This window comes from Pogona vitticeps, chromosome 1, assembly GCF_051106095.1.
Source record: "Pogona vitticeps strain Pit_001003342236 chromosome 1, PviZW2.1, whole genome shotgun sequence".
Taxonomy (NCBI): Eukaryota; Metazoa; Chordata; class Lepidosauria; order Squamata; family Agamidae; genus Pogona; species Pogona vitticeps.
Window position 1 is genome coordinate 273,119,642 of NC_135783.1, and position 72,089 is coordinate 273,191,730.

Consider the following 72,089-nt stretch of genomic DNA (forward strand, 5'->3'; position numbering starts at 1 on the left):
TGTTAAATGTACAATATAGACTTCCATCCTTGATGACCTGTTGTATTTCACTTATGCTATTCAGTAATAATCCCTCTAAATATGGTCCACAGATCACTATTCAGAAAAGCAAGTGTTCATAGTATGCTCACAAGTATCATACATCTAGAATACTTTGAGTTAATATATGAGATTGTGGAATTACTATACTATTATTGTTAGGGTTTTGTGAGCTCTATACATGCAAGCAATTCAGATACTTAAATTACACAAATTAAGCAAACACCCAAAGTTTCTCTCATTTAATACAACTAGTTTTGCATCTTTCATTGTTTTCCTTTCTTAGTCATCTCTGGTTTTCCTTATCCCTGGAAACAGCAAGCACCTGTGTAAGGTGCCAATGTGCCAATTCTCATCATTAAAAACTGTGCCCAATCACATCTTCGACAACTAGAATATCAATAGATATTGTCACCATATCTTCAAGCAGATTTTTTAGAAGCCAAATTATTCTGTTGTTAACACCACATTCCATTTCTTTCCCTTCCTTCCCCCACCCCAACTGAGTCTTCATTCCAATTGTGTTTATTTTTAAGTTGTCTCACAGTCCCGGTAAGAGATTAAGTGTAAATCCCTATAGCTGTTATTGCTCCATGTATTTCTACACATGAACATTCATAGAGTCTGATTCATGCTCTCTTCTGTTGTTTTCCCTGCTATCCCCCCCCCCCGTTTATGCTCTAATGGCATGTCAAATTGTTTTAACAGGTGCTTTGATCTATGCACATAAATACTTCTTAAATGTCAATATTTGCCAACACTAATTGCTTGGTTAATATTATGTGTTGATTAGCATGCTCCCCTGCTTATAGATTCATGAGAAACATTTCCAAACCCTTCAGAGTAGGTCACTTTTCATACAAAGGGTACATCTATTGTTTTAACAGAGATGAACACACTATTTAGACAGGAGAAGAGAAGCAAGGCCAGTACCAAGAAAGGGATGGGAAATGTTATAAAGATTGGACATCAAGGGCTTTTCTGGGGATGAGGCACACAAGGCAATGAAATACTGAATTAATCTAAGCAGGTCAAGCATTTTTTGTACGGCTACTTTCATCAACAGAACAATGTGCTAAAAAGTCTGTAGAGTAGTGGCAGTATTTCCCCCCTCCATACCTCAAGGCATTGAGATGAAAACCACTGCTCTACCTCTACACGTAATGACATGAATGTTACTTGAAGAGAAACAACAGTTTGTGCTTTTTGATTTTGCTTTGTTTTTTGTTTTGTTTTGTGTGTGTCAAAGCATGTAATTTATACATGCTCTTTGATAGTCTCCATGGCAATTAATTCTGGAAATGCTGGAATGTTCCAAGATAAACAAGTCAGCTTTTTCACTGTATCTCAGAATCAAGACTATCTCTCAACAAGGACTATATGAAGAAATCTGGAATTCAGAACCAATTCTGGCATTAGCCACACTGTGGTATTTTGACCTGGCACATCATCCCATGCATGCTCTCCATGCTTGGGAGGGGTTTTTTTTAGGAACCCCCCACAAATTGATGAATAAATTCATCCTTCGTCGGATCATGGGGGCAGCTTCATACTTCATGAGTCATCAACTTTTGACAATTCACAAAGCAGGACGACTCGCCAAGATGGTGAGTCATCCCCATCTCCAGATCTAATACCACAGTAAGGAGATTCTCTCATACTACTCAGAGGCAAAAGGACTCTACAGTACTCAAGACTCCATCTTCCTCTATTCACTAGATAATACTTGTACATTATCTTAAATTGTTAATTTTTGCACACTGTTTTCTAATTTTAATATCCACCTTCTCTGATAAAGATATTGATATATTTTTGCACATTTCAACTCCCCACAAGGACAGGAGCTGTGTAGTTCAACAAAAGTCATGAGTAAATGGCTAAATGACTGGTAGGCATCATCTGGAAAAAACCAATTGTGCAGCCCTTGAGCTGAAATATACACTACACTCCAAGCTAGATTATACAAGTTAGAAACTTCTTCCTCTGAACTTTAACTTAACTCATATTCTGTTTCTGTAGAATGATTTTCTCATTCTCTCCATCTCCAAACCAAGGTCTATAACATCTCACTTGATGAAGAGTCCTATAGGACTCAAAAGCTTGCCTTCTTAAAGATATTTTAGGAGCCCCATAAAAATATCACCTAACTCTGACAATGACTTCTGACATCCTTGATTACTTAAATTGACTTTAGGCAACTTTTACAGGATGTTGAACTATGACCAAAGTGATGGTATAGGTAAAGGTAAAGGTTTCCCTTGACATTTAGTCCAGTCGTGTCTGACTCTAGGGCACAATGCTTATCCCCGTTTCCAAGCCATAGAGCCAGCATTTGTCCGAAGACAGTTTCCATGGTCATGTGGCCAGTGCAACTAGACACGGAACGCTGTTACCTTCCCACCAAGGTGGTACCTATTTATCTACTCACATTTTTACATGCTTTCAAACTGCTAGGTTGGCAGGAGCTGGGACAAGCGACGGGAGGTCACTCCGTTGCATGGATTCTATCTTACAACTGCTGGTCTTCTGACCTTGCAGCACAGAGGCTTCTGTGGTTTAACCCGCAACACCACCACGTCCCCTAAGGTATATGTCTCTACAATTTGTATACTGCAAGGTCCATTCACCTTAAGGAAGTCAGAAGAAAATGAGAGAATATATGGACTTCGTTGCATTCCCTTCTAAAAGCAATTGCCACTGAGTTTTCTGTATAATCTTGTTATATTAAATTGGAACAGAAGTGATTGTAGCATCTTTTTTGTGGTATGTTGACTTGGTATCCTTGACTCCAGTGATCACCCATTTATTTGGCTGGACTGATAGAAATTACATACAGTATTTTCACAAGGTAGAAAGTCCGGTATTCCATCCAAGCTTGCATGGCAAGCTCCCACAATTCCCTGGTATGCTAAGTGGCAACCATCCAGTATACAAAAGCTCCCAGATTGGTTTAAACAGCATGTTTCTGTTTCTGTGAAGATTCTCAGTCTCCAGGTGAGGTTATCTGGAAGTTGAATCATAGCAACTGGACTTCTTTCTTATTAGGTTGAAACATTTTGCTACTCATCCAAGTAGCTTCTTCAGGTATCTGTTATCAGTGGTCCTTACTGACCTTGTCCTGGTCCTGTGGTTTGCAAATTGTGTTCAGTTCATGCTTTCTGCTCTCCCAGCTAAACAACTTTTAACCAAAGTTCCTCCCATGCTGCTTATGAAAAAGAAATTGTCTCAAGACGAAACTGTGCTATTTTCATGAGACTGATAATCGCTGAAGCCATAATGAATCATATTGTTAATTACATTAATGAAAAGTGCTCTACAATTCCATATTGGCCATGAGTCACTACCAATAAACTTTCCTTACAGCTTCCTGGTTGACTTTTTTTGTTATCATTCATTAGATGCAGACAAGCAATCAAACTATAGGAAAAAAGGTATTAATGGGAAGGGGAAAGCCAATGTGATTCAAACTTGTTTATTTGGATTCACTTCCTTTCTATGTGACATTTTTCTCATAATTTCATCGTCTTTACTTAGGTAAGTTTCTTGGTGCATTTGCTTTAGTTGGCTTCATTGGTACACTTGCTGATTTCAGCAAGAAACCAAATATACTCACTGTTTGCATCTCATTCATCTAGATTAAGTGCTGGGATTAAAAAAGATTTGTATCTGTGTTTTTAAGGAATTTTGGTGTGCAGAAGTAGACATATGCTTTATATTTCTGATTTATTCTGTTACTACAGGTGTTTCGTAGGCAGGATTCAAAATGCTGCTCACCTGAGTTTCTCTGACAGTTTTTGAAATTCTACATGACTTGGCCTTTTCTTGCAAGTAAAAACAATGCATTACAGAGGTCTCTGTTGTTCCATTCCCTCTGCCCCCAAACAGAGTGTTGCCCATGCACAATTTGCTGCAGCTTTCAGTACATTCATCTCTCTTTTAATCTACGGCTGGATTTTAAAAAAGGCTCTAAACCATATCAGGTTTGGTGTCTAATTATTCTACAGTATTATTCAAACAATTGCATCATTGGATGTTATGTTAGTATACTATTTTAATAATTATGTAAAACTTGAAATATAAGTGCATGGTTTTTTTTTCAAAATAAAAAAAAATTGGATGTCTTTATGAAGCCCTACCCTGTGGTTTATGTGTAAATCCAGCATTCTTCACATCAAAAGAGCAGTGGCTCCCTGTACTGTCCATACTAAAGGCCTTTGTCATAACAAAACAAAAATGAAGGTTTAGCATCATTATGCATCAAACCTCCCCTCTGTACATAATGCTTAGACTCCCGACTTAGATAATTGGTTAGTGAGATGCTCTGTTATCATTTTATCAATTATAGAGTTTTAAACATCAAGAAAATTGGCAGCACCTAGATATGTTTAATGAACAGATGCACTTGTTGCTAGGGTGTCAAAAAACCTATTTCTTGTTTATTCATATCAAAGTGTTCAACAATTTAAAATTATGAATGTATAAGAAATATAGGTAAAATTAAAACAAATTAAAATCTTATGCTGAATTAATCTATTTTTTACCAGAAATGAGATACATTTGTGCCTCGACTTACGACCATAATCCAGAAGATGGACATAACTCGAAATGATCATAAGTCGAAGCAGCATTTCTCATAGGAATGCATTGAATTGCAATTAATCCATTCCGGCCAAAGAAAAAAATCACCAAAAATAATATAAATCACTGCAAGACTTATTGGAAATGTGATTAATCTCTTCTGGTCGAAGGGGGAGGAGAAGAAAAGCAGTCAAGCATGCAAGACACATTGGAAATGCACAGAAAACAAATGGAGCAGATCAGAAATGCACTGAGAACAAAGGGGGCAGGTTGGAAATACAAAGAAAACAAAGGAAAATGCAAGGGAAGCATGCAGGACTCATCAGAAATGGGGAAAAAACCCAAAAAACCAACCAACCCCCCAAGACCCATAGGAAATGGGGAAAAACCCCAAAAATAAACAAAGCCCCCAAGATTCATCACAGCACAGAAACATAACCCCCTAGCTCAAATCCACACTGCAAAAACAGTTTTAAAAAAGGTTTATCCTAGGCTATTCTGGTTTAATATTTAGAGCTTGAGAAGTGTGCAGAAAACTTTTCATCAATTTTAGTTGATGTCTTTGGGATTGGTATCCATGAAATCCCCTTCATGGATTGCTGCCTTGTTGTGGTGAAGGGGCTTGAGTAACTGAGAGGCTGCAAAGCTCACGTGTTACATCTCATATGGTCGGTTCAAGATTCTCCATGCAAGTGGTTTCCTCCCCATCATCCTGTCAGCTCCACCTCCAAGCAGCTGACCATCTGCTTTTAGATGGACTGCAACCTTGCTCCTCCTCCTCGCTCTGGCACTGAGGCATCGCTGTTGAAGCATCAGCCCCCTTGCTGGATGTCCATGGGCCTCACAATCACCCTCTAAGGCTTGCTTCTCAGCTACCACACCTCTCAGAGGAGCTTTGTAGAATTAAGTAACAAATCACCCAGAGAGTGTTCCAAGTGCCATGGGGTGGTATACAACCAGCACACTTATTTTCTTTAGGATTTTTTGGAGTAGCCTCTGGAAACTTGAATGGGGGAACATGAAATAACCCAGAAGAATAGGTCACTAACCACTACAGTGGACCCCCAACTTACGGAATTAATCCATATTGGAACAATGGCCGCAGGTCAAAAAGTCTGTAGGTCGACGATCCATTTCCCATAGGAATGCATTGAAAAGCCTGTAATCCGTAACCAGCCTAAAAAAATCCAGGGCTTCCAAAGTTGCACCCACTGCCCTTTTTCTTCTGTCCCCGCTGCCCTCTGCCTCCCATCCCCGCATGGGGACAGGAGGCAGAGGGCACTGGGGACAGGAGATAAGAGGGCAGCGGGTGCAGCTTTTGAAGCCTGGCAAGCCAAAAGCTTTGAATTTCCCTCCCTTTCCCCCTGCCTTTTATAGGTCGAAGCTCTGGCCACAAGTAGAACCAAAATTTTGCAGCTGGAGCTTTTCGTACCTCAAAATTTTTGTAAGTAGGGACCTTTGTAAGTCAAGGGTCCACTGCAGTCACTACAACCTTACAGCTGCCTCTGATTATATAATCCTTCTATCCCTTATAATTAATTATATCAATTTTCACAACTATATGATTAAATTGAACTACTTGTAGGCTTACCTTATAATTGATGCCAATCAATACCAGAATAGTGACCCAAACCCTTAAACCACTCTGAATCCTCCCCCGCAGGCAGAGCCAACCTTACAGAGCACCAGCTATCTGATCTATAAATTTATATTTATTTATTCTAACTATTAATCCTATAAGCTGGGCTAATTAGATCCTGTAAATTAATTAGAATTTTATTATTGAATTAAAGTAATTAATTTGATATTATTCAATATAATTATAACATTAGTTTATATAGCTATCCCTCTATTATAATTAACTGTGATAAATTACTGAATGATTCCTATCTATGTAAAACCCCTTCCCTTACAGGCTAATGGGAACCAAATACACTCACACTAATCAAAGGGCACTCTAGCCGTTTAAAAAAGTAATTAATATGTCACACTCCAATAAAAGCACTAGTTAATAACCCAAATATTACTAAATTAATGAATGGGTCTTGATTGCTTAGCCTCTTGGTAAGGGAAAAAAGAAGTGGGGGAAGGGGGGAAATAGCGGGCACACTGGCCCCCTTATCTGCTTAGCTCAAGTCCACTGTGCCCCGTTGCAAGTATTATTGTTATTAAAACTTGAAAATTTGGTACTAGAGAAGTCTGGGCCAGTGGGTGAGTTGCCCGGCCCCTCACACCTCTTTCGCTGCTAACACTTGCTGATTAACTGAATTAAAATCAAATAAACAACAAATCAACATGCTGTCAACCGCAAACACGGGCTAAGCACAACAAGCAAACTGTGGGGAAGGGGTGCTGATGCAGCCCCCTGTCCAATCACCAACTAAACCAGAGTGACGCAGCAAGAATTGAGACCAGCCAGCAGCGATCCGTCTTCCTTCATTGTCTGAAAAGATGATGTCCAGGTAGGCAGGAAGCTTATTTAAATATACTACTCCTTCCCCCTCCCTTCTCAGTTTGCTCTTCCGAGCCTGCAATGTCTCCCACTATCCCGGGAAAGGGATAATGGTGGCCCGCGCTGCTGAAGAGCCTTGTCCGTGGGCCGGACGTTTGTGACTGTCGTTTTTTTATTTTCTGTGTCAAAACAAGATGTATCCTTTTTCTCTCAGGTAATATGGGGATTCTGTATGAAGAAGCTGGTCTTGAAATGGCCCCCATTGTATGTCCTACCCAAGATTTAGTCAGCTGGACATACTGTGCATTATTAACACATACTGTAGTATATGAGCTCCAAAGGATAGTCTTACAGACCATGGTTGTGAAGGACGAACAGTACTAATTATCTGCCATTGAGACATTACTTTTTTGGTGGAATATATATAATTTAGTAAGTCTATACGATACATTTCCAAGGTTAGCAACCCTTCTGTTCCTTAAGATTTCAGGCCTAGAAACCTGAGATCAGGTGGCAGTCTCTTGTGATCTCATCAGGAGGACCTTTATTATATCATAGGGAGTGGACCAGTGTGATGTCTCAGAAGAGAAGCATGGCTGTAATATAGCATGTGTGTATGTGTGGGTGGGTGGGTGTTGGGTGAGATAATATGGTTTCCTTTTACTGTCTCCTGACTAAGCTTTCAGTGTGCAACCCATATGCCTGCACTCTTGTGTTGAGCCAGCAAACCGTAGCATCAGAAGACGAGACTTGAAGTGAGATGGTTATACAGAGGTTAAAGACACCACCCAGTATAAAATAAAACATCCTCCTCCTCTAGCGCTATTCATCTTGAGGTTTGCCTTCCCATTTACAAACCTGAAAAAGCACAGCAATTTCTTTGAGGCTTCTGCCAAAACTGAGAATTGGCAATGCTACAGTCTCATTTCACTGTATGGGAATTTTCTGAAATGTTTGCAGAATCTTTCTAATGAAAAAAAAAACCCTATCAATTGTCTGGAATTCATTTGTTAATTTCTATCAGATACTGTAAGGTATACATGCCAAAATTCTGACATAAACATTTGTGCGATTTTAATTCCAAATGTAATTCCTTTCTTTTCCATCTTGAATGATTGTTTATTGTTGTTGTAAATCACTGTTACTTTTAAATTGTTTTATTTACTTGCTGTCAGCCGCCCAGAGTAGTATATGACTAGATGGGCGGCGTATAAGTATAATAAATAAAATAAATAAATAAATAGATTTTGGAAACAGATATTAGCCAAACCATAATTGGATCTAAATTTTAATAGGCAAGTCAATATTCAAACATAGGTAATAATGAATGCAAAGAACTGGACCACAGACAAGTTGAGCTTGCTTTCTGTTCCGTCACAAAAACATCAGTTGTAGACGTGGAGTGAAATCTCAGTGGCCAAGATGGTAAAGAGTGAGCTGTGTTTATTCGAGGCCACCTAAAGCTCTGCTAAATCCAAATCCCCCCATCCACATATGGGATAGACAAGGCTTTTAATTATCATTTATTGCAGTGGTCTCCAACCTTGGGCCTCCAGATGTTCTTGGACTTCAGCTCCCAGAAATCCTGGCCAGCAGAGGTGGTGGTGAAGGCTTCTGGGAGTGGTAGTCCAAGAACATATGGAGGCCCAATGTTGGGGACCACTGATTTATTGGATACATATCTACCTTGCCCTTCCTCCAAGGAGTTCAAGCCTTTCCTCCTCTCCACTTCATCTGCCCAACATCTCTGTGAGAGAGTTCCCAGCCTGAGAGGGTGACTGGACCAAGTCATTTCCATGGTCAGGTGCAGAATAGAACTCAGGTCTCCTATATTCTCATCTAATATTCTATCAAATAAAATATATTGGCTGTTCTGGGCTACTAGTTCTACTAGGCCTTTATGTCTTATTTTCTCAAAACCAACACTGTGGGTTTTAATCTCCTGCTGAAAGCTGTTATTGCTTATTCACCTGTCAGGTACCAAAAAGGACTCAGATGGAAGATCTGCTTATTTTTCACAATGTACTATAGTTGAACGTAGTATCCATGACTTATGTATCCATATACATTTAGAAGCCATTACTCAGATATAGGTGTCTTCATGGTTTCAAAGCCAAAACTTCCAGCTATCTTGTTCCCATGCTAAATATATGGAACTGAAGAACAGTCAGTGATTAACCTGTGCACAGATTTCTCCTACATATTTCATATGCAAGGCTTATGCTGTTTTCAAAATTCATGCTGACAAGAAAACATTTTTGTATAACTGGTGCAAAGAAAACAAGTTGAGAGCCACTAGCTCCTGTTAAAACTTCTTATTCGTGTTGACACACTAGTCCAAGGGTTTATAGTGATGGCTTGGTTTAATACATATACATACATACATATATACACATACATACACATACACATACACGTACGCATATGCATACACACATACACACACACACACACACACACACACATACATACATGTATTGGATACATTTCTACTCATATACACATATGGATATATTTCATCCACATATACATTTACACATATATATATTTGCAAAAAAATCAACACACTTTGTACATGCTTCTGTGCGTGCATGCATACAAGCACACCAGCAGTTAAAAATAAATATCTCTTGATCTTTGTTAAAAACATTAAATAACTTTTACTATTTAAAACACATGTAGAGTAGAATAAACTCACAGTGCTTTGACATTATAATTGACTTAGTTATATTAAGAAATCATCGTTAAACTTAATATAGTTACTGTAACAGACAACTAACTTGTTTAACAGCTAAACCTATCAGTCCCTTCCTAACACTATCACATATTTGACCCTATCTGACAAAACTATTTCCTATCAAATATTTCACCCTGTCTGACAGACTGCTAACTGCTTTATATATCTATACGGCTGACACCAAGCAGTGTGGGTGTGGGTATACTGTGTTGTATAATCACATTTTCCAAAAGACGGGATGGAGAAGGGAAGAGCAATTTAAGAAGAACCACCCAGGTTATAAAGTGAACAAACTGCCCCAATGCTTGCAAAGAAACTTGAGTACAAACAGCAGTCACAAGAGTCCACAGTGGACAGTCTACACTGTAGACTAACAACAGCAAAGAGAAGAAGATCTCCCTCTTCCTAATGGGGCTTCTTGCCTATAAAACCACCAGCTTTGTGTATCTTTAAGAAAGATACAAGTGTGCTTCACCAACCCTTTTCTCTGTGGACTCAATGATTAACAAAGCTTGTGGGAAACTGGACAGGTAAGGTCCCCTGCTCACCTGTGCCATTCCTTAAACTCTATAGGAGCCAAAAGTAACAAAGGTTACTAGCAACTTTGAGAGATAATCTGGCATTAGATTAATACACCTGGTAGAACATCTAAGTTAGCATTGGCTTTCTCATGCTGCCTGATTGTTTCGTGACACAGGTGGCTCTTCGAAATCTGTATATGTGACTGAACCTTACATGCAACTGTATTATACTCCATCCTATGCTATTCTCATTGGAAAGAGGTTAGGAAAGCATTTGTGACTAGCAGGATACCTCTGGAGTTCTTATTATGAATAAATGTTCACTGAATAGAATTCTGTTGTAATCCATATGCCATTATAGTAAAGGTTAGCTTCTCTGATGAAGTGGGAAAGCTTTTTCAATTTTCCCAATTTTTCATGGCCCTTGGAGGGTGCTACTCAAGATGGTGAGTCATCCTGCTATATATTGGCTGCTATATTAAAGAATATAAATAACAGGAATCAAAAAGCATTAAATGAGGAAATGAGGCATGAATGCATGAGACAGAGGTTAGACTGGTGTATGTACATGGATATTGCCCAATTACCTGAGAAGCAGTAAGGAAACTCAGGAATGAACTGAAATACTCACCAACTTCTTGAAACTGATATATATATCAGTTTCAGGAAAATACATACTTAAGAGATACAAATATTTATGCAAGCAAGTTTAAGGTAAAGTTTAAGGTACTTGTGGTCATTCTATTCACTAGATTATCCCCCCATGTACGAAAGAATGAAAAGAAGATAATAAATTGCAGGGAAAGGATGATACATGGGGAAACATATATTTCTACTGTGGGGAGTGAAAGAATCCTGTCTCTGAAGCTCCACTCATCAGTGGGACCCGTCACCCTCTTTAGTGCATATGCACCAACACTGTCATCCACAACAGAAGTCGAAGACAAATTCTACGACGATCTGGCAGCTACTATCAAAAAAATCCCCACGAGAGAACCACTGTTCATTCTCAGAGACTTTAACGCTAGAGTTGGTGCTGATCACAATTCTTGGCCCACTTGTCTAGGCCGTTTTGGCATTGGGAAGATGAACACAAATGGCCAAAGCTTGCAGGAGTTTTGCTGTTATTATGATCTTTGTGTCAGCAATATATTCTTTAATATGAAGCTTCAACACAGAGACATCCAAGATTGAAGCATTGGCATCAGCTTGATTTGATCCTCACTAGACACTCTATCCTTCCTAGTATTACGATCACACACCAGAGTGCTGATTGCGATACTGATCATTCCCTGGTGTGTAGTAGAGTAAAACTGTGAGCAAAGAGATTGTATCACACGAAAAGGGAAGGAAGGCCGCGTATTGACATCAGCAAGACTCGCAATCAAAGAAAAGTGGAAGAATATGCCCAAGCACTTGAGGAAACCCTTCCAGGCCCAGCTGATGCAAATGCATCTGAACAATGGGAACATTTCAAGAATGCTGTTTATAACACCACCTTGTCCACATTTGGCAAGAAGACCAAAAAGATGGCAGACTAGTTCAAAGCCCATTTGGAGGAGTTGATTCCAGCCATCGAGGATAAGAGGAGAGCTCTAGCAGCATAAAAAAACCTGTCCTAGTGAGTACAATTTGCAGACTCTTTGAGCTGCTCGTACCAAAGTCCAACAGGCTGCCAGGAGATGTTCCATAGATTACTGGCTTCAGCTCTGCTCTCAGATACAGATAACAGTGGACACAGGTAACATCAAGGAAATGTATGACAGTATCAAGCAGGCTTTAGGTCCAATACAGAAGAAATCTGCTCCCTTGAAGTCTGCTACAGGCGTGATCATTCAGGACTGAGCACAGCAGATGGAACTCTGGGTGCAGCACTATTCTAAGCTATATTCCAGAGAGAATGTAGTAACCGAAGAGGCTTTAAATAGCATCGAGTGCCTGCCTGTCTTGGAAGAGTTGGACAGCGAACCAACTTTAGCAGAAATAAAAATTGCCTTGGATTCTCTCACCTCCAGCAGGGCACCTGAGAACATCCCAGCTGAAGTGCTGAAGTGCTGTAAAGAGATCATCAATGAGCTGTATGAAATCTTTTGTCTTTGCTGGAGGGAAGGTGGAGTACCACAGGACATGAAGGATGCAAACATCATCACATTGTATAAGAACAAAGGAGATGGGGCGACTGCAATAACTACCATGGCATCTCTCTTCTCAGTGTTGTAGGGAAGCTGTTGGCCTGGGTTGTACTGAAGAGACTCCACGTGCTTGCAGACAGAGTCTATCCAGAATCACAGTGTGGATTTCAAGCTAATAGATCCACTTACATGGTATTCTACCTCAGACAGTTGCAGGAGAAATGTAGGGAACAACAACAGCCACTCTTTGTGGCCTTCATAGATCTTACAAAGGCCTTTGATATGGTTAGCAGGGACGGCCTTTTTAAAATACTTCCCAAAATTGGATGTCCACTTCGACTCCTTAGCACCATCAGGTCCTTTCATGAGGGAATTAAGGGCACTGTAGTTTTTTGTTGGCTCAACATCAGATCCCTTTGACATCCAAAGCAGAGTGAAACAGGGCTGTGTCCTCGCACCAACTGTGTTTGGGATCTTTTTTGCTGTCATACTGAAACACGCGTTTGGAACTGTGACAGAAGTTAGAACTTCAAAATAACCCTAATAACAAACTGCTGAAAAAGAACATGGAGTTGTTGAAACATAAATGGATCCCTTTGGATACAGAAGATATGGCACAACAGATAAAAGCTACAAAACAATTTTGTTTTGAAATTACAAACAAGCTAGGAAATTGCAAACAAGCCAGGAAGATGGCTAGCATATAAACTGAAGAAACGGAGAGAAAAGAGACAAATAAATAGATTAAAAGTGTCATGTTCCCGGGGGTTACAACAGCAGAGTCTGATAAGCCAGTCCTATGTCAGAAATTTAGAGAATGCAGAGCCGATATCCAAATACCAAAGCCAAAACACACAACATAGTTTAGGGTCAAAGTCCAAAGCCAAGGGTCCAAAGAACAAGGTTCAAGGTAGTCAGGAGCATGGATGCAAGCCAGAGGTTTGACTTGTTGCTTCCACCGACTTTCAGCTGTCTGAGAGGTGTTTATATAGTAAAACAGTCCTTGAACTGCTGGATGCCTTTTCATCCTGTCAGAACTCGGGGCTAGTTGATCGGATGTTTCTGCGGGCAGCCTTCAAGCAATCCTCTGACCTTTTCATCATAAGTCTTCCCCAAAGCCTGGCCATCCGCCTATCTACTGGGGGAGGAGAATCTGGAGGCGATTCAGCTGTTTGTGTTCAGTATTCTCCTCAGCTACAGTTAACCCCTCAGGTCTTGGCTGCACTCATGACAAAAAGATACAAAGGGTACTTTACAAACTCAAAAAAAGTCAAATACATAGTATAATAGTGGACTTTTACATTTACCTCTATAAAGCACAAGCAACAAACAGGAAGAAGATAAAGGACTATTTGGAACAAACAAACCTTCCCAAACTACCTGAAAAAGCTAACAAATAATAAATGCAGAAATAACATTGCTGGAAATTATGGAATAAATATACAAAAAATGAGAAAACACCAGGCCCAGATGGACTACCCGCCGAATATTCTAAAACATTTTGAGAGGAATTAGCAGGACCTCTGAAAAATATTTTCAGTCAAACACTTAAAGAAGGACAGATTCCAAAATCTTAGTCAGAGGCATATATTACACTAATACCTAAGGAAGAAGCTGATTTGACTCAAATATGGAACTATAGGCCAATTTCTCTTCTTAATATGGATTATAAAATATTTGGATCCATTATGACAGAAGGACTTTAAAAAACATCTTATGCAATTTATACATGCAGACCAAAATGGCTTTCTCCGAAAAAGGCAATTGAAGAATAATATAAGAACTATAGTAGATATTTTAGAATATTATGAAGCACACCCGGAAAAACAAATGGCTCTCCTATTTTTGGACGCGCAAAAAGCTTTTGATAACTTAAATTGGGAATATATGGAGAAACAACTTGAGATGATGGATTTTGGAGAAAACCTCTTGAATATGACGGGGCAATTTATACAAATCAATCAGCAAAAATAATTGTTAATGGAGAAGTAGTAGGAAATATTGAGACTGCTAAATAACAAGGCAAGGATGTCCATTTTCCCCATTTCTGTTCATCTTTTCATTTGAAATATTAAACAGAGAAATTAGACAGAATCAAGGAGTACAAGGAACAAGGATTAAAGATGAAGTTTATAAACTTCAAGCTTTATCAGATGACCTGGTCTTTATTCTAGAAGGCCCATTAAAATCAGTCCCAATTTTACTTCAGCAAATTGAAAAATTTGATGAGGTAGCTGGACTGAGAATCAGTAGAGAGATGACAAAATTCTTAACTAAAAATTTAACCCCAAACCAAAAAGCCAGCACATCTTAAATACAAACATTCAAACAGCAAAGAAAGTAAAGTATTTGGGAATTTCCTTGACACTAGATGTTCTTCATTGAAAGAAGATAACTATGTGAAATTGCTTTCACAGATTAAGCAAGACTTTGAAAGGTGGGAAAAACTATTACTCTCTTTTCTAGGAAAAATTGCAATGGTTAAAATGAATATCCTCCTAAAATTACTCTTTCTCTTCCAGAATTTACTAATTAAGCCAGAGCAAAAGTTTTTTGAAGAATTAAACAGCCTAGTTTCAAAGTTCATATGGCAGAAGAAGAAACTGAGAATTAAACACAAATTACTACAAGACATCAAAGAAAGGGGAGGATTTGACTTGCCAAATTGGAATTTATATTATCAGGCAAGTGCATTAATGTGGATTAGGGAATGGCTAGAGCTAAAAAATAAGAGAGTACTATACTTAGAGGGACACGATCTGCAAGTACGATGGCATGCATTTTTATGGTACAGAAGGAGTAAAACTCATAAATATTTTGAAAGAAATATAATAAGAAATTCTTTTAAGGATTTGGGAAAAAGTTAAATCTAAAATATATGTGAAAATACCTAGATGGGTCTCACCAATGGAAGCATTTACATACCCAAATTTGCAAAACTTTGAAAAAATAACTACTTATAATGAGATTTTGAATTCTGAGGGACTTTTGAAGACAAAAATTCAATTACAGAACCAAGGACTAATCTTTTCATGGTGGCCTCAAATGCAAATACGATCAATTTATAATCAAGGTAAGAAGGCTCAAGGCTTTTATAAAAAATATACAACATTTGACAAAATATTACTTACTATAGAAGAAAAACAAATTCAAATATTGTGTTAATTTTTACTGCAATGGGATACACAAGATGAAGAAGTTAAAGATACAATGTTAAAATGGTCTAAAAACGTTCGCTATAATATGGAATTAGAAAAAACAACTTTGGACAAAAAATTATAGGTAAACATTAGCAACTTCCTACAAATAAAATTTATATAAAATGTTTTATAGATGGCATTTGTCACCAGCTAGACTTGCAAAAATGTTCCCAAATGTGTCAAATAAGTATTGGAAATGTAAAAAATCATGAAGGAAGATATTATCATGTATGATGGATCTCCTATATGGAGAATTAGTGCAGGGAAATTGCCCCAGAGGGAGACCACAGCTGTGATTCAAGGATATCTGCAAGCGGGATCTGAAGGCCTTAGGAATAGACCTCAACATATGGGAAACCTTGACATCTGAGGTTCAGCCTGGAGGAAGGCAGTGCATCATGGTTTCTTTCAGTTTGAAGAGACACTTGTCCAGCAGCCCGAGGGGCAAAGAGGCAGTCCTGAAAGCAGAAAAATCAGGGAGCTGGACAGGGAAAATATTGTATTTGTCTTCAGTGTGGAAGGGATTATCACTCTCGAATTGGCCTTCTCAGCCACACTAGATGCTGTTCCAAGGCCTCCATACACAGCATGTTACCATAGTCTCTCGAGACTGAAGGATGCCTAATCTAAATAGGTATTTGAAGCCTACTGAATTTTCTCTATATATCTAGGAAAAATATGGCATACTAATGGCATGAGAAATGAAGAGACCCATTCACCCCTACCCCCCACACCACAGGCACACTTACAAGGTATCATATGTTGCCTTGAAGTGTGATCTAATACATGAAAAATGATGTTTTCCTATACTAAGATTGACACTATGATTTCCTACTTAGTTAATAGCAAGTAGAAGTTGGTCTTAGTGTATCATGAAATATATTTGATAACTAAATCCTGTTAGTTACACCTACAAATGTTTTACCAACAGTACAAATTGGGGAGACAAACTAGTTCAAGTTAATTGATCACTATTGACATTATCTGTTGTGTACTGGATCAGTAGCTCAGCACACAACAGGCAATATCTACAGTGCTTTCTTAACTTCAGGCAATTTGCATCCAAAAGTTATTTTGTCTGCATTGCACTGGCATAAAATCCCAACAGATATTTGGCCAAGGTATCTTTCCCACTCTGTTCCTGTACAATAATCTGAAAAGGGAGAACAGATGATCACTAGCACTAGAAACATTCTAGAACAGAATTGCAGAATGGTGCATTTTCTGGCCTGGAATAAAGTTTTCTGAAGTAGTTCTGAAGATGGGTTTGCATTAAGTGTACATTCAGATGAACAATGCACTAAATACTAAAATATTCTGGACTTCATAATGAGGAGAAGCTCAAAGAAACCTTGTTCTTTTTATTTTATAATAAAAAGTGAGGACAGCTTGTGATAGTTATTCATGAAATATAAATGGTGTTGGCTCTGTCCATTCTAAACAGATGACTCTCACTGATGTAGCTAAATGTGTGACAGTCTTGAGTGCTTTGTAAAACACAGTAGACTTAGAAATAAATCTTATGGCTGGAAACCTCTGCACATAAATTTAGGAATGTTTCACTAATGATAATGAAGTTTACTTGTAAGTAAGGACGTATAATATCACACAGTATTTATTTATTTATTTATTTATTTATTTATTTATTTATTTATTTATTTTATACCTCACCTATCTGGTCTACTCGACCACTCTAGGCAGCTTCCAGTATAGGATAAAACAATAAAACACAAGAACATTGCATAATCATTTGATACAGTTACAATAAAATAGAGTGAGAATAAAATAAGAATGAATAGAAAAGAAATCAGGTATTGACCAGAGGGAAGGCCTGGATGTACAATCATGTTTTTAATTGGGTTTTAAAGATTCCCAGCGTAGGGGCCGCACGAATCTCTGAAGGGAGGTTGTTCCAGAGGCGAGGAGCCACCGCCAAGAAGGCCCAGTTTCGTGTCTTTTCCATCTGGGCCTCTCTCAGCGTCAGGCTCCTCAGCCTTGCCTCCTGACTTGCACGGGTGATCTGGGTAGACCTTGGTGGGAGCAGGTGTTCCGCCAAATATCAAGGTCCTAAACTGTTTAGGGCCTTGTAAGTAAGCATTAAGACTTTGAAGTCGACGCAGAAACGAATGGGCAGCCAATGCAATGCAGCCAGAATTGGAGAAATACGTTGGTATTTTCTCACTCCAGTGAGGAGTCTGGCAGCCGTATTCTGCACCACAGTAGATAATCAAAATGTTTTTTAAAAGCTAGCATCTTTCATAGCAACTTATGAAAGAGTTATTTGATAAATGGATGTCTTTTGCTGCATTGCTCTGAAAAACGACATCCCGGCTTCATAGTATGAAGTTAGATTTATTAGAATACAAGATTGCTGTTATGTTACAGAGGCAGGGCATAGAAGGATTGAGATGTGGAGGGGACAGAATTTCATCTGGTCCAACTATTTTTTAGAAATAGACATGAATGCATTGTGGATAAATGGGCACAAAATATGGGTTATAACCCAGCTGACCAGTAATTTGGCAATGCAGAGTGAAGTGGTGAGGGCCCATTTCTATGACATAATATCTCAGGTAGTACAGTACTGCTGACCTGGCAACCATAATAATGGAAAATCAAACGGGGGGGACAACAGTATGTGTCTAGCAGTTGCTGTAGTTGTCAACTTGCCATCATTCCTAGTCAGAATTTGTGCCTAAGCTTTAAAGCTACTTCAGACATGAAAACCAGACAGTACCATCCCCCCAACTTCAGCACTGCTTATTCTAAGGTTTGTCTCTCTGTCTGGAGTCCAGAGAACCACAGCAGTTCCCTGAGGCTATGCCCTGGAATCTGGCAACCCTACCTCTAGATGATTTCTAAATGGTTGAGTATGGATTATCCAGTCTGCTGTTTTTGCTTACTTGTTTATTTGTTTAGAATTGATGCCCACCCTTTCTCAAAGCAGAAATAAGGGGAAAAGACAGGAAGTTTTAGGGGGGGAAAGTGCAGTTTCTGACATATTCTGACATATTTCTGCAAAATGTATGACCTGTATATGTGTGTGTGTGTGATATTTCCCCAACTACAACGGTTTCCATGCAATGTGTCAAGTTTCACAAGTATCTGTGCATGTTACATAACTTGGTTCACTTAGGCCAATAAAATCAGTATTGTTAACCATACTTCATTCACTGGATTGCAACAATTGTCTGTGACATCTGTCAAACAACATTTCCCAATGCCTAGGTAAAAGAGACTTTGTGAATGTTTCTCTTTAATTTAAACACATATACATTCTTTATATGTATTTGGTGGTCACGTAATATGCAATTCAAAAAAATCCATTCAGTCACCTTTTTAAAAATCAGTGAAACAGCAGCCTGGCTAGTCTTGCACACTTCTTAGTACACATTTTCCCTCAATCACTCTGAAGAAATATTGAGCAGAGGACTCTTTCGAGGCACATCCTATCTTCACTTGCTTACTCCCCCCACCCCCTGGCATATGATTTCAAGCATCTTACTATTTTAGCACTTCCATGAATGGATCCAAATATACTTTCTTTTATTAGTGGTATAATTCAATCAGCACTAATTTAGAAATGGTATGAAATAGCAAGCATCGTCTACATCCATCTGTGTTTGTTTTACAAACTGCAATTAAAGTAATCTGAAATAGAAGTGCTGTGATTAGATTAAATCACAGTTTCATTCAGGAATGCTTGGGTGGCTTTTTTATATAAGAACGCAGCTTCTCTGTCTGTGGGTGTAAAGTAATGCACCAGCATATTACAGTGTCTCTGCCTTCTATAATTTGCATCAAAGGGGCACCAAAAATCAACCTTCCTCAGAAAGGGAACATAAAAAAGGGCGGCTTGGCAGATTATTGTAACTTGATAGGTACCTGGTAAAGTCTGTATTAATTATAACTCTAAGTGTGATCTTGTATATATTTTATACTATTCAAATTACCAGTACAATGCTTTCCCCTGGAGCACATTATCAAGTGTTACAAGTAGAAATGGTGATGAATATAAAAATGAATCAGGATATTAATTGAATATCCCTGATTTGTCAGATATTTGTTCGTTGTTGTGGGTTTTTCAGGCTCTGTTGGCCGTGTTCTGAAGGTTGTTCTTCCTAACGTTTCGCCAGTCTCTGTAGCCGGCATCTTCAGAGGACAGCACTCTGTGCTCTGGTGAAGTTTGAGTGCTGTCCTCTGAAGATGCTGGCCACAGAGACTGGTGAAACGTTAGGAAGAACAACCTTCAGAACATGGCCAAAGAGCCCGAAAAACCCACAACCATTAGATCCCTGCCGTGAAAGCCTTTGCGAATACAGATATTGGGGTCCAGAGATCCCAACAAATACAAAGCAACAAGTATAACCCTTTTATATTCATCCCTTCAATCCCTATCTGCTTATGCCCCCGTGGATCAGCTGTCCCTTGGAGGCATAAGCAGAGAGGGATTTTCCTTTCAGGGGGTTTGCTAAAGCCTGCCCGAAGAGAATCCCACCCCTAGGGCTGGGGAACGGCTTATGGCATGACATAGGAAGAGGAGGGAAGGGATCAAAGCAGGATCAAAGTGATTGTGTGTTTAGGAAAAGTTTGTTTCATGGGGGGGGGGGGGGAACCTTATAGTTCACCCTCATGAACAACGCAGGAAGCAATAAACAATTTATTTCAAATATGTTCCCAATCTTGGGTGGTTCAATATATATATATACTCTTATTCTCTTATGAATCCCCACTTATTTGAGACCTTAACACAATCATTTGTTCTTCCCCTCTCACATCAAAGTCTCCTCCTCTTCTACAGATATTTCAAGAGGGACTCCATTTCCCTCCATTTCCCTCCACTTGAACAAGGCAAGCTGGCTTATCTATCTCTATTCACCAAGGGAAGGTTCTGGGGACCGTGGACTGAGGCAAGCCTGCTTTTACCTCACCTGTACCATTTTGTTCTGCCAGGTGTTACATGATGGGATTCTTTCTCATTAAAAAATCATACACAAAGAAAAGTGCAAGTCTTTAGGTAAAGCTTAGACTTCCTGATACATAGGCTTTTTGTGCAGATAACTGATTGAGTTAGCAATGGAGCATACAGTCATATGAGCCCACACCTTTAGTTTGAAGTAGCAAAGCTCAGACACAGGCTTACTGTCTCAGGGGGAACTACTCCATAAGAAAACCAGGTCAATCTAGGTAGGGTTTCTTAGGATATTTTTCTGCTAGAGGTGAAGTAAAAAGGGTCATCATTATCAGGGATGTCATGAAGGCCTGCAACATTTGCCCTCCTATCCCGGAATAATGAGGCGAGATGCAGCTGATGGGGTAAACTAAGGCCATACTTTATTAACATTAGCCAAATTATTAACTTCAGAGTCCAACCAAAAGAAGCACCTGCTGTAGTCCAGAATCAGATTTACAGTCAAACCTCAAATTATGAACGTCCCTACTTGCGAACGTTTCAACTTATGAACCACTCTGATAGAAAATATTGCTTCGACTTGTGCACAGAGCTTCGACATAAGAACAGAAACAGGCAGGGAAAAAAGGTGGGCAATTGAACTTTCTAACTATAGGTGGCGCTGAGGCTGCTTCTTTGTGCTGTAGCTCTGTTGGCCATTATAGGGTGTGTGGTAGTTGAGAGAGCTCCTGCTTTCTGAGTGAGCCTGTGTGTGTGTCTGTAGGGAGGTAAGCTGCTGTTTTCTCCTTTTAAAAAACTTCTGGGTGGGTTTTGGCTGGGGAGGATATGTTTCTGTACTGTTTTGTTGGTGGCTTTTTTCCCTTAATGCTTCAGCAAGGGAGCTAGGTTTACTGTTTGTTGTTGGAAGTTTTCCCCCTTCTTAAAGCCTCAACAAGGGAGGTTGTTTTACTGTGTGTTTTGGAAGTTTTCCCCCTTCTTAAAGCCTCAGTGCCTTTGGCTGGAATGGATAAATTGGTTTTCAGTGCATTCCTATGGGAAATGGTGCTTCAACCTACAAATGTTTCAACCTATGAACACCCTTACGTAGGTCGTAGGTCGAGGGTTGACAGTATAATGGAGGTCTCACCGGACCCCTTCTTCATGAAAATTGGTGAGTCCCATGCCCCAAGGTTGTGTGGTTCTGAAGACAGCGCGGTCCCAGCCGGCCATGCTCTGACCACCCCTGAGCCTCGAGCCCCCTGTCTATTGGTGGCCACTGGCCCACAGGTGGCCCCAGCGCATCCTCCTACCCTGCATATAACCTCATCTGAGCTCCAAGCGGAACTCACCGATCCATCTGCATTCCGCACTGCCCACCACTGTGACCAATGAAAAATTGCCACCTATAATTAACATTCCCTCGTGCCCCCTACCAGTGTGGGGTAGGTGAAAAAAACCCACTCCCATTGGCTAATCAGGAAGCAGATCAAAAATTCCTAACTGGACCCCAAAGGTGACCAGTAAAACTCACACTAGAACTGATGGTGGACTGATGGGTTGCAAGCTTTGAAAGAGGCTGAAGTTAGGGAACAGCAGCTGTAAGTAATCTGCTCCTTTCCCCCTCCCCTCCCCTCCCCTCCCCACCCAGATGGCTGAGTGTGATTGTCTCATTTTGTGCTATCCCAGAAGAGCAAAGAAGCTTATCTGCAGAGCTCCCATTCTCAGAGGTTTTCTGTAGCACCTAGTATTTTTCAGAATTCGTGGACAACAGCCCTCAAACATCTGCTGGAATTCCCCCAGTCAGACCTCTGGGGACATGAGCAAAACAATCAACAAAAAAAAATTACAACCAGAGAGACCAGTTCTTTCTGGTGTCTGCAATTACTTTCAGCTGAAAAATAATAGCTTCTCAGACTCAGTGTACATGGAGGAAATAACTAGACAGGTCTAAGCTCTATGGGAACGCCAAGTCATTTTAAATCTGGTAGTTGCCTGAGGGGCATTCTCTATAGAACATAATAGACAAAAAGACTACCAGACCCATAATGATGACATTTCGGCGCCAGGTCAAAACCTTCCTGTTCCAAATGGCTTTTAACTGAAATAATATCAGCTGTAGGTCTGATGGCAATTTTTAGAATATATATTTTAATTGCATTTTAATTATTTTGCCCTTTTATTTTGCCTTTTTATTGTATTTTAAATGCTGTAAGCCGCCCAGAGACCTTTGGGTAATGTGGCCGGCATATAAGTTAAATAAATAAATAAATAAATAAATAAATAAATAAATAAATAAATAAATAAATAAATAAATAAATTCCTGTAGTTGCCATAAAAGTTAAGCCCCACCTTGCCACTTCCTCATCATGTCTAAGAGAAGCCAGAAGTGTTCACTGGACTGAGAGTTTTATTTAAAGCCCCCAGAAGTCTGTTTATTTCACCTTTACTGGATTCTTCCCCCTCCCCAACTCGAGGTCCTAAAATGCATGGATAAAGTCATGGGATTTGGAATAGAGTTGGTCAGAATGCAGCCTAAACGGTACTAAATGTGCTGTGTGCCCTTTATGGGGAAGCGTATTTTCATGTTTCCAAAAAGCTATTTGTGTTTATATAACAAAACAATTTAACATAGTTGAGCATAGTTATTTATATTACATTATTACATTACTTTTAAAATTACATGACTATAATTTTATGTTAATCGTATTAGCTGAAATCCCGTTTAATGTAGTAAGTCACCTTATAGTAAGCCCACTGAATCACTAGGGATTTGGTGAGTCAACTGCTCTGTAAGCTCCATTGGGTCAATTGGCTTACTCTAGTTCTGACTTGTTATACAAAGCAACAGGATTTCAGCTAGTAACACATGTTACTATGTTTATTATTTTAATATTAAACATATTAAACATATTAATTAATATGTTTAATATTAAGCATATTAATAATATGCAAATTTAAAAGTGAGAAGCACAAAACTCCCAGGATCTGCTTGTCTGTTAACTCTATTCAACAAGGTTAATCCTTTTTTTTATCATACCCGCAAATTTTGTACTGTGTGAAAAACATATACATAATGAGGTCTCAGTTTGTTGTTGGACTTCATAGCCCTTAACTCAAAATGGTTCTGTCAGTTCTGATATGGAATGTGCATTACAATGATGCAGTTTATGCCTGAAACACACACATCTTGCTGCTGATTTAAATATTCTGTTACCAACCAGCTGAAGTACTGTTAACAAAAAGCCAATATAACTGAAGATTCGTGATGGGTGAAACTCCTGTTCATGAACCATCCACAAAATGTCAGCAGTAGGAGTTGAGCTGAGCTCAAGATGTTATGTGATTCAGCTCTGAAACAATTATTTAAAGTGAAAGAATCCTCACTGAATCACTGGTGAAATATAGAGTGTAAAACAGCATTGTCATATTTGGTTCCTTAAGTTCTAAAATATATACTGCAGCTATATCTTCTGGAATAAGATCGTACTGTGTAAAAGAGGCCATGCTTTTACTGCCCTTTTGGTTTTTACAGATCTGCCTTGGATTGGTGTTGTTGTTTATAGAAATAAATTGGGCCTTGAATATTTTAGCATTACATCCTATACATTATTGTGATCTATAGCAGTGGACTGGAAACATAGGTTTACCTCCAATATTGTGCCAGTGGCGGACTTGAAGCTATTCTAGTCTGTGAATCTGTACACTTCTGCTGTGCAGCTAAAGGAGTTTAATCAAAAATTCAAAAATCTTCAACAAAAATAATAATATCCAAAATTGCAACTGGAATGCCCATTCAGGCACCTCTTGTTTTGGTTTTGGCCATTTCTTGACCTGATATAGCTGATAGCTGGGATTCGTTGTTGAGCCTGGGGTGAAAATTTGGCCATCAGGCTAACAAATTTCCAATCTTTGCTCAAAACATATATCCTCAAAGTACCTGAGTCTACTACCATTTCCTTTCTGCTACTTTCCCTGCTTCAAGCCCCTGCTGATGATCATGAGGTATATTCTTAGGTGGATGGTGCAATGGTTAGTAATGCTGATGCTCCCTTAATGATGGATTATTCTTTGTACCTTATCCAGACAGACAGATATAGGTTCAAATCCTGTAAGTTACACTTTCAAGAGTAACATAAATAGCATGAGTTTTGGTGATGGATTGCCTCCAGTTAAGAAATCAACATGGACATTATCTGTTGCACATGAAGTCATGCAATTCACCATGTATGTCCATGCTGGCTTTTGAACTTGAGGGAACTCACCTTTCAAGGTTAGACTGTTTGCATAACAGGATAGGGGCCATAATATTCTAAGTGTCATATACATCTACAATTCTTCATTTGACTTCAACAATATTGGGCAGGCTACAAAAATGTCATTCAGGTATACTGTCATTTGACATTTATCTCGGTAGACATAATATAGCTATAGATAAATGTCAGTTGAGAGTGTCAAGCTGCGTAGCTAGTACCTGTTAAAAATATTTCAGCAAGATGGTTTCTTCCTCTGATATTTAGAGAATTTGAAAGGGCTATGGTCAAGTGAGGTGGTGCTCTAACAAAGGTCACAGTAGCTGAAGAGCAGAAACATTTAAAACATCTGAAGAAGCCAACATCATGAGTGGGCTTTAATAGCTTTTCACATCCTTGAAGTGGTAGATGGCTATATTCTTCTTGAGAACACCCTCATCCTACAGAATTCTGTAGATTATGGCCCCCACCCACTTAGTAGCTGTACATGACAGCTGGTTTAGAGTATTTTTATTTCAATGACCTTCTCATTACTGTAAGGAAATTTGCCATGATCATTTACGAAGTAAAGCCAATCTCATTTCACTTTCCCACACTTAAATCTTGACCTTATAGTTATGACGAGGAATTATATAAATGTACCCTTTAAAAAAAAAAAAAACCACACACACATATTCTCATGAAGTCACCCACATCCAAACCTTTTTTCCCCCAGTATCTCTGTGGTTAATTTTATAATAATTGCAATGCCAATGAGTCAGAACAAAAATTACTTCACTGTGGATTGCAGTTTGATTTTTAAAAAAGATAATTTGCCTTCCTCAGGGAAATGACCTGGATGTGCTTTATGGCAGGGGTGCCCAACCCCCAGTCTGCAACCAGGCAGTGGTCCGTGGACTAGGCAGGACTGGGCCGTGGACACAGATCTCCTGCCCCCCTCAATGCTCCCCCATGAGTGTGCCCAGCACATGTGTGTGACCACACTCCACCCTGTGAGTGTGCTGTGTGCATGCGTGTGAGCATGACATGCCCTTGCATGTGTGACATGCCCCCATGAGTGTGACATGCCCTCCACATATGTTTGCAAGTGTGACATGCCCCCTGCGTGCATGCGGGAGAGTGCGGCACCCCCACAAGTGTGACACACCCACTCCGAGCACGACATGCCCCCTGAGATCACAACATGCCCCTGCGCGAGTGTACCATGTTCCCCCAACCAGTACACAGTTGGGAAAAGGTTGAGACTACGGCTTTATGGGTTCATGGCAATACTAAACCTTCAAGGTATTATAGTTAACATGCATTTTGGGGCCAAGGTTTAGAGAGGTGGTTTAATCCTTTTTTCTTTTGTGTAGGAAGAATTCATTATTTGTAATTTTAAATATTGTCTTTCACTGATGTTAACCACCATTGTATACTCATTGTTTTCTACTTTAAATATTGTTTTTCATTGTTGTAAGCCACCTCGAGTCCTTTCCAAGGAAAAAGGTGTGGTTAAATCAATCAATCAATCAATCAATCAATCAATCAATCAAGTATGCCTCTTCTACAGAGGGAAAGACAACCAACATTTCAATTAATGTGCCAATAATATTAATTTAATGAATTACATATTTTCATTTTTCAGCATCAATAGTAACAAGTTAATCTTCAATTTCTCACATCCAATTTTAATTAATTAATTTTGAAGCTGTGATGTTCCAAGCTCTGGTTCAATTATTTTACACTAAGATCCATACCTGCCTAGAGCATTTTCTCTGCCAGCCAGACCCCCCAAGCTATGATAACATTTTACCTTGCCTCAGAGAATGTTCAATAATTGGCTTCTCCATTTTGCCACACAAGTATGGGAGATGCAACTTGCTAATTATGTGTCTGTCTTTTTTTTTCCTCAGTAATTATGGCATAAGCAAGTTATATTGTGGTTGTCATGGAGAACGTCACTCCTTTTGCAGTTTAACTATAACTTGTCCAATTGTTTCAACCAGTTACAGGAGACTTAAGTGTTTTTATATAATGGGTCAGCAGCACAATTTTTTTTTCCAAATATAACTATAGTGGCAAATAACCCGTGTCTGGGCATTGGCTCTCCAGTTCTTTGCAATTACCTTTAAACTTCTTAAGCTCTGGGTATGGAGTCTATTTTCATTGAGTTCTAACTCCCCCACCCACACATTTTGCCTTTACTTGGATGATGGTGGCAAACCCAGTGTTAAGACATCTGCAGTCTGTCTCTGTGATGGCTCTTGTTACTTATGCTGCTAACAGTGTAGCCTGACTGTTACTACCTTCAACATCAATGGTCTCTAAACAGGCTGATGGTCCCTAAAAAGCAGACTTTTGTTTCTTCCACTAGATGTAGCCCAATCCAACATCTTCTCCCCTCAGTTTGGGAAATTAGCTACATACTCTCTGTAAGCATGTTGAGATGTGTGAAATGAACAAACCAAGTGTTTATAACTGCAAGGGAAAGAGGGTGTTGATGTTGAACTTGTAAATGTAGATGAGGAAGCATATGATGTGTGAAGCATATGGCTATACATATGCATAAAGTTTAGTTGAGCTTAGGCATCACACAATGGTAATATGTGACGAACAAGTAGGCGATTGGGAAAAGGAAGGTGCAAAGTATGAAATAAATAAACCAAACCAAACAAAATCTGGGAATCTCCTTTCTTATACCTGCTAGTGTTCCCCTACAGGAAAATTAGTCCATAACTGCCATTGTAGTTTGTTGATTTCTTCAGTCTCTCCTTTGGGCTGTATTATTAAATTTTGACTATAATCTGCCATTCCTGTGGAACAATAGTCCTATTCAGATATTCCAAAAAGGCTTAATTTGAAAACCTAAGCAGGGAGAGAACTCTAACTCCATCCTCTCCTGTCACTGCCTCAACATGAAGAAAGAGTTTGAGGAGATAGAATGATATATATGGAGTCTCTCCAGCTGACACAAAGCCCTGTAGAATCCAGAATCTCACACATGTAATATGCAGCAGAAGCTTTCTTTTTCAGATGTTGCTTCTCCCTTTCAAGACAGTAAAGAGAGGGTGTGGAGCTAGAACTTTCTTCCTGTTCACACTTTCAAATTAAGTATTTTTTGAATGCCTGAATAGGGCTTGCAGATCTTTCTTTACCTGAAGGTCACAGGAGTAATTATAATTTGCTGAGTCACAATGTCAACCAAGAGAATAAGCATTTTATAACCCCTACTTTAAAAACAAACACTATCTATTAATGCTCATGTTTTTCTCTTTTTCCATGGCAGTCTGTGTAGCCTTGGGCACACAGCCTTCAAATGTTCCCAGAAGAAGGGAATGGTAGACCACTTTTGCATATATATCTAGAAAGAGGCAAGTATTGTCATAAGCCAGAATCAACTTGATGACACCTAATTATTAACCACTATGCCTATAATATTGGTAAGCCAAAAGTCAAAGTTATCTCTTCTTCCCATACTTCACTGCTACAATATAAAATAGGGTAGACAATCTCCAGATAATTGAACTGCTCTCTATTCCCTGAAGACGACAAACCTTGCTAAAACCATGTTGATTACTGATGTGGCCAATAAATATAGAGTGCTATTAGCATGCCTTTTACTTTAGTCACAATAGCCATGTTCCTTCTAAGTATTATTATTTTTATGTTCTAAAGGTTTGGACAATGTAGTGTCAAAATGTCTACATATGCTTCTCCTTTAACAAGACGTATTCATATTGGTACACCCAATGTTTACAAGCTGAACTTAGGATCTATTTAGTCTATCACCAAATGCTGTCTTGGTGAGCAGAGCTATAACAGAGGACAATGACTGGACATTTGCCTCTGGATGCCAAAGTTTAGAGGTTGCCGGGAGGGTTTAAACCTGCCCATTGCTATGTGTTGTTGAAAGGGTAAGAACCTGCCCATCCCAAACTCCTTCTCCAGCTACTTGTCCCTGGGCAGAAGAAAACACAAAAATGGCTCAATGTGCCCTTGTTGTGGCATAGTGCACTCAGGTGCAAGCATTCCTCACCAGTTCTGGGACTATCTGCCTCCAGAGATTCACGTGGCCCCTATGCTGGGTATCTTTAAAAACCAATTAAAAACATGGATGTTTATTCAGGCCTTCCCTCCAGTCAATACCTGATCTTTTTCTTTATTTATTTTTCTTTATTTATTTTTCACTCTATCTTCCTGTCTTGTAAATTGTTATTGGAAGATATTTTATGTAATAATTCTTGTGTCATTTTTATATGCTGTTTATGTCGTATTGGAAGCCACCTAGAGTGGTCGTAAGACCAGATGGGCAGGGTACAAATAAAATAAATAAATAAATAAATAAATAAGTTCCTGTGTCCTCTCCCAGTATATACTAATCTCATGCAACCCAAACTTAAGCAATGAGGCTATGAAGCACCAGGTGCCAAAATTGCTAGTTACTGCTCTGCTGGTAAGCAAGAGCTCCTTGAAACCCAAAGCCACAGAGAAGATCAGAATCCTAAAAAGTTTTACCAGGATTTTATTAAAAACAGAGAGGTATAATTTGAGGACCATAAGTGATATACAGCTAAGTGTAGCTATTAGTTATTGTCTGTTTTTCGGGCTCTTTGGCTGTGTTCTGAAGGTTGTTCTTCAAAACGTTTTGCCAGTCTCTGTGGCCAGCATCTTCAGAGGACAGGAGTAGCACTCTGGTGCAGTTTGTTTGGGAGCTGAGTATTTAGCCATTAGTCTTAATTAGCTATTTAGTTATTATGTAGCTATTAGTCTTAACTAGAACAGAGCCGTTGAATCAATGGCACTTGGTAAGTAAATGTCGTAGGAACGGGTCAATTCTAGTTGGAATTAACACTTGAATAGCCACAATATTTCCTCCCATTCTGTCAGAGTTACTTTGTAGAATGGCTTAGCTCATATTTGCTAAGATGGAGGCTCTCTTAGTATATTTAATGGACCCTATTCTGCAATACGTTCTACGTTTTTAGAAAAAGTTTTGTGAAGACAGATGACATTTAAGACATCTGAGCACTATCCATTTAAACATTTATGGCCTAGCAAAGACCCTGCACTGCCAAATCACTTGTTTCCACACATACCTGATCTCAGACAATTTGTCATATCCTACAGTTACCTTATGACATGGAGGAACTGAGATGGTTTCTTCTCATTTGGGTTCAATTATATTGCGTACATGTGCAGAACGTTTCAAAATAGCTACTGTACCTTGTGCGTCATTTTGTCCCACCTGCAGCTGGTTACAGAAATACCTTTGCACTGAATGAAATGAATCAGGTTGAGTTTCCTCCCCTTCCTCCCCCCTTTCCCCCTCCTTTTCTTTTTAAGAAACTCTGGTAAGGATGAGACAGAGAAGATTTCTCTTAGCCCCACAGAGGCATGGACGTCATCTGATTCATCTGTGGGCGGTTTTTCATTCATCTTATTCAGTTTTCTATAGTTACTAGCATGTCCTACATAGCTAGTGTGTTTCACTTGTTCAGTGTAATGCCAGACTGGATTCTATTATTAAGCAAATTGCAGTTTGAGACTTGTTTCATAGCCTTCTCAATTTAATGATCACAAAATGTGCTGAAATCATAGATTCTCTTTTTCTTGGCAATCAAAAGAATTAGCTATTAATCACATATTTAAAACCATCTTTTTATTTTGTTTTTGTGTGCAAAAATGGCTTGCAATGTCTCCCAGATGATGAACTCAGCTTGAATTTTGTAAGACTTAGAGTGCTTAACGGATTAGAGATTCCTGGCCAAGGGATTCCTGATGTAGTGCCATTGGCTCGTTTGGACCTCCCAACACTCTGCCTAATGTCAGGGATGGCCCTATATCTGACTCCTGGCTATTCTACCAAATTGTCACTATAGGATGGTACAAGAGCCATCCACAGTTATATGAGGAGGAGGGAGTGGAATCAACTTCTAAGAAATAGACATTACACATTGCTGTATATGCCACATTTATATGTGATATATAAATATGCTACTCTTATGCAAAGGTTCTCAAGGTGTATGGGGGATCAGCTCGGAAGAAATAGATATAACACATTTCTCTCAAATTCCGTTTATATTTATAAATGACCTATAGATACAGCACTTCCATCTCAGAATTACCTTCCAGAATTGGGAGCCAGAGACAGGCCTGTGCTTTAGTCATTAGCAGCATATGTACCAGCATAACTCTTACATTCTTCAGTTAATACCTTTATGATTCCTCCCCATATTTTTCCCCGCATAATCATTATGTTATAGACTTTGTTCATATACTTTGAATATATCTAGATCTAGATCTAGATCCTGATGAAGGGACTCAGCTTCAATTGGTTTAAAGCTTCATAGATATCCTCACCTCAGTGCCCCTCTTTCCCTATACAGTACATGTTCTTCTTTTTAATCCCACAATGCTCTCCCCCTCCCCATCATTTTATTCAAAAAGTATAACTTATGAAGTCCTCCCAGCCAGAATGTTTTCTTGTTAACAAATATTTGACCATAAAATTATGGTCCCATGATATTTTATGGTCCCATAAAATTATGGCAGGAGTCATAACATGCCAATTTCTAAACTCAGTTCATTGGCATCTTTACAGTGCTGTGCCACATTACCCTACAGGCAACAAAGAAATAGTTGGGCAATTTTTGTGTACACCATCCCATCCCAAACATACCATGCAGAAACCCTCTAGTGCTTCAAATTCTAAAAGAAAGAGATAGTGATCCCAGTTTTAGCAATTCTCAGAATTCAGTACAATTTGGACAAAACAGGCAATTTTTCACAAAATGGGGAACTTTTGTGCCAAACAAAATTCTTGCCAATGTGAGAGCTCTTATCAAGTACCAGGAAATTCTGCACCATCCTCACCAGCAAGGAGAAGAAAGTTGCAATTTCCTGCCCTTGCATTCAAGGATAAGGCAAACCAGGATATACTTCATAGATATGGATACAGGTATAGCTATAGAAATAGTTGATCATGCAGTCGTAGATATAGTATAAACATAGATAAAGACATTTAGTTTTGGATGTAGAAAAAGAACAGAGCTCAATTTTATTTTCTTGGCTGGTCGGAAAACTGGAAAATGAATGGCACGGCATAGCCCATAGCTTTTCTGAATTACCCAAGCCCCTTCACGGATTGCTGTCTTGTTGTGGTGAAAGGGCTTGAGTAATTCAAAGAAGCTATGGGCTATGCCATGCAGGGACACCCAAGACGGACAGGTCATGGGGGGAGTTCTGATTAAACATGATCCACCTGGAGCAGGAACTGGCAAGCCACTCCAGTATCTTTGCCAAGAAAACTCAATGGACAGAAACAAAACGCTAAAAGATATGACACTGGAAAATGAGCCCCTCAGGTCGGAAGGTGTCCAACGTGCTACTGAGGAAGAGCGGAGGACAAGTACAAGTAGCTCCAGAGCTAATGAAGTGGTTGGGCCAAAGCCGAAAGGATACTGAGCTGCAGACGTGCCCAGAAGTGAAAAGAAATTCCAATGCTACAAAGAAAAATACGGCATAGGAACCTGGAATGTAAGATCTATGAACCTTGGGAAGCTGGATGTGGTCAAACAGGAGATGGCAAGAATAAACATTGACATCCTGGGCATCAGTGAGTTAAAATGGATGGGAATGGGCAAATTCAATTCAGACAATTACCGTATCTACTATTGTGGGCAAGAATCCCATAGAAGAAATGGAGTAGCCCTCATGGTCAACAAAAGAGTGGGAAAAGCTGTGCCGGGATACAATCTCAAAAATGATAGAATAATTTCAATACGAATCCAAGGCAGACCTTTCAACATCACAATCATCCAACTTTATGCACCAACCACTGATGATGAAGAGGCTGAAAATGACCAATTCTATGAAGACTTACAACACCTTCTAGAACTGACACCAAAGAAAGATGTTCTTCTCATTATAGGGGACTTGAATGCTAAAGTAGGGAGTCAAGAGGTAAAAGGAACAACCGGTAAGTTTGGCCTTGGAGTTCAAAATGAAGCAGGACAAAGGCTGATAGAATTCTGTCAAGAGAACAAGCTGGTCATCACAAACACTCTTTTCCAACAACACAAGAGGCGACTCTACACATGGAAATCACCAGATGGGCAATACCAAAATCAGATTGCTTATATTCTCTGCAGCCAAAGATGGAAAAGCTCTCTACACAGTCAGCAAAAACAAGACCTGGAGCTGATTGTGGCTCTGATCATCAGCTTCTTATAGCAAAACTCAAGCTTAAACTGAAGAAAGTAGGAAAAACCACTGGGCTAGTCAGGTATAATCTAAACCTAATCCCTTATGAATACACAGTGGAAGTGAAAAACAGATTTAAGGAACTAGATTTAGTGGACAGAGAGCCTGAAGAACTATGGATGGAGGTTCGTAACATTGTACAGGAGGCAGCAACAAAAACCATCCCTAAGAAAAGGAAATGCAAGAAAGCAAAGTGGCTGTCCAACGAGGCCTTACAAATAGCAGAGAAGAGAAGGGAAACCAAATGCAAGGGAGATAGGGAAAATTACAGAAAATGGAATGCTGACTTCCAAAGAATAGCAAGGAGAGAAAAGAGGGCCTTCTTAAATGAACAGTGCAAAGAAATAGAGGAAAGGAATAGAAAAAGGAAAACCAGAGATCTGTTCAAGAAAATTGGAACTATAAAAAGAACATTTAGTGCAAAGATGGACATGATAAAGGGCAAAAATGGTAGGGACCTCACAGAAGCAGAAGATATCAAGAAGAGGGGGTGAGAATACACAGAGGAATTATACCAGAAATATCTGGATGCCCCGAACAGCCAAGATACTGTTGCTGCTGACCTTGAGCCAGACATCCTGGAAAGTGAAGTGAAGTGGGCCTTAGAAAGCATGGCTAACAACAAGGCCAGTGGAGGTGATGGCATTCCACTTGAACTCTTTAGAATCTTAAAAGATGACACTGTTAAGGTGCTACACTCAATATGCCAGCAAGCTTGGAAAACTCAGCAGTGGCCAGAGGATTGGAAAAGATCATTCTACATATCCCAAAGAAGGGCACTGGAAAATAATGCTCCAACTACCATACAATTGCACTCATTTCACATGCTGGCAATCCTTAAGATCCACTATAATCCCCTCATAGTGTTGAGGAATCAAATTTGGATTAGGCAAGCCACATTAGGTTGAATGCACTTGTTAACTCTCCAAATGCCATGTACAGGCTGGGTGGCACAACTTACTGGCCAGTCTTTCTTTGCAATAACGCTAACATCAGCTTCTGTATCAATCAGTCCATCAAGGATCAGCGAGCCCATGTTAAGAGGGAGTTGGGGCTGCGAGTTCCCAATGCTTGTTAAAGGTGCAAATCGAGTAGAATCAAAACCTCCAGTACGAGGGTTGGTAGAAGGACCCATCTGTGTTAATTGGAAGCAGCAACAACTGAGCAGTAGATTCATTTGTAGGAAGGACATGTGGTATATTAGACCAGGTTTGAATAGTTAGAGATCCTTCACAATCCCCATCAGTGACACCTGGTACAACATGATGTGCTGTTGTGACTTTGTAGACAGGGAGAGAGAATTGATAATCAATCTCTTGAGCTGTAATCAAATAATGACTCAGATTTTTAGCAGTAGCAGGTTGGATTTCTTGAATTGGGGTACTATTTACTGAGTTCCCCTCACTTGAATTCTCATGAACACTGTGTCCTTAGTCATTATGAATCACAGGATAAACAGATATCAGTGGGAGGGCATCTGCAAGATCCTGTGAATTGCTTTTAGTCACCTCAGCAAATAGCATTTGCTGCACTGTTGAGCAAGGAGGAGGTGAAGGGGGAAGAAAGAAGACAGAGGAGAAGGAGGAAGGGGAGAGAAGAGACTGTAGCAACAGAGACAGACACTGAGTTGAAAGGGAGATTACTTCTGTTTTCATGGAGATCAGGTGGTCTGGAGGGTGGGAGCATCAGGGGACCTGTTGAAATATGAGCTAAAGGGTGATTTAGCTGAGTTGGCAGAGGGTTTGCGAGCTTTGAAATCACATCAGTACAGAGATGCCATGTGTTGAGAATTTTTATTGGAGGGCCGGACTGGGACCAAAAATCGGCCCTGGCATTTACCGCCTCGCCGCCCCCGCCCCCCTGAGCACCCGCCAAGCCCCTCCGCAGCGGCATCATCGCCCGCGGCCCGCCGGCCACCACCCCCAGGGAAGGAGCCCCCGCCACGCCGCCCTTTGCCCCACCACCGCCGCCCCCGCCCCGCCCCTCCCATCGCAGGCCGCCCCCCCCGAGGAGCCCCCGTTCGCGGCCGAGAAGGGCCACTCCTGCCCGCCCCAGCTCTCCCGCTCCCGGCAGGCCCGCAGGAGCGCCCCGACGGCGAGGGGGTCCCGGCAGGCGCGCGTCGAGCCCGCCTCAGCTGCCTCCGTCCTTGGCCGGCCGGCCGGCTGAGGCGGCTGCGAGGAGAGCCTTTGCCGGCTCCTTCCTTCCTTCCCTGAACCGGCCGTTCTGACCATCGGCCGTTCTGGCATTTGCCAGAACTACCAGATGGCCAGTCCGGCCCTGTATTGGAGCCATAGGCTTCTTGTGAAGTTTATCTCCAATTTTATCACAATCTGAAATCTTATAGGTTCCTCCTTCCTTATAAAAAGGACAAGAAGTATGTATTTCTCTCAATAAATCCTCCACTTCTTGATCAGAGACGTCAGTATGACCCTCTCTGTGCAGCAGATAAATTAATTGCTGCTTTTGTTGCTTTTGAAATGGTGAAAGGGAGTTCCCTATTGTGTTTGTTTAATTGAATACTCACTGGGATCCTTTAATGGATGAAGAGACATCTTGAAACCCGTGCTGGGCGTAGTGAGCAGTCGATTGCTTCAGGCAATGTTGATTTCCCTTTCAAAAGTCATTTTGAATCCTTTGTTTCATGGCTTGCTTGAGTGCCCCACGTTGGGCACCAAATTTAGGAGTGATCATGAAACTAAAGAAAGGCTATTTATAAAGGTGATCACAGAACAAAGAAAGTGGGTGATCACAGGCAATTAGGAAAGCAATTAATTTTAGAGAGAGAACCAAGAAGTCAGTCAACGCACAGATGCACCAGTGGAGCCTCAAGAAGACACCCCAAGAACTCCCTTTATTAACTTTAGCAAGCTTATACAGAGTGTTGAAAGGATTCAGATAGGACACTACTTACCTAATCGCCACTTAGGATTGGCTGGAGAAATCTTTTGATCTTATGCTATAATTCTAAGACAAAAGGCAGAATGAGTGAGTCACCCTGCCCATCAGGAGTCACTGTCACTGTGCCAGGAAAGTTTGCTCTTCATTGAAGAACAGATAACAGCTGGCAACCTTGAGAAGGGTGTTCCTACATGGACCGAGAATTCCCAGAAGTGCAAGCTGGATTTCGAAGGGGCAGAGGAACTAGAGACCAAATTGCTAACATGCACTGGGTTATGGAGAAAGCCAGAGCGTTCCAGAAAAAAATCTACTTCTGCTTCATTGACTATGCAGAAGCCTTTGACTGTGTGGACCACAGAAAACTATGGCAAGTCCTTAAAGAAATGGGAGTCCCTGACCACCTTATCTATCTCCTGAGAAATCTATATGTGGGACAGGAAGCAACACTTAGAACTGGATATGGAACAACTGATTGGTTCAAAATTGGGAAAGGAGTACGACAAGGCTGTATTTTGTCTCCCTGCTTATTTAACTTATACGCAGAATACATCATGTGAAAGGTTGAACTGGAGGAATCCCAAGCCAAAATTAAGATTACTGGAAGAAATAGCAACAACTTCAGATATGCAGATGATACCACTCTGATGGCAGAAAGTGAGGAAGAATTAAAGAATCTCTTAATGAGGGTGAAAGAGGAGAGTGCAAAAACTGGTCTGAAGCTAAACATAAAAAAACTAAGATTGTGGCCACTTGTCCCATCACCTCCTAGCAAATAGAAGGGGAAGATATGGAGGCAGTGACAGATTTGACTTTCTTGGTCTCCAGGATCACTGCAGATGGTGACAGCAGCCACAAAATTAAAGGACGCTTGCTTCTTGGGAGGAAAGCGATGACAAATCTCGATTGCATCTTAAAAAGCAGAGACATCACCTTGCCAACAAGAGTTCGAATAGTCAGAGCTATGGTTTTTCCAGTAGCGATGTATGGAAGTGAGCTGGACCATAAAGAAGGCTAACCGCCAAAGAATTGATGCTTTGGAATTGTGGTGCTGGAGGAGACTCTTAAGAGTCCCCTGGACTGCAAGGAAAACAAACCAATACATTTTGAAGGAAATCAACCCTGAGTGCTCACTGGAATGACAGATTCTGAAGCTGAAGCTCCAAATCTTTGGCCATCTCATGAGAAGAGAAGACTCCCTGGAAAAGCCCCTGATGTTCGGAAATTGTGAAGGCAAGAGGAGAGGGGGAAGACAGAGGATGAGATGGTTGGACAGTGTCATCGAAGGTACCAACATGAATTTGACCCTACTCTGGGAGGCAGTGGAAGACAGGAGGGCCTGGCGTGCTCTGGTCCATGGGGTCATGAAGAGTCAGACACGACTTAACAACTAAACAACAACAGAGATGGAAAAAATGGGGTTTTGGATTCTCTTTTTCAGAAGTTCTTAGCGAGCATGACCAGGAGTAGCGAGGTTGTCCTATAAATGAACTCTTCCAATTTCTGCCAGAAGGTTCTGTCAATCTTTGACTACATAGTCACAATCCACCCCTGCAAGCACTGTATTTCTAGATTGCTGGTGAGATTCTTGTACCAGATTACAAGTTAGAGTTATCAGTAAGCAAGGTCAAGTTCCCTTCCTCCCCTCAATTATCTCACACAACTCTTCCTTTATTTGCTAGACACAACAACTAGTAGTACTTAGTTGGGGGTGAGGCTTCTGATTGTCTGAGAGACTGTCAGAATGTCTCTCTTTTTGCCCTGTTAATCACAGTAGTGACAAAATTATTCATTTGCTTTCCCTGCTAGTTTCTTTATTTTGTAAATCTTGTGAGCTGTTTTTTGTGGAGTTATACGAGGCTTATTCTTTTCCATTCCACATTTACCTACCTGTTTGCAGGTGTTTGATTTACTTTCTCAGCATGATTCACTTTTTTGTGAAAAGAAATCAAACACAGAGAACACATCTGCCTGTGCATCTCCAAGCAAGCAGGTTTATTTCATTCACATTTTTGGACCAGATGTTGATGATGATGATGAATGTTTAATTGTTATTGTGAAGCATTGCTATTTTATTGCTCAGTTTTCCAATTTCATTTCACTGAGCAAATCACTGAATTTAATTTCCATTATAGCTTCTCATTAGTTAAGCATGCATATCATTTATAGTTTCAACAATTACTATTTGTACCATTGTACCATTAGTTTATTAATGGTTGTTGTGGGTTTTTTGGGCTCCATGATAGAGTTCCTACTCCTGTCCTCTGAAGATGCTGGCCACAGAGACTGGCGAAACGTCAGGAAGAACAACCTTCAGAACACGGTCAAAGAGCCCAAAAAACCCACAACAACCATTAAATCCCGGCCGTGAAAGCCTTTGTGAATACATTAGTTTATTTAGTTTATATTATTTATTTAAAATATTTTCATCCCACCTTTGTCCTTAAGAAAGACCCAAGGCAGCTTACATAGTTAAAAGAAAGTGTTCAAAGCTAATAACAGTGAGTATACAAGATTAGAAAGGATTGAATGGATACAATACTGAAAAACATAAGCAAAACCAAAAGGCATTCAGTTGGATTGGTGTCTATTTCTACCAGGTAAGTGAACCAAATTGTGGGCCATGACTTATGCTGAAAGTTGCTGTGTCTTTGTGTTGTCTTTCCCCACTCCCACAGCTAAAGGAAACCTTCTTTCAAGCAAGCACTGGGGGTGGGGGACGATCACAGAGTAATTAGCTATAAAATAATACAAAACAACCATTATAATTGCAAACAGTTTCTAGCAAGTACAAAAACATTGAAATATTAGGCGGAGAATGAAGAGAGAGAATAATGAGAGTGAGCATCCCCAGAGTTGTTTTTAATGTGCACTGTTGCCTGAATAATATCACAGAATTCATATCATCCTGAAAAGAAACAGAAAGATCACAGTAACAGGTGGAGTGGAGGTGGGGGAGGAGGAGCAGGGAGAGAAGATTGAACAACCTACCAAGTACAAACAGGCAATTCATGTATTCAGGATCATTTTTAACTACAGCCCTCCAGAGAAGGTAGGGTTTGAAATATAGTTAAGGTACCTCTTAATACTGGATCAGGCAAGTGGGAGCTGGGTTCTTGTATGTATCAATTTGTGCTCTAGCTGACAAGCATGAAACTGACAAGCTAAGTCTGGCTGTGCATGAATTTGTCATGGAAAAGGGAGTCTTATTTTGAACTGCCGAGCCCTGCCGGCAGCGATGGGAAGAAGTGTATTGATGTATGTAACTCTGTGTCCCCTGAAACTTTAGCAGAGGCTTCATATTAGGTTCTACAGGCCCCTCCTCTTCTGCCCCACTGTGACATTTACAGTGAAGTGGTGGCTTTTGCAACTTGGATTTTTGTCCCTGGTTGGGACAACTCAGCAGGTGTAAACACCTGGATTCATTTGGCATAAATTTTTACCATAAATCATACTGTTTCCTTTACTCTATATTTGCTCTTTATCTATTCCATCTGTCTGCTGTCTTTCTCCCAGAAATGGGGACCCAGCCTTATCTGGGTGCCTCTGTTGCTGCAGAAGCCAGGTGATGGAAGGGACTGGCAGTGTCCATGTGGAACTATCGGGAGACCTGGCCACCCAGACAAAAGATTGGGGCTTATACTCCCCACCACCACTGGCTCCTTATTGGCCAGCAGGAGAACAGAGCACCCTATTGGCGTTCTGTTTGCTAGTGGGGAATCTTAAAAGCAAAAGACTATGGGCTGTTGGACTGAGAGTGGGTGGTTTCCACTCCAGTCCATTTGGGCAACATAAAAGAGGACACAAGGCTCCCAATCAGGCAATATGCATCTGACCAGCTTCTCCTGTCCCTCTTCCCTGTAGCATAGTGGTGAGTTCTATATATAAAGTTAAGTTACATGGGTTTTTTTTCTAGTATTAAAATTATTTGACTAGTATATGCATGCTTTTTACCTTGTGACAACTCTATTGACAGTATCGGGGCATAAGGATTGGATCCAGATGGTGTAAGAGCAACAAGTAGAGGCCTGGGTCACTCATGATGGAAGAGGCATTCCCCCCCCCATATGGGGGCAGGGGATGGGGCCACAGTCTGACACTGATAGTGGTCCTGCTTGTCCAGCCCCACCCTCAGGTGGCACAGAATCATGAAGTGACCTACAGTCGTATGGTTTCCAGAGCATTGCTGCTCTCAGTGGAATTTCAGTGGTCACTGAAGTGGCCAGAGGTGGACATTGTGGGGCACGAGGGCCTTTTGATGCACTGGATCCAAATTCCCAATCCTAAACCAGGAACTACTGCTGACACCAATAAACACTGTGGCCATTTTTTTCTCCAGTGGATTATATGTTATATTCTTTACTGGGGCATAAAGAAGCCCAGGACCTGCTCAGCAATAAGCCAGCAATAGGAGCCCAAAGCAGCTTACAGGACTTCTTTACAGCAGGAATACACAATGAGTTCAGGCCCAAAGGCTACATCAGGTTACAACTTAGGGAACCACTGTTGTGTCTACCTGCAGGTTGCACAACATCTCATTTTACCAAAAAGGGATGGGAAAGGAAACTGTCAAGCTGATACATAGCCTGTGACTGAGGTGAGACACCACCAGTCCATGAGCAACATCTTCCTCTCCATGCTCACCAAGATGTAAGGGGAGTAGGTAGGCAATAGTAAAAGCCTCTCTCACTCCCCAGCTAAAAACAGCATCCCTCCTCCCACTCAGCTGTAGATAGGGTCTGTCTTGCTTCTGGGGTCACACATAAGGGACTCAAGGACTGCTTACATCCCTACTCTAAGAGAAGTTTGCTTAATCTGAGTTACAGACACTTGGTGCAGATCCTGATAAAGTGATGACATTATGAAGGATTTCCCAAATGAGGAAAAATGTGTTCTTCAGTGTTCCCATTCTAAACACAGCCAGACTTTGAGCAATGAAATATTACCACAACCGTATCTATACAACACAGAATGAGTTCACTAGTTTTATCTCCTGTGAAGGATTGCAAAGATCTGTGTTCCCTAAGGTCGTATCGGACTTTCACCTGAATCAGCCTTTGACTCTCCCAACTATTTTTCCGAAACCATCTTCTGAAGTTGAGCACATGCTCCATTCTCTGGATGTTCTTGCCTTCCTTAGAATCCCACCAGCATGTTGGGATTCTCTTTCAAGAAAAGATTGGACAGCCATTTGTCCAGGATGATATGAGGTCCGGGATGGTATGAGGTCTCCTGCCTTGGGCAAGGGCTTGGACTGGAAGACCTCCAAGGTCCCTTCCAACCCTATGAAGATTCTATTATTGTTCTGCCCATTTTCTGTATTCCTCTTTCACCCAAATGTTATTTACCTTGGTACACACTTTACCAAATGAAGAGTTTTTAATGCCTTTCTTTCTCTGTGTGCAATTCTATGCATTTTCCCCATTGACTAAAGCATGTGTGTGTGCATTTTTTAAACTATGCACATTTTGAAGTGTGCACATATAGTTTACCTTTTTTTCTTTTCACTCTTCCTTAAGAGAAGCAAGATTTCTTAAAATGTATTGTAACTCAAATGCCCTTTTGGAAATATCCTATCTGCTGTCTCTTTCTAAACTGATGTCATTAGAGTGTACTTTACACCAGGTTCTATTTCCTGAAATTTCCTGCATTTGGAGAAGAATGATTCATGGGCTGAAATCCTGTTCAGTGAGGGACATCTGCACAATGTGAATAATCTCATCAATAGATTGCCAGTGGCGTAAAGGTTTCAATTTGCGATTTTTCGGTGCATGCAACCTTATTGGATCATGTACAAGCAAAGCACATGATGAAATTGCAAAAGCTTTCAGTCAGCAATAATCTGCCCTGTCAGTGGCATCATTCCCATTATGTGGATGGAGCTATGTAACATGATCAAGGTCAAGATAGTTTCAATTTGATCTGTTCTTACATACTCAATTAGTGTTATGGAGCAATTTAAACCAAACAATTGAGAAGTCTTTTTAATAGATGGACTGGACTGATAAAATGATTCTTGTTTTGGCTCAGTTAACAGATTGTGATTATGAGATTTTGTCATTTCCTAGGTTAAGGGCGAAGTATATCTTGCCAGCTTTAGTGGAATGGCAGTATTTACAACTGCAGCATTTGCTCATACCTAAACACGGTCTCAGTTCATAAATATTTATGCAGAGTTTCAGGAACAAATGAAACAAAGAACTGGATTGCCCTGTTTTGCCTATACCAGTAGTTCCCAACCTTAGGTACCCAGGTGTTCTTGGACTGCAATTCCCAGAAGCCTTCGCCATCAGCTCTGCTGGCTGGGGTTTCTCGGAGTTGCACTCCAAGAACACCTGCATTACCCAAGGTTGGGAACCACTGGCCTAAGCTATGGAAGGTGGACTTCTGTTGCAGCCATCTCCAGTGATCTTTTCAAGTTATGTAACAAAAAATGTGTTTGGGATAAACTGGCCACCATAATGCCTTTCTGTAAAGTCCTGTGTAAAGTGTCTGAACTGCTGGTGCTGCTACTCATCTGAGGCATCTCTTAAAATATGTTCAGGTCATGTCTAATCAGAGTTTCCTTTTTGATGGGAGGAAGGCATAATTTATATTAACTCCATCCCAGAGTATTATTTGATTATTTATTTCTTTGTTATGATGCATATGTGCTTTTAAATTACTTGCCAGTTTCCTGAAAGCTAACCACCCTCCAGAGAAAACAGACTGACTGTGCTTTTATTGTAGCTAAAAAACTTGCATTGCAACTTCGGAAAAGTAAATGACCACCTCCTGTTATCCAATAGATTGAAGACCTTGCAATTCTTCAATATATGTCAATATCATAAAGACATGTTTTTAGATATTTTGAAGTCTTTCATAGAAGTTAATATGTACATTTGTTACTACAGTATTGCACTTATGCATATATGCTTGTGTGCAGTTAATAAAGGTGGGGAAGTTCCATTTTCTCCCAATGATAGAAGACAAAACATGCTTGCTTTTTTAAAAAAAGGTTTACAAGCCACGGAATTAGATAAATTTCTTTAAAATGTTGATTGTAACTAATAACTTTTCCACCTGACTCTTGACATCCTCCCTTCCTCCCTACTTCTGTTTTTAATCCATGTCTTTATAATTTGCAGTACTTACTATCATTCCAAAACATATGTATGCAATGAGGTCCTATACCAGCACCAATATTTCTGGGTGGGGTTGTGACTAAATGCAATCTAAAAGGAAGGGAGGAGAATTTTGAATTAAGCTATAAAGCAAACTGGTCATCGCTTCATACAAATAGGCTAGAAATATGGTATGCTGTTTTCTTCCAACAGCAATTCAGTTCTGTATTTGCTGCAATTTTCAGAGGTTGCTGTCATATGAACAGTGATCACAAATATATGGTGAACTAATGGGCATAATCAAGGCATTTGGTTTACATGTAACTGAATGTTGTCTACAGATTAAGGAATGAAAATATTATTGGGTGAAACATTTGTTGACCTTAAGAGATATTACTCGGTTTATGTTTTAGATGCATATGTGGAAAGTCTCAATCCGTTATCCTGTAGGATAAAAGAGATGAAATGGAATTCGCTAGTGTGTTCTGAAATAAATCTGTAATAAAATAACAGCATTTGTATTATCTTACCAGTTCTCAATATTAAATTCTCTTTGGTGCAGACTGAATGAAAAAAGAATAGATATGTGCCTGACAGACTATGTAATATTTTTGCCAAAACTTTCCTCCCTCCTACACTTTTCTGATACTCTTGGATTTACCAGTAATCCCACCTCCTGTGTCTCTCAGACATGCAGTTCTGAAACACTTTTAACCTTTCTCTCCCCGACTGCTACCTGTAAATGTCAAAAACAATGTCAAATTATTAAAGTATTTGATTCTTTCATTCATTCAGTTCTTACAGATGAGACAAAAAATAATAATCCTTCATACTGAGTGATATTGCAACAGGCTTTGTGCATTTTTGCACTTTAGCTGATTTTAAAAAACTGCAGATTTTGGGGGGGGCAATAAATGCAATGGTTTTGCACACACAAAATAGTTTTTTCTTGGCTTGCTAATACTACTGGTGATTTTATGAAGTGCTGGTCTTTTCAATTCTTGCAGGAGGTGACTTTTTTTCAACTGAGCGTTTTGATGTGTCTAGACGAGTGGTTTCCAACATTTTTTGAGTTGCAACTCTCTTTTATAACAGCCAAGTAACCTGTGACAGTCCCCACCCTATTTGCATTAAAATGCATTTTAATGGGGTAAAGTCATCCCTTCTCAGGCTTTTTTCTCCCCCAACTTTAAGATCCTACTCTGAAAGGTGAAGGAAAAAACTACACTGGCGCCTCGCTTAGCAATGTTAATTCATTCTGAAAAAATCGCTGCTAAGCGATTTCATCGCTAAGTGAAATGCGGTTTCCCATTGAAATGCATTGAAAACCGGATAATGCGTTCCAATAGGAACGAATTACCGTCCTTAAGCAAAAATCGCCATAGGAAGCATCGCTAAGCGAAATGCGGTTCCCCAATTGAAATGCATTGAAACCTAAATTGTAAACTGCCCAAAGAATCCTTTAAGTGCTATGGAGCGGTATATAAGCAGCACGCTTTGCTTTTTTTTTTTTTTTTTGCTTTCTTACATAGTATATGCTTTTTTCTTAAAGCACCTGTGTGTTTATTTTTATTTCAGTAATATGCATGTTAACCATGCACATCATAAAATCCCTTCTTTTGGTTATTTGCCCCTTATTTCTCAGAAATGCCCTGTAGGTTTCTCAAATGTGTGAATGTTCAAGGTGAGGTACATTTCTTCCTCTAATGAATCTTGGAAGGTTTGAAAATCCTACTTCGTTATAACTGTTTAATCCAATGACATTTTCACCCATCCTGTAACATTAATGACAAGCAAAATCCTGTTTGTAGCTACATTCCTATTCCACTAGTCAGATCAAAATGAAACAGATCAGAATCTTCAAAAAAACTCTATATAGAATTGTACTGAAGGCAACGTCTGTGCATTTGTTTTGATCCTTCATTTGGGAAGACAATCTGTGTCCAAATTCTCACAAACAGTTTTAGTTCACAACTTGGTATCCCCTTCTGCAGATTGCCATAACTCTCAATTATAATTGCTCTTTTGGAAGCAAATTTGCAGGACACCTTGACACACATGCAATTATAGAGATGCTTGGAATATTAATATTGATCCTTGTCATAAAAGGAAAATTGTTGCATCTGAAGATAATGAGTTTGAGCTTTGTTACAGATGATAGTACCATTGGTGCCTTGTCTTACGAACGTCCCGACTTAACGACCACTTGGAGTTACAACCAGCTCCGGCCGCAAAATTTTGCTTCGACTTGCAACCAGAGTTATGAGTTCCAACCAGAAAAAAGGCAGGGAAAAAGGCGGGGAATTCAAACTGCTAACCATTGGTGGTGAAGAGGCTGCTTCTTTGTAGCTTATTTGCCCCAGTGGTTAGAGAGTGTGTGTTCAGAGGAGGTTTCAGACTGCCTGGTAAGGTGCTGCCTTTTGCTTTTTTAAAACTGGCTATTCTGGGTGGGTTTTACAGCATGGCTTTAGCCTGGGGGTTATGTTTCTGGGCTGTGATGGATCTTGCATTCTCTGTTTGCTTTTTGGTTGTGGGTTTTTTGCATTTCCAATGGGTCTTGTAGTCTCTGTTTGCTTTTTGGATGTTTTTTTGCATTTCCGATAGGTCTTGCAGTTTCTGTTTTTTGGCTGTGGGTTGTTTTTTTTTTTTTTGCATTTCCAATAGGTCTTGCAGTCTCTGTTTTCTTTTTGGTTATTGTTGTTGCATTTCCAATGGGTCTTGCAGTCTCTGCATTTTGGGTTTTTTTTTTCCTTCTGCCAGAATGGATTATTTGCATTACCAATAGGTCTTGTAGTGCTGTTGTTTTTTGGTGAGTTTTTTTTTTCTGGACGGAATGGATTAATCATGTTTCAATGCATTCCTATGGGAAATGCTGCTTCGACTGATGACCATTTTGAGTTATGACCATCTTCTGGAATGGATCAACCTTGTAAGTTGAGGCACCACTGTACTGGAAGAGAAGTACTATTATATCTGTTACTGCAGGTTCAGAGTCAGTTAAAAGGAACTGTTATTCTTCCAACTTAAATGGTTCTCCCCAAAAATTATCAGATAGAGGGGAAAGTTTGGGCAATTTGCTATGCACTTCCATAAAGCTAGTGCCCTTTTCTTGGGTACCATGTACCCTACCCTCAACCCTGCCATCCTGCTCATAATAACCTGCAGTGGGACCAGTTGTAGGGCAGGGATTCTCAATCTTCAGCCTTGGATGTGAGTTCCCAGAATCTCTTACACTGGGCAAACTGGCAGGGCCTTTTGGGAGCCGAGGTCCAAAACATCTGAAGTACCAAAAGCTGAGATGTCTTCTTGTAAGGGGAAGTGGCTGCAACCATACATTCATGTGCGTGCCAGATCTCATATGTTGCTTCATGTACTGTGTAAGCAACATAACAGTTTTGTACCAATGTTTCTTCCTAGTCTGTACTAATAATGTGGGAAACCCAAATATGCAGAAGTATGTGCGCCCTTTGCTCTCTTGACAATATTGCCCCATTCATGTGAGAAAAGTGCTGCAGGTGTGAAGAAGAATTGGACCATGGACTCCTCCCTGTGGCCCTCAACTTCCACTGGTGAAATGGAGAAAAGCACACTGCAGCAGTTCATGTGTATATAGTTCGGAATTAGGAAAGGGCGACATATGATCCTGGCACAGTGTGAGATGAGACCATGAAGAAGTGCCCCCCGCATCACCTCAGCAATGAACAAATAGATCAGAGCTGGAGTAAGCAGGTATTTAAATGTATACATACCCTTTTTATGTTCCAAACTCTCTATGTACCCTGAGGTGTATGATGGTCTTTCTCCACTGACTCCATTCACATGAAAATCTTTCTGTTTAATAAACAAAGATGTATAACAGCAGCAATATAAAAAATGCTACCATGGTGCATGTTGAAAAGCAAAAAAGTATTTTCTAGTATTGCGTAATTAAGGTAAATGTCCCGATCCCCAGGGGGCCCATGCTTGTTTCACCAAACTAGGAACTCACGCTATGTGCCCCTCAGCTGCCACCAGTTGATTACATCAACGTTACCTATTATTAATAATCGAGGTCAAGGCCACATGTCATTTTAAAAGAACTAAACAGAAATTGTTTATTGTTATAGATGTTGACAGAATAAGCAATGTTGTTAACTCTTAAACAAATATTCTCCTTTATCCCTTTTAAACACTACTCCGCCCAAACATTTAAAACTTTCCCTCCCCTTCAACTAAAACTCTCCATCTCCTATATCTTGTGACTCCTCCACTCCAGCACTCCCATTGGTCTATGCAGATAGCATATGGATATTCATGACCTTGGCAGACGCCAGAGTAACTACATTGCTTTCCTAGAATAATGTTGGAAGGCATCTTCCAGAAGGCTAGCTAGGTTAATTTGCTGCAGCAAAAACGAGGAGTCTTGTGTTACCTTAAAGACTAGCCATTTTTATTTGGCATGAGCTTTTGTGCATCTGAAGAATTAGCTGCTGCCCACCAAAGCTTTATATGATATTAAAACTATTAGTTTTGGAAAACAAGAAGAAAATATAATTTAGTCATTGCTGAATCTGTTTCTAGAGATGCATTTTTAAAGTAGTGAGGTACATATCTCTTCACTGGAAATAATAACCTGCTGTTCATATCTTTTAATTGTGTATCATCAAACAGGCAACACCCAATTGTTTCAAAATACAGAAAAAGAGTAAAGATTTCTTTAAAAACACACACACAATAGAGGATTAAATGGGGATTCTGTAGGAAATAGCTGGTTCCATGGTGTTTAAAGCAATAGGCAGAAAATAGTAAGCAATCTCAATGCTGAAATGGATGATCAAAAGTGATTAGAGGTATCATAGTAAGAGAAAATAATGGTGCATGTTTAAGGAAACAATGGCAAAGAACTAGAAAAAGATCAGATCAAATTCCAAGAATCATAATGACAATGGGAAAAATAAAAGATATATAGAGAAACAAACCCGTGTTATTACACAAACTCAAAGAGGAATGAATCAAGCTACCATTCATGGTAAAGTTCTGCCATAATAACGGCAGTTTATCATGTCACAGTGGAAAAGAAACAAGGTGATATACATTCATTTTTAGAAGGGGAAAGGCTTGAATGTGTGGCAGAGTCATTGTTCCCTGACCAACTTGAGATTATATAACATAAAAGTGCAAAAAAAAAAAAAAAAGATAAGTGATTTTGATCATTTTTGTCATTAGAAACTTCAGTTTTTCAGGGCATCAGCTTTCCATTGGGGAGAGAGAGAGAATCGCCTCAGATGGTGGATGCTGAGGGATAATTGTGGTAGATTACCAGTTTTTCTTCTTCTTGAAGTTTCCAGCCATTCCCCTCAGTTGGAATACGGAGTTGTGTATGCTCCACAATCTATCTTGGGCCTCCTGAATGTCTGCTCCACCAGGTGCGGAGCTGCCTTAGCGAAGACACTTTGCCCGCCTGCCCAGAGATCAGTGGCACAGAATGATGACGCGGCTCTCAGGGAGGGGGGGGGAAACAGAGCCTTTAAGAGCTGGTGTCTCTCTCACCTGGCCTCTTATTCGATCGGCTGAACAAGAGGGAAGCTGCTTGGCTCTGTAGGAAGAAGTTTTGCTTTCCCCACCAGTGGCTGGCCTTTGGAGTCTGCTTTTTTGGGTCACACATGAGCGCAGCCTGCGGTTTGGAGTTCTTTCTTAGGAGAAGGAGAGGGGATCCCTCGCAAGCACAGTAGAATTATTTGGAGTCAGTTTGGGCTGGCTCTGTATATCAGGTGTGCTACTACTGTTACCATAAAAGAAGGTAAGTTTCTAACCCTAAACAAGAGAAAAATAGAAGTGTGAGGAGAAAAAAACATACATATTTCTTACTTACGGCATCTATTTTTATATAATATTGCACTGAATATATGTCCAACTGGTTTCAACATTTCAGTTTGAACTCTGGACTGGTGAGTGAGTTATACCTGATCTATGGGTTCGTTTTGGAGACATCAGTAAAACCTGGTTTAATCTTTGGCTTGCTTTATTTATTTATTTATTTATTTATTTATTTATTTATTTATTTATTTATTTATTTATTTATTTATTTATTTATTTATTTATTTATTTATTTATTTAATTTAATTTAATTTAATTTAATTTAATTTAATTTCAGCTGCCTGTCTTGACATAGAAATATCAGGCAGGTGTGACCTTTGGTGACAGAGGTGGCTTACAATGGATGAATGTACATGAGTGAGGCCAATGGAGACATCTAAAAATTAGACATTTCTGTTCATTTTCAGAGAGACTCTCAGTACCAGGCAGTAGGGAGTAACAAGAGGTGGTAGCTGTTTACATATTGGTCACTTTGCAGAAAAAAAAAACATGTATCTTGCCACTGTAGTGTTTGCACATGACTCAGAGTGGCTGATAGTAATTGAGAGGCAGCTGTCAAAATTGGGTTCAATGCATTTCAATGGGGGGAAAAATTCACCAAAAATTAACTAAGAGTCAGAACAAAGCCAAATTAAGTTTGCACACGTTTTATAAGGTGCACTAATGATTCCAAGCATTTAAAACCATTTTTGAACCTTTTAAGACACACTTAAAATTGCAAAAATGGACATCACAAAACCATTGAAGTGCATTGAATAGGCTTCAATGCATTCCAATGGGGGATACATTGTTTAGCTTAGCGATGTTTCCTATGGGGCTTTTCGCTTAAGGACTGCAATCCGTTCCCATTGGAAAGGATTAACCGGTTTTCAATGCATCTCTATGGGAAAATGTGTTTCGCTTAGCAATGTTTTCCCATAGCTATGTTTTTTTTTAACCAATTAACATCGTTAAGCGAGGCACCACTGTATGGGCATCAAAAGTAATGCACATAACCATTGTCCATTTTAGAAATTGTGCTGCAACCAGGAGATGATGAAAATGGTAGAGACTGAAGTTTGGCTAAATTAAGGGCCACTTTTATTGAATAACATAAACTGATCTACAGGATCTGCAAAATTATAGTATGGACATCTATAGTCCTGTGGGTAATTTGCTTCACTATTTAGGCAAGCAGGATATTGCACAGGAAAAGGACAGGACTGAAAATGCCAGCCAACTCATAAGTCATTCCAAAATAGTGCCCAAGGAGTCATTTTCTTGAGTCAGCTCACCCCTTCATAACCAACTACAATGTACTGTACTCAGCCTCCCATGTTAGGTAGGTCAACTGCATTTCAAGGTGGAGGATAGAGGGAGGTGCACAGTGCCAGCCAATACTCTCTACCATTGATGGAGAAGATGTGAGGGACAAGCCAAGGAAAGGAAACTTCCTATCACACTTTTCCTGTATGCAGGTGGTGTGTTAACTTATAGAACAGGCTATGTAAAGATAAAAGAACATTTAATGTGAACTTTATGAATTACTGTACTGTATTTTTCCATATATAAGATGATACTTTTGTCTAAAATCTTTAGACTAAAAATTGAGGGCAGCCTTATACACGGAACTAAGCCAAGGAGAAAAAAACAGCCCATGTTTTACCTTGTCTCTGCAAACAGGTTTCCTTCAATCATGTGGCTTAGCTGCCTCCAATCATGAGCCTTATGTAACTGATGTCAGCTGATGCTGAACAAACCTATTGGAACACACCTCTTGGGAGGTGGAGCATGTAGGCAGTGCTCAGATGCAATGGACTGGTAATGTCCAAGTGTTCTGAGCCCAGAAGCTGAATAAAGTTAGTGTGATGCATAATATGTAAATACTGGTATGTAAATATTACCTAATTACTAAATATAAATGTGTTCTCTTTTATGTTTAAAATATTAATTTCTTAATTTTGGGTTAGAAAAGGGGGGGCATCTTGTACATGGAAAACATTTTTAGTTTCAAATGAAAAAAACAATGTTGAGATTACAGTGAAGTTGCTGGTAGTTCCCTTAGTAGAATATTCTAGGAGTAGTATTACAAAACAAAATTTTGTCCAGCAGTGAAGACACCTTTGAAAAATGTTGGCTTCACTTTTGTGGATGCAATAAATCAAGATTTACATTCCTACCATTCATATTTCTCCACTTGTTATTGTTAGACAGTACAGCCCTCATGGTTCTTTGGGTATGAATGAATTTTAATCTGTTTATTCAGAAATGTCCAAGATTATAGGACGCAACAGCCTTAATTTTTCTATTATTACAGTATTGTTTCATGTATGGTCTATGGCTGTGTTCTGAGTCTCTAGTAACTGAACTGTTTTGGCAATAATAGTGATCTCTTAAACTTAGATTTTATTGTGGATTAGGTATCTCTTTTATAATTCCAAACAAAAAACAAAACTGTTACTCTAGAAGTTTCAGAAAGGAGAGAAAATAAATATTGTTAAGTCCTCTGTCAGAGTCTCTCCTTCTTGACCTCTTCCTGACCTTTCGATATCCCTTCATTTTGGCCAATCAAAAGAAAACCTTTAAACTGGTTGCTATATAAAACAAAACTGAAATGGTCAGACAGTAATTGTGGAAAGAAATTGCAATGTATTTTATTAGTTTGTGGATTGATTTTTCTTCTCATAAACCTTGAAAAGTTCTTATGCTAAGCCACAAGCAAAAAGAGAAATTGGGCTTGTGTTACAGTATGGATGGCCAGCTAGCCAGCTAACAATGGGATACTCAACTTTTGTTTCTGTTTGTCTAGGCTATTTCCTTTGTTTGCTCTCAAGTACTCAAGAAAAAGAAGAAAAAAGAGTCACTACCACTGTGAGATGGTGAGTGTCACAGAAGCTTAAAGGGTGAGTTGGGTATTTTATTTTTTCCATATCAGTTTGACAATAAGAACTCAATTCTTCTCTAATCACCATAATAACTGCAGAATAAACAAATACTTTTTACTGCAGGGAAACAAAACACAAACGAAACTGAAAAACAGAACAAAGGAAAGTCCAACGGGTAGTGTCTAACTCTAGCCCATAATAATAATAATAACTGAATGCCATCAAGTTGATTCTGACATAATGGCAATCCTCTCCAGGCATTTGTAAAGAGGACTGAGAAAAGTTTACCATTCCCTTCTTCTGAGGGCACCTTGGGATAATACTGCTTAGCCAAGGCTATGCAAGCTAACTGTTCTCCCAGCACACTTAACCACTTCTCACCCAAACACAAAGCCATTGTAAGGGCTGTTTTTCAACAAGTGTGAATGGTAGTGGGCACAAGAGGGTATCCTGTGGACCAGCCATTCTTGTTTTAAACATTTTATTAGTTTTCCGGTCTATCTACATTGTTTTGTGCTTATCAGACATCGTGTTACATATTTTGCTTACAATTATTTGTTTTTTACATCTCAGTGTTTTCCTGGTTGTCCCCCCCCCCCCCATTCCAAACATCTTTCAAGCATTCAAACCATTCATATACAGATTTTAGTACACAATATGACCACTATCATAATATTACTCTCATATTATATAAAGTTCTTCTAATAATTCTTCTATTAACAGTCTTCTAGTAACATTTTTATTAAAGGTGGTTCCAGATCCATAACGCAGCTTTATATCTAATTTAGTTTACCTAAAATAAAAAAATCACCATATTACATCTTTACTCTAATTAGGCCTCCCTTATTTCAATTTAATTCTCCTTTTTAATATACAGAATATACCCTTTTACAAATCCAAATGGTGAATATAAACCTGTTTTCAATATTAAGGGGCCCTTCCTTGTTTTCCCTTTTTTCATTTTTCTAGGTAATTCCCTCTCTAATTTCTTTCTCATTTAATATTACTGTGTTTTCAAGTTTTCTGTCATCCCTCATGTCCTCTGAAGCCATTTTATAGGTCTGATCTATGCCCACCAACTCTCTATGCACCCAGTCCATCCTCAGTGAGTCCTCCAGGCATCTTCTGGTTAATTTTGCTGTCTTTTTCCCCTTGTCCCTCCCTGGCACTCCTCCCTGATCCAAGACCGGTGCCTCTCTTGGAACAATTTCCTCAAACTGCTGTTTTAATTGGGATGCCTCATCTGAGATATTCCCATCTCCTTCCTTGCCGCTCCCTGCTGCCTGCAGACCACAATCCATCTGATGTTGATTAGCTAATTTTACTTCTTCATAGTGAGATTTCACGGTGTCCAATATTCTTTCAAGTGCAAGTTTTATTCCATTCCAGAATTCTCCTTGTTGTGCCATTGCAATATTGTATCCACGGCTGATGGCCTTAAAAGTCCACTTTAGGGTTAATTTCCCAGCCAAGCTCAGAGGAAGTCAAAAGGGAATAACAGCCAAGTAGTCAAGGTCACAGCTCCTGGGCTCCACGCCAAGAGATTCCAAATAGTCAAAATAAAATTCAGATTATCAAATATAGGTTGCAGGAAAATTTCTCAAGCTTCACAGCATCAAACTGTAATGTTCTCAAAGTATAGTTTAAAGTTATTTCCTTTCCATCAGCTATCCCTCTCACCAGATCTTCTGCCGCTTTTTAGTTTCTGAGGGACAGCATTTCTTTTTCCATATACTGTATAGGAATTTTTCAGGGGTATAAGCAATTAGTTATAAAAGTCTCACCCGATGGTAAACAGCGATGTCAAAAGGCTGGTTCTTGCTTCTTTGGCCGGCTGCCAGCGACTTGCAAGCAAGCCGAAGCTGCTTGTTTCTGCCCGTTCACTGATTTGGGAGTTTCCTGGATCGAACGGGGTGGCCGCCGCCCCCCCCCGTGATCAACAAGCTTCCCGCCCAGTTCACCACCCCTCCAGGGTGGTTCCGACACCCTACGGTGTCCTCCTGCTGCTGTCTCGTCGCGACGTCAAGCCGGAAGTCCCTCAGGACCAGCCATTCTTAATAGGGGTTATATGACCCCCTTGTGGGCCCTGGTTCCCTTGAAAGGAGCCACAGACTGGAAATAATTCTTTACATACCACTTTATAAGGTACTTTATGCAACTTAACAATCCTGATTTGGCCTATATTTCTTTCATCTCGTGTTCATGACCATGTCCAAGAAAAGGTTGAGATTGGCTGCTGTGGACCATCTTGACTGCTGCCATTGGTATTGTCAACATTCAGGCTGCCCTTTGCTATGTAAAGCTTGACATCCCTTTTCCTGCTGGCAATGTGGGCACAATATTGTGAAGCAATATCGGGCCATTTCGTGGCATTCTGAATTGTGGATACAGAAGCATGATATCCCACGTTCATAAAGTGGGTTTTTTTAAAAAAAAAAAATACTTGAATTAGAACAGGCATAGTTTTAAAAAAACTTGCTCAGAAAGGGCAACTAAGCCAACTATGATGTGTTTCAGATATGATTCAGCTACTATTAGAGACTGTGATGTTCTGGGGGAAAAACAGATATTACTCATATATGTTCATATTAATGAAGAGCCAAGTTTTCTGTCCATTTTAATGATAGTTGCACATGTTCATTGTGACAATGTGCTCTTCTAATGGAACTTGGCAGAGCTTAATGGAGAGGGATATCCCTTATTACACTCAATAGTTTTATTATAGCAGTTTTAAATTACCTCTAATGGGTTTTTTCATGCTTGACTTGAACTTGAATGGTCATAATGATTTGATATCTTTACTTAAAGAGACATGTAACGTTGTTAGAATGGTATAGCGCAGTATGGCAGAACTTTAGTACTACCTGAGGGAAATTTATTCTTGCTAGTGGACTTTCTGCTAGAGCAGGGATGCATAAATGGTTTGGTTAGGAACCAGGGCTTAACAGCCTCATATCCAGGACACATTTTAACAGTGAGGCTATATATGGTTATACATATGTGCTGAGAGAGAGAGAAATGCAATTATTGAAGATAAATATGGCAAGTGGCCCTTCCATGCTTTCTGTAATTAACTTTTCCACAATTTTCTTCTCTGAATACAATAATGCTCAGCTCCTCACCAAAGAGGAGTTGTTACATATGTCATATGTCCAAATGTGAGGGGATTTTAACTTGCAAGTAAGGAGCAAGGACAGCCAGGATTCCAAAAGATTGAGAGAAATCTTGTACCTTAGCATTTTCAGTCTGTTTCTGTCAATTACAGATGGCTCCTTGACAAGTTGAGAATGGTGCAAAGATGTCTTTCATATACGCAATGGATAGAGAGCTGAGCAGTTTTGTTTTTCATTGCAGTTAGCACCAGGAATTAGCAAAATACCCCTGACTCTTTTTAAGGAGGAAAAAAAGAAGTTTGATTTTCTCTCTAGTTTAAATCCACTATGTGTCCTTCATAAATTAGCAATGTACTGCAAAATATGAAGTTGGAATGCGGTCTGTATTGATGCTTGTCAAAATGGTGATCTACTGACCAGTACTGGTTAGTGAGCTATCAGTCAGCAGTCTGCAGTAAGCTTCCAGAAATGAAATGTGTTTTCAGAAGGCTAATAGTGATGCATCATAGCATCACAGTGCACACATTCCAACATTTCAGCTCATATCATGTTGTGTGGGGTGATGAAAATATCATAGATATAGATACATCTTATTTCTTGAGACAGACACATAGCCAATGGATCTCAAAAGCAAAGTTTCCTTGTGAAAACCACTTATGCACATGCTCCTGCTAGCTGAGCCCATGGCCCGTAACATATAAGGTATATGAAATATTTCTTATTTGCTCTCAGTTCTATAAGTGCACTTACGGCCAACATGAGAGCTGTGCGTTCCTCCTCCTTGTTCAAAACTGTGATTGTGGCTTGAAGTAAAATGGACATAATAGCCAAGAAGATATTAGGTATTTCTGTACTTCTACTAGAAGGCAGAAATTAAAAATTAATATCTGTTACTAACTTTTTAGATTCTTTTTCTTAACTAAATTAATTTTTTTAAATATTTTCAATAAAGACTTTTGAAATTATTCCCCTCCCCATATGCTCAGATTGACAACTCTATGCTAGTTCTTTTCACAACAGGGAAAAAAAAAATACAAGTCTACCTCATCAGGCAGCTTGAGAAGTATTGCTCCATACAAACATTCTCTGTTACTCTGTATTTCATCCCCACTTTACTCACACATACAACACAGAAAGATAGTCTGGAGAGATTTTCCCATGTGATTAATTTTTAAATATCTAATTTCTGTTGCAGAAAGCAGCTCACAACAATAACGAGCAGTGTATCTGTATAAGAAACTGTCCGCACAATGCTACCAGAGTGCTTCCATTTTCTCTGGCTGCTAAGATGGCAAAGACTGCTTCTTCAAATTGTGGTATGTGAGTGTCAGGATCTGCATCCCCCATCTTTTAAATTGAGATGACAGTGCTCTAGCACCTACTTGCCCTAAAGTAATGGAGCTCCCAAGCGTGGTAAGCCAATTCTATTACCACCACAGTGTGTTTAGGACAACAACTTGTCATTAATTAACAATATTAAGATGAATTAACAATGCTGAGAAGATGTGATAAGCTTATCCAGTAGCTGCTCAGCCATCAAGCAACACCAGCCCTCTCAGAAGTCTGCTCCTTTTTTTAAAATTTTTCCATTGATACCTTTTCTCTGATTCTCCATTTACTCATCTCCTATGATAACCCCTGAACTTTCATCTTGTAAGGTAAGTGGTCATTGTGTTATTAAATTGTTCCTTCTCTCTGAATAAATGCCCTTGTTGTAGATTAAGTCCTGAAACCTTGGCGCTGCCTTTCCTTGCCAAAACCATTCAGTTGCATTCCACTATTTAAACCAGAGCTAAGTTACACAGAGTGGCTCCTGTTAAATTTTTTTAAGGTACTAGTTTTCCAAGGCAGCTCAGTCAGACAGAGAGCAGTCTCTTCTTCCACAGGAAGAGTTTGGGGTTGGATTTAACTAGCACCAGATTATTCTCTTAAATCACTCATCCATCCTAAGGGATGAACTGTTGGGAAATGGAATGAGATTCAGACATGTGTTTGACACACATATCACTCAGAAAACAAGATGAGAACAGGCAAAGATGGGACTGCCTTTGGGAAGAAACCAGCTCTTGCTAATCCTTTTGTCCAGTCTTACACTACCCTATGACATGGTGAGCTCCAGTGGAGGTGGTAGTAGTTTTTTATTTATTTATTTATTTATTATTGAAAGCATTTGCTTGTTGTCTTCCTAACCATCAGGGCTCCCAAGGAGATTAAGAACAGATGAAAATGATTACAGACAGGTTAAAAACGTTATTCAGAAAACAAATTAAAACATTTCTTAAGAGCATTCTTTAAAAGCTGGTTTCAAAAGCCAGTCCTAGAGAGGCAAGCCCTTTCTGAACAGAAGAGTTTTAGCTGCCTGTCAGTAGACATGGAGCCAGCCTAATTTTTGCTGGGAGAGATTTCCACTACCTGGGTACTGCTACAAAGAATACAGGTTCTCATGTACCCAACAATGTAGCCTCTAAAAGTGATGGGAATAGAGCCTTTCCGGTGGATGTCAGACTTTGGGCAGGTATATCGAGGAGGAGGCAGACTTTCAGATGTCCTGGTCACAAGTCAAATTGGTCATCTTGTATTCAACTCAGAAGCAAATTGGAAGCCTGTGCAGTTGGTTCAAGAATGGCTTTATGAAGTCTTCTACAGATAACTGTTTGCTGAATTTTTCCACTAGCTGCACTTATTGAACATTGTTCAAAGGTAGCCCCACATGGGCCATTGTATAGCAGTCTAACTTGATTTTTAAAATGCACACAGCCTTCCATGCAGAGTGAAGGAGTATCTGCGCGAAAGGGTTGCTGGCTTGAGATAAAGAGACAGAGAAAAGGAATGGAGAGACCGAGAGAGAAAAAGGAAAATGGAGGGTGATGGAGGGGGAAGGGAGAAAAATACCATAGAAAGAGAAAGGAACCCGGGAAAAAACCGCCAGGCTGTTTGGGAGAAACCAGGAAAGCTGTCCTAAAGGGACAGCTTTCCAAAGGGACAAACAGCTTTTCCAGCAGAGCTTCTCCCACGCCTTCTCTCTCACCACAGCAGCAGCAGGGGCGAGTGGATAGCACAAGGGCACTGCCAACAAACATAGGACAAAGCCTCAAATACAATGATTCTAAAACCCAGTGGTGCCCTCTCAACCGAGATACAACACAACTTAAAAAACAGGTTAGAAGTTTTCCCATGAGCATGCACACACTGACCCATATATCATGTGACACCACATGATTTCTAAATTGATCCAATTTTAGAACAGAGGTTATTGCAAAGCAACTGTAGATATAAACAAGCTATAAACTGATCTGTATTTAAGGAGGACATCCAAGTAAAATGCCCATGTCATACAACAGAAGTAAAGGTTGCATGTGAGTATTCTTCCACTTGCTCCTTTTCAATATGCCTGGGCTGTAGTATGTGATCTTTTCCCTGTTACCACTTCCAAGCTCTCTTTTTGAACATTACAGCTTCAAAACAGGAAGTATGACTCACCAGGAACTAACAGTTATTTTGTGCAGTTCAGCCTTGCAGACAATAGTCCTGTACATGTGACCTACTGAGGGAGTTGTACACGTGGGTAGGAGAAGAACAAGATCTTATAAGAAACTAGTTGTCAGAATCAATGGATTCTATCTAAAATTGTCCCAAGCATCTCAGTATTCAGGTGATCTCAGAGACCATGATCTTAAATTCAACAATCCACAAGTTTAAATTTAGCAGGTTTTTCATTTATATGAGCTGGCAGGTATTGAATATTGGCCAGAATACATGGGGTGGGGGTTGGGGGGGGAGGTTTAATTGGCATGAAGTGCACACTCTCCATTTCTTAGACAATAGGCTCTCTGCATTTCATTTCCGTCCCACCAGCCTTATTTGCTCTAATACACTGAAAAGAAATGACAAACCGAACATTGAGGCTTCAAAATGCCATGTCGTCACAGCTTTAAAGAGGGATGGTTGTTTCTATATCACTCTATTTTTTCTGAATTAACCTGGCAGGCTGGATGTTCAAGAATTTTCCATCTCTAAACTACGCCTCACCACACACACACACCCCTGGTCATCTCAGCAAGGAAACTTAGCTTTTCTTTTAATTCCAGCCCATCTCCTCTTCAGTAAGGCATCAACTGAACAATTTCAGTGTCACCAGGTTCTTTTGAGTTCATGCAGCCCAGTCTTTTTCTTCCTCATTAGCAGATGGAACTGCCTAGGTAAGGATCTGCAGAGCAAGCTACTTGGCAGTCTCCTCAAATCCTCCTCACCAGACGCTTCCAGGGTGATGTGGCATATTTTTTACATGCACATGATGTCAATGGATGCTTCAATCTGCCACCCTGTTTCCTACTCAATCTATTCATTTCCTTTTGCTCTTTCCTTCCCCATTTTTGTCTTGGATGGACGGCTTGCTATTTTACGTCAGTCAGATCCCAGAGTAGAATTCTCCATCTGTGCGCATATACAATTTGGATTTATTGTAATTCTTCGGGTAACAGATGAGCCCTCTGTTCTGAATTCACAATGTGAATGTACAGTCTTGGCTCTCCACACTTTATGTATCAGCAGCATGACTGTTTTTGTGCATATGACAGAGAGGCTGCAATTCCTGACTTTAGTGGAAAGGAGAATAAAGGAAGGGAAGAACTGAGGCAGGCAAGCTATGTTTATGCAACTTGTTGTCCAGGGTTCTTCTCTGATGCCGGAGGGAAAGACTCTCACATAAGACTATGCTTCCTTAACTTCTGCACTAGCAGTACATTGTTCCAACTGTAAGTCTGGTAGGCTGGCCTTTAAGCTTTAAATCCATCTTCTAGGGCCCATATTTTATGCTGCAATAAAAGTCAGCCAAACCCAAAGGCCTAAATGAGCACAGTGAGCAGAGTCTCTGAGTCTGAGCAACTCACCTGCACTCTGCGGATTTTGCATAGTTTCTCTGGAGGCAGCCATTTTTCCCCCTTGGAGGAACACATCATTTTGAGGGGCATTTGCAGCCATATATTGAATGCTTGTGAAAATGTTGTGGCACAAGACACACTCCCAAAATGCTTGGCATGCTGCAAGCCTAAGAAAGAAAAAGGGACTTACAAGTTAAAGGCAGCCCATGGCCATATGTGGAAAATACATAATGGACCTAGAAGTAAATCACAAAAATGAATGAGGTGGGGTGGGGTAGGGTGGGGTGGGGAGATACTTGCTCATGCAACTCAGGAACAATTTCCCCTGCCTCAGCATACTTCATATCCAGGTCAGGATTAAGATATGTTGAAGCCCTATATTATGTCAGGTTTAACAGGGCCCATAGCATTACCTGAAGGTTGTGCTATTCCAGTTATTTAGCAATGTTTTTGTATCTAGTAAAACCTCTTGATTTTGTTCCCTATGCTACAGCTTACGTAGGTGGTGTGTAAATTCAGAAATGCTCACGTGTTCTTTGAGGTGACATCTGCCTCATATGTTGGAGCACCCACTGACTGCAAATTGATCTTGATGGCATCTTTTCATCTCGAGATACCATTCTTCAGAAGTCTCCCCCAGTATGAAATGAATGAGCACCTCCCAAGATACCAGATTCTTTTGATCAGTGTTCATTTTCTTGATACTGAAATGTGACTCACTGTGGTATATAACCTACACTCATTGCTTCCTGTTCTTTCCTCAATAACCAGGACAAACAACAGCCTCCAAGTGTGTCTTTCTTTGATAATTGGAATATATATGTAACCCTTTTCAGGAGTTACTGCAGAACACAGAACATGGACACAAGTAAAAGGATGGGACATTTTGCACTTCTAATATGTTTATATGCATGAGCCCTAACTTCTCTATCCCTAAACATATGAGAGGAGATCACCAGAGGACTTCTACCAACATTTGCTTGAGTGAGAGTAGAGCCGTTTCTATGACTGGAAGCCCTGACTGAGCAACGTTTCCACTCATGTGGCAGGCTCTACATGTATTCAAGTGAATATGAGTAGAGAGCTCCCTTGTTGATGCCTTGATCAAGAGTCATCACTGGAATTTGAAAGACATTGAAGAGTTGATCTGTTATGTCAGGGTCTAATCCCTCTAATTCAGGGGTCAGGGAACATTTTTACCTTTTACCCCCCCAAATTCTTTTTATATATATGCCGACATTACCCCCGTGATTCGAAAGAAAGGAAATCATACATTATTTGAATTAAAAATATAATTGAATTTACACAGGCTGTGTACCGAACTAGCAGGATGCACCAAATTTGATAAAGATGTGCACTGTTTTTGCTGGAACACATTGCACTCCAGCCATGATGTGGTATAGGGAGTAGTAAGGTGTCCAACGTGCCTAGCAAGTTGCATTAAGTTTTTGCTAGCTCGCAAAAGATTTAATCATCATCAGTGGCTCCCAGAGTTGTCCTAGCAATGACATGCTTGCTAGAGACAGCCAATGCAGAATTGGGGAGTGGGCTTTCCCTACCACTTTAATCATTCTATGTGTGGTGTGCAAAAAGGAACAAACCAGGCTAAAGGTCATGTCATACACCCTGGTGCCACAGCCCAATATCAAAGGACCAGTGTGCTTTTTTATCATCATCAATGGAAAACTCAGCAGTGGCCAGAGGGTTGGAAAAGATCAGTCTACATCCCAATCCCAAAGAAGGGAAATGCCAAAGAATGCACCAACTACCACACAATTGCACTCATTTCACACGCTAGCAAGGCTATGCTCAAAATCCTACAAGGCAGGCTTCAGCAGTATGTGGACCAAGAACTCCCAGAAGTACAAGCTGGATTTCGAAGGGGCAGAAGAACTAGAGACCAAATTGCTAACATGTGCTGGATTATGGAGAAAGCCAGAGAGTTCTAGAAAAACATCTATTTCTGCTTCATTGACTATGCAAAAGCATGGCAGAAAGTGAGGACTTAAAGAACCTCTTAATGAAGGTGAAAGAGGAGAATGCAAAAAATGGTCTGAAGCTGAACATTAAAAAAAAACAAGTTCATGGCCACTGGTCCCATCACCTCCTGGCAAATAGAAGGGGAAAACATGGAGGCAGTGACAGATTTTATTTTCTTGGGCTCCATGATCACTCGAAATTCAAAGATGCCTGCTTCTTGGAAGGAAAGCAATGATAAACCTAGACAGCACCTTAAAAAGCCACCCTTCCCCCCGCCTTAATTCAGTTTCTCTTTTGCTTGACTGCCTGTTCATTTTCAGTTTTGAGTCAGTCTCTCTCTCTCTCACACACACACACACACACACACACACACACACACACACTCACTCACTCACTCACTCACTCACACACTCACACACTCACAATCCATTTCCTCCCTCCCTCCATTTTCTCCCTCCATTTTCTAGAATTACATACATTTAAATAAGCCTGATGAAGTCCTCAGTCTCTCGCACCTTTCTTTCTTCCCTCCTTCCCTTGCTTGCTCCTTTCCCGCCTTCTGCTTGCTCACATTCATTTCCGGAGGAAGCAGTCATTCAGAAGCTCCAGATTGATTGATTGCCCAGGGCTAATCCCCAGCTGTAACCAATTATGGAGGCTTATCTCTCCGATCTGCTGGAAGAATGGAGCATTTAGAAGTGCCCTGCTGCAACGAAGGAAGTAACAGAGAGAGGTGCTTACAATTTGAGGTTTGGCTGCAGAGGGTGGGGTGGGAGGGAGGGAGAAAGGGGGGTAGCACTCTGCTCATTACCCCCAGGATTTTCACTTTTACCCCATTTGGGGTAATTTACCCCTGTTCCCTGACCTATGCTCTAATTCATTCTCATATCTCCTGAACCAGGTGCACCTCTGACCCTGAAGAGGTCCCAGAGCAGCTAACAAAACTGTTATGGGAAATATTAAAACAGCAAACATTAGCAAACTGAGGCAGATGTTGGGAGGAGCATACAATGATCCAGGGCCATATATACAAGAACAGAAGACAAAGGGTTATATTATGGCAAAGAGGGACTATTTCTGGTATTGATATATGGAACTGCAAGGGAATAGTTGAAACATCTGAAGATGGTGGAAGTCTTGAGACCCCTGTTGCCCTCCTCTAAGAGCCACTGACCTCTTTCAGCAGAAGTTGGGCAAACAATTACCACAGCTCGGAGAGGGGCAGAGCTAGAAACAGCGAGGCAGCAAGAAATCTGGGCTCTCCAGAATTCTGCTGCATGCCGTGAATCCAGGCTCCCCCCAAGAAACTGGGGGGGTAGGGAGGGACAGGAGGGGCCACCCTGAGTCGTAGCTGAGATTTCCTGGGGTGGTGGTGGAAGGCAACCACTCCTCAAGTCATCCTTTCGCCAGACAGAGGATTCATCCAACGCCATTTTCTAATGTTGTCATAGCTGTGAAGCTCTGCGGGCAGGAGGGAAGCATGAAGATTTACGAAAGACTGCATGAACAGTGACTAATTGATCTCAACATGGCTTCAGTAAGTACAAAATAAACTTAAGTGGCTGATTTTAAAGAAGATAGTGTAATCTTGGAAGCAGCAAACAAGCTTTAAACCCAGACATATCGGCAATTTATTACTACATCACGCCTGAAACAGAAACTGGAAACTGATAAAGACAAAGACAGAGACTTTTTCCTCTTATCCCCTGTCCTCGGATGGATGGAATAATAGAAAATAAGATGTTTAAGGAGGCGAGATGCTGCGAGAGGTGGATTTTAACCTAATGGAAGTTTTATTATGACTGAATCTACAATTGAAGCTATCTGGTGAAAGTTAAAGTCTGGGCTAGCATAATAAACCATCAGCTCTACTGAGGTTCTGACTTTTATTAAGTACTTTATGGCTCTCGGTTGGAAGAAGTAAACAAGCTGTTTTGGTGGCTATTCTCTTCACGATAGGGAATGTTTCTTTATGTGAGATGTATATTTTGAAATCAGAAAGCATCTTTTGCTCATCAACTTTTCAAGGGAGATGGATTTAACAAAAGACTTGATAGACGCTTTACAGAATATGCAAAATAATATTTTGAACTATCTTACAACCCAATTCTCTGAACTTCAGACATTGCTTTCAGACATGAGGGGAAAGGTAGAGCTTTGGGAGATGCCAGACCAGTGCATTGAAATGGAAGCAGTACCAGAGAGAGAGACTTTATTTGTTTCTAGAATACAGGGGAAAACCCTGAAAAAGGGGGTCAGAAAAATTAATTTGTATTGTTTGAGAGAGGAGCAGGTGGATGAAAAAGAGATGTGTTCTAATCGGAAGGGGGGAATATTTAAAACAGGGAAGTGGAAAGGCGAGGCTGAAAGGGAAGCACGGCCAAAGAACCTGAAAAATCCACAACAACCATCAGATCCCGGCCATGAAAGCCTTCGAGAATACATATTCTCTGCTTAGTTCATGTGGGCAGAAAATTTTCCTGTATGTCCTTTTTCTACAATTCTTTGTCTGTATTTAGTAGAGATTATCAGCTGTTTGTGAAGGTTCTCCTCTCACCTCTTGGGATTTATTAAGACCTCTCCGTATAATAGGTCTTTCTCCACAAAGTACCTTTCAGGATTCTCAGGGGTTAATGGTCCTTCACTAACCATCTTAAAGCATTGTTCTAAGGTAGAATCTGCTTTTTGCTCCTTTTTAAATGTATTATCATGTGGATTTCTTATTGTCACTAAATCAGCTGTTTCATCTGCTTCATTCTCCCTTATAATTTCATTAGGGAGTTCATCTTTTTCTCAGCTGCTTCATTTTTTTCTTTCTGGGAGCGAGTAGTTACTAAAACATTCTTAACATGCTCAGTTAAATCTAGTCCAATTAAACAAGGTGTAGGAAGCTCTAAGCCCCTTTCCTGAAGAGGGAGCAGAGGCAGGAGGGAGCTGTGCTTGGGGGACATTTTGATTGGTGAGATCTTTTCTGGCAGGCTGACCTTTGTACTCCCTGACTGCATGGTCTGAGGGGGCGGGGCTTTGGCTTTAAATTAGTGCCAGTAGAACAGCGTGTGAAATTCTCTCATTCTATTTTTGACTTTGATCTGCTAAATAGGAAAGCCAAATAGCATTTCATACACCTGGGGGCAGGAATGTTTCAGGGATCATACTTCCACACTATTAGGGAGCAGGGCGGGTAGATGGGACTCATCAGCCATGTAAGGCAGCCCATCTAGGAGAAGGAAAACTCTGATATCAAACCTCCACTGCCCTGTGGCTATATCCACTGATGGAAAAGGCTTCAGGAGATAACCTCGAGGCAAAATCCGGAGCCGGAGTCCTGTAGACAGTTTGTGTTGTACTGCCAACTCCTGCAACGTCGCTGGAACCAGTTGTACTGGCTCTTGCCTTTCCATTGGACTATTTCAGTGACGTGGAGAGGGGGGATTTGCTGCTTAGGTAACAGCCTATCCTCCATATTATTCTATCCAGGCTTCGTGCTCTGGAGAGGACACTCCAGCTTTGCATACAGTGTCAAAATAACACAGGAACTAGCAGTTACTGGTTATAAGTCTTGCTCAATTGGCATAGAGCATGATGCCAGGGGCTACTTCTGATGGTGGGAGAGCCGAAAAGCAGATCAATAACCCTGCACCATGCAACAATCAGAAGAAAACATCTACCCTAAAGTTGGGCACCTGGAATGTTCGGACAATGACCCCTGGCTTTTCTGACAACCTGCAGGAAATAGACGACGTGCGCAAGACAGCTGTCATCGACATCGAACTGAGTAGACTGCAGATGGACATTGTTGCCCTGCAACAGACGAGATTGCCAGACGTGGGATCTGTCAAAGAAAAAAACTTCTCATTCTTCTGGCAGGGAAAACCATTGAACGAGACCAGGGAATATGGTGTTGGCTTTGCGGTCAGAAATGCTTTGCTGAGATCCATTGTTCCACCTACTGTGGGGAGTGAAAGAATCCTGTCTCTGCAGCTCCACTCATCAGCGGGACTGGTCACCCTCATCAGTGCATATGCACCAACACTGTCATCCACAACAGAAGTCAAAGACAAATTCTATGACGATTTGGTGGTTACTATTAAAAAAGTCCCTGAGAGAGAGCCGCTGTTCATTCTCAGAGACTTTAATGCTAGAGTTGGTGCTAATCACAACTCTTGGCCCACCTGTCTAGGCCATTTTGGCATTGGGAAGATGAATGAAAATGGCTAACGTTTGCTGGAGTTTTGCTGTTATTATGGTCTTTGTGTCACCAACACGTTCTTTAATACAAAGCCTCAACACGGAGTTTCCTGGAGACATCCAAGATCAAAACATTGGCATCAGCTTGATTTGATCCTCACTAGACATCCTAGCCTTCCTAGTATTATGATCACACGCAGTTACCAGAGTGCTGATTGTGATACTGATCACTCCCTGGTGTGTAGCAGAATAAAACTGCGAACAATGAGATTGCATCACACTAAAAAGGAAGGAAAACCATGTATTGACATCAACAAGATTCGCAATCAAAGAAAAGTGGAAGAATTTGCCCAAGCGCTTCAGGAAACCCTTCCAGGCTCGGCTGATGCAAATGCACCTGAACGATGGGAACATTTCAAGAACACTGTTTATAACACTGCCTTGTCCACATTTGGCAAGAAGACCAAAAAGACGGCCGACTGGTTCGAAGCCCATTCGGAGGAGTTGATTCCAGCCATTGAGCATAAGAGGAGAGCTCTAGAAGCATAAAAAGCCTGTCCTATTGAGTACAACTTGCAGGCTCTTGAAGCTGCTCGTAGCCAAGTCCAACAGACTGCCAGGAGATGTTCCAGTGACTATTGGCTTCAGCTCTGCTCTCAGATACAGATAGCAGCAGACACAGGTAACATCAAGGGAATGTATGACGGTATCAAGCATGCTTTAGGTCCAATACAGAAGAAATCTGCTCCCTTGAAGTCTGCTACAGGTGTGATCATCCAGGACCGAGCACAGCAGATGGAACGCTGGGTGCAGCACTACTCTGAGCTATATTCTAGAGAGAATGTAGTAACTGAAGAGGCATTAAATAACATTGAGTGCCTGCCTGTCTTGGAAGAGCTGGACAGTGAACCAACTTTAGCAGAAATAAAAGCAGCCTTGGATTCCCTTGCCTTTGGCAAGACATCTGTCCTCCCAGCTTTTACCACCAAATTTTCAGAAAATTTTGGGTTTGTGATTTCTGAGATATAATCAGCCATCTCACTCGCCTGTTGTATGTTTTGTGTTGTTTGTCCCTGACTAAATATCTTAGTTCTCCAGGCAACACCGAATAAAATTGTTCTAGTCCTATTATATTTTTCATGTCTTCTAAAGATTCAACCTCAGCTTGTTCTAACTATTTTTCCAGGTATCTGACCATATTGGCTCTTAACTGAGAATATGATTCCTCAGGTCTCTTTGTCAATGCCCTGGACTTTCTCCTGAGATGTTCATCATTGATCCCAAACCTCATGAAAACCAGCTTTCTAAAAGCCTCATATTCTCTTGCTTGGTCTTGGGGCATTTGGGAATATATTTCAGCACCCTCTCCACTGATCTGAGTTCTTAAAATGATCATTTTCTCTTATTCTCCCACCCCATAGTCATAGCAGGCTCTCTCAAACAGAATTAAGGAGGCTTCAGGGTTGTCACCCTTTCTGAATATAGGGAATTTCTTAAGGTCTACTTTTGATATCCCCTCAGCTGCCGAATTATTATTATTCTGATTTAGGACTATTATTTCTTATCTCTTCATTTCCAACTGGTGTTGCATCTCTTTTTCCCTCATTTCTTTTTCCATTTGTCTGGCTTCAGCCCTTTCTCTTTCTCTTTCCCTCTCAAACATTTTTCTCTTTTCCTGTTCCACGGCCATCTCCCTAGTTCTTATTTCTAGCTGTCTTGCTTCAGCTTCAGTTTTGAGCTGTAATTCTCTTAATTGAAACTCCTTCTCCAATTTCCATTTCACAAAATCCTGGGAGCTTTCTCTCTCTGAGGCATCCTCCTGTTCCACTGCTATAGGAACTTCATTTCCTTCAACTTCCTGAGGTAACCCTTGTTGTGTCTCCTCAGGATTTACTTCTTCCATCACTATATTTTTTCTTCTCTTTGAAGACATTTCTTTATTTCTTTTTCATTGGATAAGTTGCTTTATTCTAGGGAAATCAGTAATCAAGCAAAGTCAAGCCTCAGTTTAAAGCACTTTTCCTTTTTGAGTTAGAGTTAGATTTAGTTATTTTATAATGCTTCGCTGGCAGCATCCACAAATTGCTACTTTGTTATTTCTAGGCACCTAGCCTCACTGTTCCTTCTTTGATACACTGTTTCTTTTGTCTTCCAGCCACTCAGCTATTTCAAATTACTTTTATTTTTCTGTTTTTCAAGCCCCTCTGCTGGTTCCAGTTCTCTCAGATCTGAGTCTGACCCTGGTTTCCGCTTTTGTCCCCTTTAGCACTCTCTTCTTAGAGCCTAGGATCCAAACCTAGCCCGCTGGTCTTTCCAAATCTTGAAATACACTTTAACTATTGAATTTTTTTCTCTGAGCCTTTCCCTATCCTTAGTCTTTCCCCAGTTTGCAATTAGGAGTCCCTTTTATGCTTTTCACCAAGACACTTTCTAGGGTCCCACTCCTTCACTCACAGTACCAGACTACTAGGTCTCTTAAGCTCAGGAAATTCACTTTTTACTTTGGCTTACTGGGCTGTATTCGAATCTCTTTGGCGTACTGGATTATCATGCATATCCCACTGCTGCCACCACTTTGTGACGTACACCCTGTGTCCTTTGTTTATTTTGCCTTAAACACAAGTCCACCCTCTGGATGTGTGTCCTCACTTCACGCTGCCACCAGATATTCTTCCCTTAATACCAAATAGATCTTAGACACGTGCTGCCAATACAATAGATTTATTGATAATATAGATGTTATGCAAATCACAGGAGTAAATCACAGATGTTTAGGATTGTTCATTAAATATCATTTGCTTTTACTTTGGTTTGTATGTGTATTTCTTTACTGTTATAATACTCTCTGACTATTTATTTACTATGCATTTGAACTCTCTCCTATTTCTAGCCTTCCAACTTCCCAATCTCTGTTATCTTTCTCAAATCAATCTCCTAACTCTCTCTCTTCACTTCCCTATCTCCCAAAACCACTTTTCTCCAACCCTCTTCCCTAACTGTCTATCTAACTAACTGTCCTCTTCAACTGTCCTTTTTGTTCTGCCCCTCCTGTCCTCTCATAGGTTGATGCCTTTGAGCTTCCCATGATGAAGAGGTGTGACATGGGGTTCAGCTACACCCTCCTCTAAACCTGTTCCAATTTGTTAGCATCCTTCTTGAAGTGTGGTGTCCAAAACTGGGCACAATGCTCAAGATGAAGCATAAGCAGTGCTGAATAGAGGGGAACTAGTATCTTGAGGGATTTGGAAACTACAGTTCTGTTAATGAAGCCTAAAACAGCATTTGCCTTTTTTGTAGCCGCATCACACTGTTGGCTCATATTGAGCTTGTAATCTATGAAAATTCCAAGATCCTTCTCACTTGTAGTATTGTTGAACCATGTGTCCCCTATCTTGTCACTGTGCATTTGGTTTCTTTTTCCAAGGTGCAGTATCTTACACTTATCCCTGTTGAATTTCTTTATGTTGTTTTCAGCTCAGTGCTCAAGACTATCGAGATGACTTTGAATTTTGTTTCTGTCTTCATGGGTATTAGTTAGTCCACTCTGACATCAGCTCATGCTATCCATTGTTCACAGGCCTCACTTTTCTGGGTCACCATGCCAGGAGAAGAAAACAGTTGCCCTCCTCATCATGGGCCCTACTTTATAGAATGGGCTCCTGGTAATTTTTGTCAGTCTTCCTCCCTCCCATCCCTTAAGAAAATGCTAATGACACTATTGTTTCAGGAAGCATTTAAAGGCATCCTCCCTTAAATTTCATCTGTGTTTCCCAGAGTCCACAGTTATCTGGGGTGTTATTGTGTATGTGTGTGTGTGTGTGTGTGTGTGTGTGTGTGTGTGTGTTTTATCTGTATGTTGCTGGGTGGTTGGGGTTATTGTTATCTTTACCTTTGCAAACTTCTTAGTATCCCACCCTCAGTTGTGGTATATAGATTCATAAAATAAAATTTAAAAAAATAAATGTATAAAAAAGAGAAAAAATGACTGCAAACTGATGGTACCTTGTCATTTTTAACCACTAACCACAGAAAAGGGGTTATAGAAGGCATAGATGCTAAAGTTTGTGGTGTGGAAAGCACATACTATTGGTAAGGATTGAGAATTTTCTGACATGACTGCAGCACAAAGCAAAATGAAATGAAAAACAAAGACAGCCATAATCCTTGTCATTTCTATTGGAAAAGAAGACATAGGTAACAGGTGACAAAATATGTCAGCATTCCCCAATAATTATCTGTATGTCTCTCCCCGCCCACCAGTCCAGTGGAATCATACATCGTTTGGGACAGCTTGTACTCTTCTTGTGCCCACTGAGAGGGACATGTTTTCTCAATTTTCTTTCCCCCAGTGAAAGATCTCTGTTGAGTGGAGGAACAGCAAGAGTTTCAGAAATTTCTGGATCCTATTATTTGTTTCAGGAACTATTGTCTTTTTTTCAGTTTCAATGAGTACTATACAAACTCAGAGAACAGGGCCACAGCACACCAGTTTTTCAACTGCAGATTCTTTTTGCCATCGATCATTTCAATATTAAAATGGTGCCTCCACTTACAAACATCCCTACTTTCCACTTGCAAACAGAAAAAGGCGGGAAATTCAAACTGCTAACTGTAGGTGGCGATGAGGCTGTTTCTTTGTAGCTCTTTTGCCCCAGCAGTTAGAGAGTGTGTGTCATCATCAGAGGCTTGGGACTGCCTCCTTTTGCTTCGGAGTGAGCATGTGTGTATTTGCAGGGAGGTAAGGTGCTGTTTTCTGCTTTTTAAAAACTTCTGGGTGTTTTGCAGCATGGTTTCGGGCTGGGGGTTATGTTTCTGTGCTGTGATGGGTCTTGGGGGTTTGTTTGTTTTTTTGGTTCCCTCCATTTCCAATGGGTCTTGGGGGGTTTGGTGGCTTTTGGGTTTTTTTCCCATTTCTGATGGGTCCTGCATGCTTCACTTGCTTTTTCCTTTGTTTTCTGTGCATTTCTGACCTTGTCCCTCTGTTCTCTGTACATTTCCAATCTGCTCCATTTTCCGTGCATTTGCAATGGGTCCTACATGCTTCCCTTGCCTTTTCCTTTTCATTTCCGACCTTGTCCCTCTGCTCTCTGTGCATTTCCAATCTGCTCCATTTGTTTTCTGTGCGTTTGCAATGGGTCTTGCATGCTTGATTGCTTCCCCCCCCCTCGGCTGGAAGGAATTAATCACATTTCCAATGAGTCTTGCAGTGATATTTTGTGTGTGTGTGATTTTTTTTTTTTTTGGCTGGAATGGATTAATGCGGTTTCAATGCATTCCTATGGGAAATGGTGCTTTGACTTACGACCATTTCGACCTACGTCCATCTTCTGGAACGGGTTATGGTCATAAGTGGAGGCACCACTGTAGTGAAATATTAAATCTTAAGATAAATCTTAACTTACTATTAATAAATAGCCATATGATTATTAACTATAGTTAATAAATATATAATGTTAATAGTTAGGCATCCTTCAGTCTCGAAAGACTATGGTAATGTGCTCTGTATGGAGGTCTTGGAACAACGTCTAGTGTGGCTGAGGAGGCCGATTCAAGAGTGACAATCCCTTCCGCACTGAAGACAAATCCAATCTTTCCCCTGTCCAGCTCCCTGGTTTTGCTGCTTTTGTGACTTCCTCTTTGCCTCAGCCTGCTGGATAAGGGTCTCTTCAAATTGGGAGAGGCCATGATGCAACGCCTGCCTCCAGACTGAATGCTCAATGTTAATAAATAATTATATAAACCACAGAGTAGTTCTTGCATTAATGGGGCGGTATATATATGCACTGTGAAACCTAGTAGCTGCTGCTACTTTTTTAAATTCCTGAGCAGAATGCAACAACTGAAAGAAAACTTGAAACTCTTTAGAAGATGACAAGATGCATGTTTGCAAATGGAGAACTGGCCTACAGACTACAGTGGTGCCCTGCTTGAGAACGATAATGTGTTCCGTTAAAATCGCTGTTAAGCAAAATCATCGTCAAGCAAAATAAAAACCAATGAAATGCACTGAAAACCAGTCAATGCATTCCAGTGGGGGAAATGCCTGCTCGTCCAGCAAAGATCATCCATAGGGGAAGCCATTTTGCATCGCTGCCTTCCGGAAATAGGTCCAGAAAACAGCGGGGAGCCATTTTGAAAACCCGGCGATTAGCTGTTTTTCATAGTC

At 40.3% G+C, this 72,089-nt stretch overlaps 1 long non-coding RNA gene across 1 annotated transcript; it reads left to right on the forward strand.

Moving 5' to 3' along the window:
* The first annotated feature begins 21,218 nt into the window (after positions 1–21,218).
* LOC140702451 (uncharacterized) lies at positions 21,219–53,020 on the forward strand. The gene is made up of 2 exons (XR_012081634.2): positions 21,219–21,338; positions 51,687–53,020. It is a non-coding gene; the product is annotated as an uncharacterized LOC140702451 (long non-coding RNA).
* The last annotated feature ends 19,069 nt before the right edge of the window (positions 53,021–72,089 follow it).